The 72,089-nt window shown below is 39.1% G+C and overlaps 1 protein-coding gene and 1 long non-coding RNA gene across 2 annotated transcripts in view; one reads left to right on the top strand and one right to left on the bottom strand.

Annotated features, from left to right (window-relative positions):
• Nucleotides 1-7,293: 7,293 nt before the first annotated feature.
• Nucleotides 7,294-43,037, bottom strand: SINHCAF (SIN3-HDAC complex associated factor). Its single transcript, XM_081310885.1, has 6 exons — nt 42,855-43,037; nt 27,256-27,403; nt 25,556-25,655; nt 23,012-23,138; nt 13,818-13,968; nt 7,294-9,348 (listed from the first exon to the last, which is right to left on the bottom strand). The coding sequence occupies exons 2-6, from the start codon at nt 27,381-27,383 to the stop codon at nt 9,189-9,191; spliced, it is 666 nt and encodes a 221-aa protein (XP_081167011.1). The 5' UTR covers nt 27,384-27,403; nt 42,855-43,037; the 3' UTR covers nt 7,294-9,188.
• A 26,570-nt stretch (nt 43,038-69,607) lies between these two features.
• LOC308658727 overlaps nt 69,608-72,089 on the top strand; it is a 3,776-nt gene continuing 1,294 nt past the window's right edge. The window contains exons 1-2 of the long non-coding RNA XR_014024230.1: nt 69,608-69,712; nt 71,161-71,218. This is a non-coding gene — a long non-coding RNA (uncharacterized lncRNA). The remainder of the gene's footprint in view (nt 69,713-71,160; nt 71,219-72,089) is intronic.

Here is a 72,089-nt window from a genome sequence, read left to right on the forward strand (position 1 = left end):
AAAAAAAAAAAAGCCCTATCATGTAAAAAAAAAAAAATTTTTTTTTTTTTTTTTACCGCCTACACTAGAGAGAGAGAGAAAGAGCCAGCAGGAAATATTCAATGCAAGTGGCCAAGCAGTAGAGGGACCACTCTATTGACATTCTCTAAATTGGTTTCCTCCTTATCAAGAGACACTTCTCCTGGCCTCCGCTTTTGATGTTTTTCTAACAGGAAAACACAGCTTTGGACAAGTCCAAGAGTCCTGGCAACACAGATTTTCAGAATATTTAGACCCTTCAATTAAGCCAATTATTTCACCATTATCTGTTAAGAGAAAGAAGAATGGTGGGGTGGTGGCTAAAAAAGGGAAACTTCAGAGCTAGGGCTGGAATCTTCTGCCTTTCAGTTTTGTTTTTAACACAACTTTAAAAACATACAATATTAGGACTGTAGGTGTAGCTCCATGCTTAGCACACAAGGGCCCCAGGTTCCATCCCCAGCACTGGGGGGAAAAAATGAGCTTATTGAGAAAAATTAGAGAACACCTAGAAGTAAAAAGGAAAACCATCCCCCAGGGCTATCTAACATTAAGCATATGCCCTTCTACTCTCTCTCTCTCTAGTATTCTTTTTTTCCAAAAATTAGTATCATTCCTTAAATATTACTTTGCAAGTCATTTTATATATATATATATATATATATATATATATATATGCACACACAGACATATATAATTTTAAAAAATTTTTTAGTTGTAGATGGACACAATACCTTTATTTCATTTATTTTTATTTGGGGCCAGGGATTGAACCCAGTGCCTCACACATGCTAGGCAAGCACTCAACCATTGAGCCCCAACCCTAGACCCGTTTTTATATTTTAAAGAGAGCAATACAGTGAACGCCCTTGTACCTAAACCAGGTTATTTATACTTGAGATAAAATTTATAGAATATAAAATGTATTATTTTAACTATGTTCAAGTGTAAAATTCAGTTTTTTTCTATTTATTATATTCAATATGATATGCAACTATTGCTATCATCTAATTCCAGAACACTTCCATTACCCCAAAAAAAGAAACCCCGGATCTATTAGCATCACTCCAATTCCTCCCTGCTTTTATCCCCAATCTAGTTTCAGACTCTATATTTGTCTATCCTAAACATTTCATAAAACTGGAATCATACAATATATGACCTTTTGTAGTTGGCTTCTTTCACTCGGCATTATGTTTTCAAGATTTATACATGTAGGTCAGGCATGATGAGACTCTGGAGGCTGAGGTAGGAGGATATTGAGTTCAAAGGCAGCCTCAGTAACTTAGCGAGGCCCTAAGCAACTTAGTAAGACCCTGTCTGTAAATAAAATATAAAAGAGTGCTGGGGATGTGGCTCAGTGATTAAGCACTCCTAGGTTCTAATTTCTCCAAAACCAGGCCAAAGCCTGTTATTTTCCCTTATTATTATTATACTACACTAGTAGGTATGAAACAGTAATCTCATTGGGTTTTTTGTTTGCATTTCCCTAATGACTGATGAAGTTGAACATCTTTTCATGTGCTTACTGGCCAATTACATATCTTCTTTCAGAAAACAGCTATGCATATCCTTTACCCAAATTTTAATTCTCTTAATTGTCTTTTTACTGTTGAGTTATAAAGGTTCTTTATATTCACTCCTGGCACGGTAGCATACGCCTGTGATTCCAGCAATTTGTGAGGCTGAGGCAGGAGGATTACAAGTTTGAGGCCAGCTTGGACAAGTGTGTGTGTGTGTGTGTGTGTGTGTAAATTTTCTTTGTAAGCAAAGGAGTAAAATCAGAAATTAGCTTTTCAGAAGCTACTTTGTGAATCTTCTGTCATTGTGAGGACACATTTTGTACCTTAACTGTCAGATTGTTGTTGTCAAATATTTTTCTAAATACTCCACATGAAGAGATGGCATGCTGCTGGGTATGGTGATGCCACCTATAGCTATGGGGGAGGCTCAGGCAGAAGGACCAATTGAACCCAGGAGTTTGAGAGCAACCTGGGCAACATGGTCAGTCACAGTAGGACATCTCCTAAGGAAAAAGAAAAAAAATGGCATGGAGGTATAAGTGGGTTTTTTTTTTTTTTTTTTTTGGTACCAGGGATTGAACCCAGGAGCACTTAACTACTGAGCCACATCCTCAGCATCTCCCTCTTCCTCCCCCACCCGTGCTGGGGATTGAAACCAGTGCTTTGTGCAAGCAAGGTAAGCATTCTACCAACTGAGCTGATCCCCGGTCCCCCAGCCCTTTTTATTGTGACACAGGGTCTCTCTAAATTGCTCAGCATGGCTTTGACCTTGGAATCCTGCTGCCTCAGCCTCCAGTTACTGGGATTACAGGCATGCCCCAAATGCCCAGATGCATCCATATTTTCAAAAGAAGACATGTACTAGGAATGTTTACTGGAACTACCCAAATGCCTCCAAAAAAATTGTGGTACATTCACATAGTAAAATGCTATAGTGTTAATGGGAATGATCTAAAATTAGAATGATCTAGAAATTAGTACCTGTTACACAATTTCATTTATATGAAATACAACAACCAGACAAAATTAATTTATATTGTTAAATGTTGGGATAGCAGTTACCCTTGAGAAAGGTAGTGACTGAGAACAAATGGGACAGAAGATGGAGGGTCTTCTGGTCACCTTCTGTTTCTTAAACTGGATGCAAGTTACATAGATGTGCCCAGTGGTTAAAATCCCTTAAGCTGTAAGTGTCTCTCCCAATTTGTATTATATTTTGATGATGCTGGGGGTATAGATCAGGGGTAGAGCCTAGCATGTATAAGACCCTGAGTTTGATATCCAGCACTGCAAAGGCAAAAAAAAAAAAAAAAAAAAAACAGAAATACTATACTTCGACGAAACTTTTGAAGATAAGTATACCAAGAAGGCTTAACTTTTAAGTTTAAAAACCTAAAACTTTTTAGTTAAGAAGCTGTTTTTGTCTAAATACATCTCATTGTTTTTCAGTTTCTCAGATTTCTGCTTAATTTACACAATTTTGGGTATCACCATTAATCAGTTTCTTACTAGTTAACCTTTTTCTTTCATTTATTTATTTGTTTGTTTAAATTTAGAGACAGGGTCTCACTGAGATGCTTAGGGCCTCATGAAGTTGCTGAGGCTGGCTTTTAACTTGTAATCCTCGTGCCTCAGTCTCCCATGTGCCAAGACACCTGGCTTGGAATCTTTTCCATGTACTAACAGCACCTTGTACTTATCCTCATCTTAGAATTTGTTATTGTTCTCCAAGAATGTAAGGCACTTGACAACAGGGATACTGTCCATTATAATATTACCAGAGGTTTAGAACTGTGGGCCACAGAATCTGATCAAGAATTACATCCCACAAGGCAGGTGCTTGCCCACAGTGGCACTCATGGAGGACAATGGCACCAGGGATAGGAGTCTGCTTTCTTTCTCCTTTGTGATAACCCAACTGCAGAAAAAGGTAAAGGTTATCCCTTAGTTCTTACTTACGATTAAAACTATCTTGGTTAAACAAAGGGAAATAGGTTCACCAAAGTTTTTTTAAATGTTTCTAAGGCTTATATATGAGCTGAAATAATTTAGCAGACCATAGAAGAAGCAATTAATTATTTCAATTTAGTGCTAAAATGAACTGCTGGGTGACCATTAGGTCAGTTTCTTCATATGTAAAATAGGAGCGCTAAGCTGGATGACCCAAAAACTTCTCAGGATGCCATACTATGTGTGACTGGCTCCACCTCGTGGACATTCAGGTAACATACGCTGAGAAGCCACTGGGTCTGAGTAGAAGAGCAGCTGGTTAAATTGGCACCAGAGAGCTTTTTCTCCTGGCATTTCTCTATGGCAGCTTCTCAATAATTCATACATCACTGGGAATAAATAAAACGGTTTTAGTTCTCAGCAATTCAGAGATTGATAATGCTTTAGAAATAACCCTTAAGATATCAGATCCCTACTTCACCGCCTGTCACTGATTTACTAAGATGTCTCAGAAGCCAGTAGAGCTATAAACACCCTGGATTCATGCCCTTCAGTGGCACTGTCTTTGGTCCTAATGTAACCAGGGGGAAGGGGAGCCATTCTGTAACCTATAATGTGAATGGTGGGTGCTCCCTTGCAGCTGTTTCAGGACTTTCTGCTAGAAAACACTGAGGTTGGAGCTTTAGCCCTTGTTTTATGAATTGGTTCCACTTATTATTATTTTTTAATGTTATAGATGGACAGAATGCCTTTATTTTGTTTATGTGGTACTGAGGATTAAACCCAATGCCTCACACGTTAGGCAAGTGCTCTACCACTGAGCTATGGCCCCAGCCCTATAGGAATCAAATTTTACCCCGGAAAAATCATCCTGAGGGCCTAACATGGTCACTTCTTGTTTTCAGAACTTTTGTGAGATCAAACCTGGCATCACTTATGCTCTCTATACAATTCCCAATTCTGGGATTCATGTGCTTCCCAAGTATAATAATCTTAGGAATATATGTTCCCAAGCCCTGAAACCTAATAAAGCTTTATTACTTGTTTTGTGGTGATGATGGTGGTAGTGGGGATCTTGATGTGAATTTGGGTTCACTATAATCATAAAGAATTTTCATTCCAAGCATATCCAATTAAGACTTCAGTACTAAAGTCTGAACAAACAAATGATGGAACGAACTTACCACTGTGCACCTATTATGTATAGGCTAGGGCCACTAGGATGCATTTTCTTTTGCTCTTAACTACAACTGTTTCAGATTATTTTCTACAGCTTATAGAAGAGGAAATGAACATAGATAAAATTTATCAGAGATCATAGTCAGTTAAGAAGAAAAACCAAGATTTCAATCCAAGTCTTCTGATTCCATCAACTGTTCATGTATGCAGTGGTGATATTAAAAGGAGTTATTGTTTCTAGCCCCATGATTTCTCTAGTGTCAAATGACTGTTTAGAACACTCAGTAGGGTATTGGATATAGGAGCTTAATTAGTACTTGAATAAAAGTCTGTTTTAAAACTGCCACAGTTTTCACTGCAGACTTATTCATTTCCAAAAGGGAAAAACACACGCATAGTGGCATACACTGTAATCCAAGCAATCTAGGAGTCTGAAGCAGGAGGATCACAAGTTGAAGGGCAGGCAAGACCGTGACTCAGCAATTTAAATGAGACCCTGTCTAAAAATTTTAAAAATTAAAAGGGCTAGGGATATAGCTCAGTGATAAAACACTCATGGGTTCAATCCCAGTATTCAATGAATTGATTTTAAAAAAGCTAGGGATATAGCTCAATGGCAGACCAACTGCCTAGCATGCATGAGGCAGGCAGGCCCTGGGTTCAATCCCCACTTTTGAATAAAAATATTTTTTAATTAAATGCATTGATGCTATAATGGTGACAAAACATGGTTCAGGCTTTCATGGAACCCATTTAGCATATAATCCCATGTATGCGTGTTGGAGAGAATGTTTTGTTTTAGAAGGCTTATCTAAGTGGGGCCTGAGTTAAACCTTAAAGACAAGTAGATATTGCTTAGTTATGATGTGGAAATGGGTCAGGGGGAATAATGTATGTGCTTCCATACATTGGAATAATGATGGAGAGTGATAATGTTTATTCCTGCTATTTCTTCCAAACCCTTGCCCTTTTTACATGGTCTGTTTATCTCCTGTTTCCATTGACCACTTCCTCCCTCAACCATTAGACCAGCAGTAGTAGTAACAGCATCCTATCACTAGCACCAAAGTTACTGGTCCTGAGAACTATACTTTCCCTTGAAGTACCTGTAGACCTTGTACACATAAAGTCCCTTTATTAAGCTTTCCTCCAATTATTCAATTTCAATAAGCCATCAACTTCCTGCCAGCAACCTAAGTGATATAAAGCTCTACAGACAGTTTGAGAGATTCCAACATATTTTACATGACATTTAGGACCATGAGAATGCAGATGGTCTGAGAAAGCTGAAGGTAAAGCCTGGACGAACAAGTATCTGAATTAAGAGAGAACCTGGAAGCCAGTGTTATCAGTCAAGAATATCTCAAGAAGGCTGGAGATAAACAAGATGAAAGTCCTGGGTTCAATCACCAGCACTGCAATAATAATAATTATTATTATTATTTCAACAGGGAAATCACTGATCACATCAATTGCTGTGAAAAGCCTGAAAAAATAAGATGAGGGCTTTGGAATTTCCTATGAAGCCACCAGTAAACTTTGAGGTAGCAAGGGCAGTATGAACAGCATGGAATGGTTTAGAAGTAGCTAAAAGTCAAGAATGCACTTGGTACTTATAAAAAAAAGGCACAGCCCTGTGCTCACCTGTAATCCCAACTTCTGGGAAAGCTGATGCAGAAGCTAGAGTGGGCAATTTAGCAAGACCCTGACTCAAAATATAAAAAAAGAACTAGGGTGTCACTTAGCAGTAGAGCATCTGGGTTCAACCCCCAGTATGCGGGGGTAGGGGGTCACCATCAGAGACTGGGAAGGGGTGGGAGGTGTTCAGTTTTAACAATACCAGGGACCTTCTGAGGCTGTCCTTAAACTTACACTCTTCCTGCCTCAACCTCCTGAGTTGATGGAATTACGCGCAGACGTGATGGCGCCTAGCACAAATTTTGCTGTAAGTCGATAAGTTTGTGGTAATTGTTATACAGCAATTGATTATACAGATACTGTCACCTTTCTACTATTTGAAGTTAACTCCATAACTTCAAAGTAACTACAATAGGTGCCAGCAAAACCATCTGAATTATTTCAAAGAAAAATTGAAACTTTTCAATAGGGCTTGGAAGCAGGGGGCTCAGTGGTAGAGTGCTTGTCTAGCATGTATGAGGGAGGCCCTAGATTCAATCCCTACACACATCCACACATTAAACTTCAACAATACTATAAAAAGTTTGGCCTGTAAAATCAATCTTCCCCAGAAAATAAAACAATCTGAGAACTGATGTGGATTATACCTCTTAGGATACTTCATAATTCTGTAAAGAAACTGGGGGGGGCGGTTATTAAGGAAAAAGTATGTTGAAGGTAACGTTGAAGCCAGCCAGAAGCAACTTTGTGTCACCCCGTCTCAAAAAAAAACCCCAAACACACACACACAAACCCCTCTAAACTGTATTGCTCAAATGGGTAATAATAAGAGGTAGGAGTAGAGGTAGGTGGGAATAAAGAAAATTTTCCTGCCTCATGTCTTTGTTACCATACCATAAACTTAAATGGAATACCTGTGAAGAACAAAAACATTATTCTGACCAAAGACCTTGTAACACAAAGCCACAAAACATCTCCTTTTATTTTCTAATAAGACTAAATTTATTCAATAACCTAGTAAAAGTTTTGATTATAAGTATCCAACAGTATAAAAAGTACAAAACAGATCTGTAGATTTCTAATATATTAATACAAAGTGCATGACTACATACAGTACATCCTACAGGCAAAGAAAGGTGGAAGGGGAAAAAGAAGACTGTGGTTGAGGTCTAGTAATAAATAAATAAATACAGAAGTAGAGATGATCCATATTATAGTATATTCTACCACCAATACTGCAGCCAAAATGTACAAAAAAAAAAAAAAACCATTTCAAAATAACTCAGGAGAATGATAATGGCTGGACTCTTGTAATACACCTCAAAGGCTATGGGAGAGCCGACCCAACTCACTGTGTAGTCTGTGCATATGGTGGCTTGTAGCATGTAGGTATTTTCTCAAAAGGAAGAAAAATAAGTTTAGATTAAGAACTATAAAACTATAGGGTACCCATAAAAAGTGGCTCACTCCTTACTGTGATGCTATCCAACTTTTATAATCCAGTTTTAAAAATAAGCACTGAGTCATGTTATTACAAGGCAGGCAAATATTTGCCTCCCTCATGTATGGAAAGTTTGAACTGGTGCTATTTTTCCTGAATTTTTAGAAAAGAAGCAATAAGAATACTTTGGTTTGGGTTCAATAAGAGGCTTTTAATAAGGATTTTAGAATTAAAAGCTCCAGTTTCAGCATTATCTCAATGTTCAGAAAGCCTGACTATAGAAGAAGCCAAACCAACACTAACCCCCTTAGCATGAACCCACCTTTCCCCTTAGTAAATTTTACTTTTAAATAGTGAAAAAAAAAAACCCAAAACCCCAACAGGTTAAAACAAGTCAAACACCTACTCTATGCAGATAGAACCTTCACAAAGGTCAACTGAAGTAATCCAGAGCTAAAACTGAATTGTGAAGATTTCAATGAAGTCACCAGTCATTTAACACAAATAAAGTCAATTATTTACACACTCGGGCAAGCCCGACAAGCAACGTGCCCAAGAAGCATTAACCTTTGCTTTGTGCCATCCTGAAGACTTGCACATAGTTTAACATTTTTAAGAGTGTGTTTTCCACGGTGTGGTAATGCTTTGGTACTATTCATATAAGATCTCATCTATCCTACCTACTCACCTCTTCTCCAAGAGGAGATTTCATTCTGCTTGAAAAGTTTCACATAAATTAAAATCTTTAACAAATATTAATTTGAAGGAAGGTGACACAGGATGCAACACATACAGTCAAGCTTCTCTTTATAATTAGAAATTACTTCCTCCGTCAAGGTATTTGCACCAAAAAGCTCAGTCTGTCCTGCTTAATAAGCATCAGTAGTACAGGTTTGATTCATCAGAAAGTTGGAGAGACTCAATTATATCAAAATTATTAACAACTACCTCTAGGGGCAAGACATGTTATTGAGTTATGACAAATCTACTAACATGAGGGAAAACAAGTGTAGCCAGCCATCTTTAAAAAATGCCCCAACCACTGCTTCTCAATATAGAAAGACTAAAAACTACATATGGTTTATCATACAACAAATCCCATCTGTGTCCCCTGAAATTCCCCTAATTTAATTCATTAGAAGGGGATTATTAAAAAAAAAAAAAAGACTTAAAGAGCACTTTACAGCAGCATTCAGCTTTCCTATGAAATACTCAGCATCTTAAATATTATGTACACTTCTTTTTTCTTTTAGTAAGCTAGACACTGGCTTCAAAGTTTATGGGACTGGAGGAAAAAATAACCCATTCAAAACTATTCTAGAAAATTGTCTTTTGGCAGAATAGCAGGTATCCAAGTTAAAAATAGTAAGGTCAGTTTGTTGCTTTGTGGTCTTTTCAAAATTTAAATCATTTTTGTTCCCCTTCTACATAAACCTCAGTCACCACTCCTGAGTGGAGATGGGCAGAGGTTCGGGCCCCTGCTCCTCTGGCTTCTCTGCAGCTGTCTTCTTATTGCTGCAGCAAGGCTTGAATAGATGTGTGTCAATGAGGACTTCTCCAAAACGGCCTTTATAGATAATCCCACAACAAATTTTCTGTCTGAAAGAAAAAAATGGAGAAATATTAATAAAGCAGAATAGAATACCAAAAGCATACAAAAAACTTTACTCCTCATGTAATAACCAGCCCAACATGACCAAAAGGCTGTACTTTGATAATCTTCTTACATTCCCAATGAAAGGGCTCCTAGAGTTACCCCAATAGCTAAAGAATGGGAATTACTCAAGTCTCTTTAAATTCCACAATGAAAATTTTTCTCAAGGATGGAGGAAGAAGTCATTCTGAAAGATAGCAACTGCTATTAAAGTTGTTAACTGTTTCCTCCAAATATCAACATTTTTGGTGTGGGATGGGGTGGGGTGGGGTGCCAGGAATAGAACACAGGGCTTCTCAGCCACTGAGCCACATCCCCAGTCTTTTTAATATATATTTTTTTGAGACGTGGTCTCACTAAGTTGCTTAGGGTCTCACTAAGTTTCAGCCTCCTGAGTCTCTTGGATTATAGAGACACACTACTGCACCAGATATCACTACTTTCTTTTTTTTTAGAGAGAGAGAATGAATTTTAATATTTATTTTTTTAATTTTTGGCAGACACAACATCTTTATTTGTATGTGGTGTTGAGGATCGAACCCAGGTCGCACGCATGCCAGGCGAGCACACTACCACTTGAGCCACATCCACAGCCAAGTATCACTATTTCTTGAAGAAAACCATCCACCCCAAACAAGCTGATAGAGCTTGTGATTTTATTTCAGTTAAATACTAAAAAACCATATATGCATTATCAAATATACATAAAGGCATCCAAAAAGGACAACTGCAGGGTGTGGTGGTGCGTGCCTGTAATCACAGGTGCTCAGGAGGCTAAGGCAGGAGGATCCCAAGTTCAAGGACAGCCCAGTAATTGAACAAGGTCCTAAGCAACTAAGCAAGACCTTGTCTCAAAATAAAAAATTAAAATGGCTGAATATGTGGCTCAGTTGCTAAATACCACTGGGTTCAATCTCTAATACCAATAATTTTTTTTTAATTTTTAAAGACAACAAAAATCAGTCCATCACATATTACAAGAATGTTACATCAATTCCTATGAATTCACCTGTATGACATTTTCCAGTCATACCTAACTCCCATTTTATTCTCTCCTGCCTTAATTTGTAGTTTATTATTCCGTTTTTTCTTTACACTTCATGGTTTTGCTATCTGTTTGCATCTTTTAACATATTGCTCAACAACTCATCATAAAAACACATGCACATGCCAGGTATAGTGACACATGCCAATAACCTTCAATGACTTGAGAGACTGAAAGAGATGGATAGAAAATTCAGCGTTCACTCAGTAATATAAAATCCCTGGGTTCAATCCCCAGTACCACAAAAACAACCCCCACCCACCCACACAACGTATTCTCCAAGTTTTTGCTCAACATAGAGTAACTGAGATTCACATGTAGTTAGGGGACTTAAAATAATTTAGGTATAATATTCCAACATGTGAATATACAAGTTTTATTTACCACTCTTTGCTATTACAAATACTGCTGTACTTGCCAGGGTATATAAAGTTTTCTAGGTCATGTTGCTAGGATATAGGAATGGGATTATCTTCACGTTTACTCAAAAATGCCAATTTATTAATCAATGTGGTTAGAACTATTTATACCATAACCAACATTTCAATTCTTCAACATTTGACAACAGATTTTATTCTATTTTTAACAATAATGGGTAGAAAATGCAATTTTAATTTATATTTCCTTGATTATCAAATTTTTTAACATGTTTTCATTTAATGAGCTATTTCATTTGTTTAATACCAAGGCCTGTGCCCAGTTTTCTGTTCGTTTGTCTTATACTTCCTTTCACAGGAGTTGTTTATGTATTCAACGAACTAATCCTTTGGCAGATGTATTAGATGTCCTCTTCCTTCCTTCCTTCTACTAGAAATTGAACCCAGGGACTCATGCAGGCTACAAAACCACATCCTCTCAGTTTTACTAAAACCATGAATGTGGTATGCCTCGTTAGTTATTTAAAATGTTATTCAGGGGTTGGGGCTGGAGTTCAGCAATACCACATTTGCCTGGCATGTGTGAGGCAATGGGTTCGATTCTCAGCACCACATATAAATAATACAGATCTATCACCAACTAAAAAAAATTTTTTAAAATAAATAAAATGTTATTCAATAATGTATATGATTTTTAGATATTTTCTACATAAAGGGTTCTAAAACCTAGTGGGAAATATAGAACCCTTTATTTATTTATTTACTACTAGGTTTTAAAAAATATTTTCTAATGATATTCTAACACAAAACTGCCTTGGCTTAAATTCTGTTTGATGTAAGTCAAACACACAGTAATGGGTAACCTTAAATAAATTACTTCCTTTCTACCTGTTTCCATAAAATGCATCCTACAACTGTTTTAAGGATTAAATGATATAATATATGCAAACCACCTATAAAGCACTGTTCCAAGTGTTTACTACTGCTGTCACTACTGTTACTACCACTAACCAACAATCACATCATCCATAGCTACTGAATTTGCTAACCTCCTGTGACAGTAAACATTCCTTGATTTATTCCTAATCTGAAGAGAAAATGCTTTCATTTTATCACAATTAAGTATGATGTTGGCTGTACTTTGTTTAATATACCCATTATCTAGGTAACTGAGTTCTCTTCTATGCCTGTTTTATGCTTTGTTTTAAAATTTAAAGAAATAGGGCTGGGGATGTGGCTCAAGTGGTAGCACGCTCGCCTGGCATGTGTGCGGCCCGGGTTCAATCCTCAGCACCACATACAAAGATGTTGTGTCTGCCGAAAACTAAAAAATAAATAAATATTTTAAAAAATTTTAAAGAAATGTTTGCATTTGTCAAAACCTTCTCTGTGCCACTAAAATGACACCCTCCCTCATTCAGAAACTGTTAATGTAAGTTATATTTGTTGATTTTCTTTTACATCCCCAAAATATATGTAGTCTGGTAATTTATGGTATCAAAGTTATATTGGCTTTATAAAAGTTTGAGGCTTATGCTTTCTTCTACCCATATCCACAGACTGGAAAAGTCAGTACAAGATTACAATCATTTGATTGTTTAGTAGAACTTGCCACTCAGGGCCCAGGATTTCTTTGAGGGAAGTCTCTCCCTCTGTCTTAATTGAACCTAGGAACACTTATTCACTGAGCCAAATCCCAGCAAACCCCCACCTACGGCTTTTTTTTTTTGGTGGGGGATGGCGGGCAGGAGGTGGGGTGGGGGTGGAGGGGGGACAGTATCACAGTAAGTTGCCGAGGCTGATTTGAACTTGTGCTCTTCCTGCCTTGGCCTCCCAAGCCAATGGGATCATAGGCATGTGTCACCGCTATCGGCTTGGGAGGAGACTTGACCACTGAATCAATGTTTATTAAAAGAAAATTCAAGTTTTTCTTGAGACAGACTTGGTTAGATTTTTCTAGTAATGTGTCCACATTACAAAAGTTTGATTTATTGGCAAAGTTGTTCATAATTACTTTTAATCTTTTAAATTTCTACTTCATCTAAGCATCTTTTTTCTTCCCTAAAATTGCTGTGTATGTTCTTTTTCTTGATGCACTTCATCTCCAGTTAATTTTTTTCATAAGAACCTTTTTGAAAACCTACTAATTCTCTCCTCTGTATATCACCTTTCTATCCTATTTATTTCTTGTCTTCCCCCTTCCACCCTCCAATGCTGGGGATCAAATTCATGACTTCACACACTAGGCAAGTGCTGTACCACTGAGCTACATCTCCAATCTTCTACTCTCATCTTTGGGATTCCCGTTTATTATATAGTTGTATTGGCTTTTATGTTAGATACATATCAGGTTCTTCATTTTTAAGTCTTCCTTTTAAAAAAAAATATTTATTTTTAATTATAGTTGGACACAATACTTTTGTTTCATTTATTTTTTTTTTAATGTGGTGCCGAGGATCGAACCCAGAGTCTCTCATGTGCTAAGGGAGCACTCTACAACTGAGCCACAACCCCAGCCCAAGTCTTCCTTTTTTAGCAATCAAAGACAATATGGGGCTGGGGTTGTGGCTCAGCAGTAAAATGCTCGTCTGGCATGTGCGATGTCCTGGGTTGAATCCTCAGCACTACATAAAAATAAATAAATAAAACAAAGGTATTAGGCTGGGGGATGTGGCTCAAGCGGTAGCGTGCTAGCCTGGCATGCGTGCCGCCCAAGTTCGATCCTCAGCACCACATACAAACAAAAGATGTTGTGTCCGCCGATAACTAAAAAATAAATATTAAAAAAAAAATGTTTAAAAAAAAAAGGTATTGGGGCTGGGGATGTGGCTCAAGCGGTAGCGCGCTTGCCTGGCATGCGTGCGGCCCGGGTTCGATCCTCAGCACCACATACAAACAAAGATGTTGTGTCTGCCGAAAACTAAAAATAAATAAATAAATATTAAAAAAAGAAAAGAAAGAAAAAAGAAAAGAGATTTTCTGTTGCATTTACCTTTTCCAGTAAGTAAGATCTAAAAAGGAAAAAACTGGTGTTCTATTAGAGCCAGAAGCCATTTCTGTATCTGAGCCATCATCTGACTGGTTACTATAACAAGGAGATTGAGCTGGGGAGGCACTTGAGGTGGTACTGTGAGCATCAGAATCTGCAATAAAGAGAAAAAACAGTTAATTTCATTACATGTAAATGCAACTAGTGATGCTGTTCAACTTCAAATTGTGTTAGTTACAAACAGGACCACTGTAAGTAATGCTAAATACAAAATGTGATTGGGGTGGGGCTGTAGCTCCAGGGTACAGTGCTTGCCTTGCATATGTGAGGTACTGTGTTTCATCCTCAGCACCACATATAAAGATATTGTGTTCATCTACAACTAAAAAAATATTTTTTTTAAAAAATGTGTTCAAGGGGCTGGGATTGTGGCTCAGTGGTAGAGTGCTTGCCTAGCAGCATGAGACCCTGGGTTCGATTCTCAGCACCACATAAATGTAAAATAAAGATATTGTGTCCACCTAAAACTAAAAAATAAATATTTTTTTAAAAATGTATTCAAGGGCTGGGGATGTGGCTCAAGCGGTAGCACGCTCGCCTGGTATGCGTGCGGCCCGGGTTCGATCCTCAGCACCACAACCAACAAAGATGTTGTGTCCGCTGAGAACTAAAAAATAAATATTAAGAATTCTCTCTCTCTCTCTCCTCTCTCTCACTCTCTCTTTTAAAAAAAAAAATGTATTCAATACACCTTAGCCTACTAAACATAGCTGTTTCCCGCTTGACTGTATAGCTGATTGGAAGCTACTGTTTGCTGTGGCTGCCCAGCATTTTAAGGGAATCATACTATATACATAGCTAGCTTGAGAAAGATTCAAATTCAAAATCTGAAGTAATGCTTTTATTAAATGCATATTGTTTTCACACTATCATACAATCAAGAAATTCTAAATCAGGGACATAACAGAGACTTAAGACTGAATAAATTGGCAAAAGGAAGGTTAAAAAAAAAAGACTTATTTTTTACACTACTGATATTTAAAGATGTTTGCACTGCAATAATTTTTAAGAGAATGTCTGCTTCCAAGAAGATGGAATGCATATATTTTTCTCTGTTCCTCCTGCTTATAGAAGTAAAAACCTGTGCATTACATATAAAACTAACCTAAAACTCTGAAAGGTGATGACCATATATGCAGCTTGGGGCCCAAGGAATGAATGACGCAGTCATGAATTACCTACTTTTACTGGATTTTCTTTTCACCTCAAATTTGGAAGTGAAGCTTCAGCAAACCAAAAACAACAAAGTGCATAGATGACTCCCCGACCGCCCCCCACGCCAAAAAAAAACACAGGGTTCAATAAAAGCCAGCTCTCTCTAGTCAAAGGACCAGAAAAAACGCAATTAAGACAGTTTTCTTTTATTAGACAATAATGATTATCTCCAGCAGCACACTGGTGGCCACTGCCCACCACTCCAAGCAAAGAGTAAGCAGGGAACCTAGATTTCCACCTTCATTAAATTGCTTTGAGGCACCAATATCTCCACCAGGTGCCAGAGGAAGCCCAGTGAAAAGCCAGGACTTTCACTAAGAAAAAAGCTACCTTACCATGTGAAAGTCCTACAAATCCTGCTTCGCTTCCCCACACTAATAACAAGGAATCTTTGCCCTCACCTGTCAATGGTGACTGAGGGATCTGACTTCTAAAAAAAGTAGCAATAACATGGTGATAGCATCCCATCCCCCTTGCCCTGATGCAAGTGTCCAAAAAAGGTAAAATTTAAATAAGATCCAAAGTCTAACAATATAAGCCAAAAATGTCCAAGATTCAACCAAAAATCACATCATACCAAAACCCACAAAGATTCCAACCAAATGAAAAGACACGCCAAAAAGATAGATGTTAGAATTATCTGATGAAGATTCCCACTCCTCTGGGGCGGGGGGAGCAGGGATTGAACTCAGGGTAACTGGAGCCACATCCCCAAACTATTTCATATTTTGAGACAGGATCTCACTGACTTGCTTAGCAGCCTCGATTTTGCTGAGACTGGGTTTGAACTCATGATCCTTCTGCCTCAGCCTCCCCAGCCGCTGGGATTACAGTCATGCACCTCTGCACCTGGCTTCTAATGAAGATTTTAAAGCAACCATAAGAAAAAACACTTCAATAAGCAATCATGAAAATGTTTAAAACAAATGAAAACATAAGCCAGGCCAATGGCACATACCTATAACCCTAGTACTGTGGAGGCTGAGGCAGGAGGAATGTTTGGGGATGTGGCTCACAGACAGAATTCCTCTGGGCTCAATCCCTTGTGCATAGTGGCAAGGGATAGGCTCAGTAAACAGGCTCAACAACAGAGAGAACAAAGAAACCTAAACAGTTAACAGAAGAAATAACAGAAATTACCAAATCTGAACACAGTGAAAACAAATGATGCTCTGAGACTATAACAATAACAACAACAAAAAACAAAAAAAAAAAACCCTACTGTTAAGTCCTGGAAGAATAGGAGAAAGGAAAGGAAAGGAAAGAGGAAAAATAAAGAAGGAAGAAAGAAATCAGCTACAGAAAAACACTTTACCTATTAGGGAAAACCAATAGATCCTGATTTTCTAAGGAATAAAGGCAATTTATTAGATGCAGAACTAAACCTGACCAATATTTTTGCCCTCAAAAGTCGTCACATAAACATGCCAGAAAACAAATCTTTTGTTTGATACTCACTATGACAAAATCTTTTGTTTGATACTCACTATGACAAAAGGTTCTGCTATATCACAGCCAATATCATAATAAAGAGTGGAATTTAACGCAACCTTTAAACTAAAAACTCCCTGCTCCCAGGACAAATGAACAGAATAATTCTATAATTCATAAAACCAATCAAATATTTATTAAGCATTTATTAAGTACAAAACCCTGTTATATGCTACATGAGTGAAAAATAAAGGAGACTAAAGAGCTCACAAGTTTGTATTAATAAGCATTTACATAAAATAGCATAAGATTATGTATCTAAAAAATACCATGAGTGTTTTTAATACATTAATTTATTTCCAGTGTAAATAGCATTCAAGGTCATAAAAAAAAAAAAAAACTAACAAAATCCTTAAAGACAGAAGGCTTCAAAGGAATAAGTACAGGAGAATAAAAACTTTCCAAATATGGGGCTGGGGTTGTGGCTCAGTTCTTGAGCACCAGCCTAGCAAGTCCCTGGGTTTGATCATCAGCACCACATAAAAATAAATAAAAATAAAGGTGGGCTGGGGCTGGGGCTCAGTGGTAGAGTGCCTGCCTTGTAGGTGTGAGGCCCTGGATTCGATCCTCTACACCACATAAAAATAAAGATGTTGTGTAAAATAAAGGTATTGTGTCTAACCACATCTAAAAAAATATTTTTAAAAAACTTTCCACATAATTAACCTTAGTAGTCAGCTCTACACTACTGAGGAAAGCTCACTGTCCTAGGAAGTGCTTAACATCTTCAAAGCATTTGAAAATCCAGTTATTTGCCATTTTTATTTTTTTAAATTTTGAGATAGACCCTAAATTGCTTAGGGCCTCGCTAAACTGCTGAACCTGCAATCCTCCTACCTCCTACCTCTCAACCTCTGAGGCTATCTACATGTATGCACCACGTAGGCCGGATTACCCTGTTTTCTTTAACCTATAGAAACCATGTCTTATGGTTTAATCTCAAACTCTGGGAAGTACATTTGACACAATGAAGAATTCTTCTAGAATGTAAATCTGGAAATTCTTCAAATAACTGCAATCTTAAAAGTCTTTAAAATTAGGTAAGATTTAAAAAGGTACAAAGGAGTGATTAAGGTAACATGAGGTTAGCTGGGAATAGTGGTATACACCTGTATAAACCCAGCTGCTCAGGAGGCTGAGGTTGAAAGATCTGAGCTCAAGGCCAGCCTTAGCAACACACTGAGACCCTGTCTCCAAAAAAAAAAAAAAAAAAAGAAAAAAAAAAGCATAAGATAGGTAAAGGTAATATGGAAAGCCACTATGTGCTACAGAAACTGAGAAACTGATTTAGCTCAAATATGCTTTTACTAAAATAGGACCTCCAAAGACTTTTTAGGGAACATTTATTCTATCACAATCATAAATCAGTGTAGATTTTGAAAACGATGCCATAAAAAGAATAGCGAGCCAGGCATAGTGGTGGCAAGCCTATAATCCCAGTGGCTCAAAGAGGCTGATCGAAGGGATGGGACTGTGGCTCATGGTAGAGCGCTTATCTAGCATGCATTAAGCACTGGGTTCGGATCCCCAGCACCATAAATTATTTATACATACACACACACACACACACACACACACACACACACACACACACACATAAATAGACAGATAAATAAAGGCATTATGTCCATCTACAAGTAAAATTATATATATTTTTTTAAACAAGAGGCTGATGGACAAGGATCACAAAGTTAAAAACCAGAGTCAGGACCACAGAAAGCCCTGACTCAAAATTTAAAAATAAATAAATAAATGAAAAGGGCTGAGGGTACTGGGATTGTGCACAATGGTAGAGTGTGAGGCACTGGGTTCAATGCTCAGCACCACATATAAGTAAATAAAAAAATAAAAGTCCATTGACAACTAAAAAATATTTTTAAAAATTCATTAAAAAAAAAAAAAAAGGTTAGGGATGTGATTCAGTGGTTAAGCGCCTATGAATTCAATCTAGTACCCTACCCTCCCAAAAAATAGCCAAGTCAGGTGTTACTCAGGCATATGCCTGTAAATCCCAACAACACAGGAACAGAGTCAGAAAACTGCAAGTTCTGAGAATTGCAAGTCAGCCTCAGCAAATTAGCAAGACACTGTCCCAAAATAAAAAGTGGGGATGTAGTTTAATGTTAAAGCACCCCCCGGTTCAATCCACCATACCAAAAATAAATAAATAATAAAAGATAGTGAATGGGCTGGAGATATAGCTCAGTTGGTAGAGTGCTTGCCTCATATGCACAAGGCCCTTGGTTCAAATCCCCAGCACCACAAAAGAAGGAAGCTAAGACTGTGTGTCTTACAAAACCCTTTTTTAATGCAATTATCCCCATTTCTCCAATTAGAATATTGTAGATAACTGTTAATTGACTCCAAAGTAAGCCATTGCTTAATGATAAGAACTGTAATTTCTTTTCAGTTGGTACTGCAGATTGAACTCAGGGGTACTTTACCATTGAACCACATCCCCAGACCTTCAAGGATTGAACCCAAGGGCACTCAACCACAGAATCACATCCCTAGCCCTTTTTATATTTTATTTAGAGACAAGGTGTTACTGAGTTTCTTAGGGGCTGACTAAATTGCTGAGGCTGGCTTTCAACTTATGATCCTCCTACCTCAGCCTCTTAAACTGCTCCCAGCCCTTTTTTTTTCTAATTTTATTTTTTATTTTGAGAAAGGGTCTCACTAAATTGCTTTAAATTTAAAGGGTCTCACTAAGTTACTGAGGCTGACCTCAAACTTGCAATCCTCCTACTTCAGCATCCCAAATTATAGGATTACAGATATGGGGCAAAATGCCCAAATCTTTAAGCTCTAGGACCAATGCCTTTCCAGTACACCACATAACAATGTTTTTCTGGGCATGGTGGCACACACCTGTAATCCCGGAGACTCAGGAGGCTGAGGCAGGAGGATTGAAAGTTTGAGGCAGGAGGACTGAAAGTTGTGGGATCCTGTCTTTAAAAAGGGGTAGAGACGTACTCAGTGGAAGTGCCTCTGGGTTCAATCCCCAATACTTTTTTTTTTTTAAAGGGAGTATACAGACCATACACGATGTACTGTCTCCAAACTTGTTATGATGTATACAGGATCTAGTAATTCACAATATACCTAAGAAAAACCTATTTCAGTTTGAGTTGTGAATATTCACACACCTTATTTATCAAAGGGATTTACTTTCAGTTTCCAACTACTACACAGTCCAGTTTTATCTTAAAACTCTTTAAGGTGCAATGGACATATTTCCTTAGGTAAGATCAAAGTAACATTACTTTGTCTATTACTAAAGGAAAAAAGCTAAGAATATACATGTGAATAATCAATTCCTCTGCCTTCAAGTGATAGAATATTACAATTTCCAAAATATTCATTAAAACATCTAGTCAGAATGTAGGGTAACAACATTAAACCTTCTTTTTTTTGGAAGGTAGATGACAATTGGTTTAAAAAAAAAAAAGGAACACACATGGGCTGGGGATGTGGCTCAAGCGGTAGCACGCTCGCTTGGCATGCATGCGACCCGGGTTCGATCCTCAGCACCACATACAAACAAAGATGTTGTGTCAGCTGAAAACTAAAAAATAAATATTAAAGAATTCTCTAAAAAAAAAAAAAAAAAAAAAGAACACACATAATTAAAACACATACACACAGACATACTGTTATGTTTCTTAAATGTTTTACTATTAATATATTAAAATAGCTACCATAAATTAAATATATCATCAGAGTAATTAAAGGAAGACTGTGTATAACACTCTCTACTAAGAATGATCTGGAAAGATCAAGTACTGAAGCACTTGTTATGCTACCAGGGAAAAACAGTTGCCCTTTGGAGCACAGGACTTTGAAGTTAAGACAAACCTGTAAGTCAAACTCACCTCAATCACTTACTAACTGACCTGGATCAAGAAATAGCCTCTCTGTGCTTCCTAACCTAAGTAATAAAATGGAAATAATAGAGATATAAAGTGTAACAAAAGTGGTCAAAAATTAGTTCTCCCTCACTCCCTACTTTTCCTAGTTTAAACTTAACTGTCTTTCAGTTATGCCACCATAATACCATCCCTCAGACGTGATACTCATAGTAATCTCACACACAACACAGATGACTTTCTTTTTTTTTAATATTTATTTTTTAGGTGTAGATGGACACAACACAATGCTTTATTTTTATGTGGTGCTGAGGATCGAACCCAGGTCCCGCGCGTGCTAGGCGAGTGCTCTGCCGCTGAGCCACAATCCCAGCCCCAACACAGATGACTTTCAACCTAAGAGTCTGGAGACAGGCATTACTCAATTTGTGGGTTATAATTTCTAAAATTACTTTCTAGGAATCCAGGCTTTGCTCTCAGATTGTCCACTAATTATTTACATACCTTTTTAGGCAGTACTGGGGATTGAACCCAGGGACCCACTATCACTGATCCACACCCCCAATCCTTTTAATTTTGAGACAGCATCTCACTAAATTGCCCAGGCTGGCCTTGAACTTGTGATCTTTTTGCCTCAATATCCCCAAATAGCAGTTATTTTGTGAGTAACAGATATTTTCCAGGGGGGAACAAGGCTTGTGTACCTTGCCTGGCTTACTATATTTTACTGCATAATTGTTGCACTCTGATTTTTCAGTCAAAAAATTGGTTTATAACCTTTTGTTGCATAATCATCACATGGTATAATTAATCCTGTTTTTCATGCCACTTAAAAGATTAAACAGAGCAGCAAAGTATTCACCAGTGGCATATGGATGCACATTTGTCTTTGTGGACACTGCAAGCCAAGCCTAGAATTGTCTGTACAAGCTCATAAGTGCTGCAGTACTAAACAAGTGTCACTGAGGACAGCACCATCAAATAACAAACCCAATAATACAGTGGCAGAATCTTTGGACACAGATTTTTTAAGTCCATATTTTGCAAATTTTGTAAAATTTTCTCAAGTGTAATATTTCAACTATAATGCACAAATCCTGAAGAACTAATGTTTTTAGTTTTTTCAGACTAGAAAAATGTTCAATAAACTGTCAAAGAAATGATCTTTGTTGATTTGGACTACTCAGTTTTAATGTATATTCACAAGCATTCCAAGCATCCTTCTCTTGCACTAAAGAAGTTCAATAATAAATGATATTTGAGTAATAACAGAATTTTTTTTTTAAAAAAAGAGCTGCACAGGGCTGGGGATGTGGCTCAAGCGGTAGCGCGCTCGCCTGGCATGCGTGCGGCTCAGGTTCGATCCTCAGCACCACATACAGACAAAGATGTTGTGTCCACCAAATACTAAAAAATAAATATTAAAATTCTCCCTCTCGGGCTGGGGATGTGGCTCAAGCGGTAGCGCGCTCGCCTGGCATGTGTGCAGCCCGGGTTCAATCCTCAGCACCACATACCAACAAAGATGTTGTGTCTGCCGAGAACTAAAAAATGAATATTAAAAATTCTCTCTCTCTCTCTCTCTCTCTCTCTCCCCCACTCTTTCTTTAAAAAAAAAAAATAATAATAATTTGCTGATGTGATGCTAGGGATCAAACCCAGTGCCTCACACATGCTAGGCAAGCACTGTACCATTCAGCCACAATCCCAGCCCGTACTTATTTTTTTATGTGGTGCTGAGGATCTAACCCAGGACCTCACACGTGCTAGGTAAGCACTCTATACCACTGAGCTACAAATAAAAGCCCCCCACACTCTACTGTTCTAAAAAAAAAATTGGCATAAAATCTGCAACAAGACAGGCCAGTGGCACACACCTATAATCCCAGTGGCTTGGGCTGGGGATGTGGCTCAAGCGGTAGCACGCTCGCCTGGCATGCGTGCAGCCCGGGTTTGATCCTCAGCACCACATACAAAGATGTTGTGTCCGCCAAAAACTAAAAAATAAATATTAAAAAATTCTCTCTCTCTCTTTTAAAAAAAAAAAAAATCCCAGTGGCTTAGGAGGCTGAGGCAGGATGATTATGAGTTCAAAGCCAGCCTCAGCAAAAGCGAGGCACTAAACAACTCAGTGAGACACTGTCTCTAAATAAAATACAAAACGGGGCTGGGGATGTGGCTCAGTGGTTTTGAGTGACCCTGAGTTCAATCCCTGGTACCACCAGGAAACCTACAACAATTATACAGTAAAATATGGTAAATATTTTTTGCATACCTCCTAAATTCAATTTCCTTTTGCATAAAAATCAAATACATAAAATAGAAATGCACCTTCTAGAAAACTAAGATATTTATAAAGAGACATCAAAGCAGTACAATCTGAAGTGGCTTAGTAAAGTATTTTTAAGATCAAAATCTAAAATTTCATAAAAATAAAGATCTCTACCAAGTCAGTTAAGAAATATGGGGAAAAATTGTCCACACATACGATATACCACCCCCAACAAAAAAATAAAAACTGAAAAATTACTCTCAGTACCAATGTTCAAGTATCAAACTTACTGTGACGTTTAAATTCCTTCTGCAGTTTACTGATCTGGTTGCTTTTTATCCTGTTTCCAGATAGAGTTTTTACTTTCTTTGGTTTCAAAGTAGTCTTTAGACTAGGTCCTGCCCTTGCGTCTACCACCTGGAAGAAAACACTGAATATTTAATACCATTGAAGAGTTATATGTTCCCTTTGGTTCAGACCCATGCCTATTTGAGAACCAGAGTTTTACAAAATGTTTCTGAGGATTCATGAGAATCTTTAATCATCACACAATATAAAGAATACTATTTATGTATTGAGTGTTTGTTTTTAAATTCTTTTTTTTTTAAATAATCACAGGGTCTATGGGAAAAAAAGATTTAATAGATTTATGTTATGGGTTAATCATTACTAGATGACCCAACTAGGTGAAGAAGAATCAAGAATCAATTCTACAGGATGATGTATAACAATGTAAACAGCTTTCATTTATTTCTAATTCTACCACAAAGCAGTAAGGGGGCTCTTTTTGTTACTCTAATTTTAGTCTGAAGAAAATCAAGGTAATAAGAAAATTATGTATATTGCCTTTTTACATTAAGCTAATGAATAAATAATCAAGGTGATTAGAGAGGAGACAAGACTGAAATCAAGGTCTTCAAATCTGTTCTTCATGTTCTTTTCACTATATAGTTGAATTCCTGAGGTCAGTTATGCAAAGGCAATACATGCTCCCGTATGTAGCCTGGCCATTGATCTATCCACGATGGTTCTACTATGGTCCTATTTCTTGTGTGTTCATTCACATTTACTACTTGCAGATATGTATGTAAAAAGGAAGGTTGTCAGGCTGCGGTTGTGGCTCAGTGGTAGACCACTTGTGTAACAAACATAAGGCACTGGATTCGATCCCCAGCATCACTTAAAAAATACTAAATAAAGATTTATGTCCATCTACAACTTAAAAAGTTCAAAGTTTTAAAGAAAAAAAAAAGAGTGGTGCGCAGTGGCACACACCTATAATCCCAGCGGCTCGGGAGGTGGAGGCAGGAGGATCAAGAGTTCAAAGCCAGCCTCAGCAATTTATCGAGGCGCTAAGCAGCTCAGTGAGACCCTATCTCTAAATAAAATAAAAAAGGGGCTGGGGATGTGGCTCAAGCGGTAGCGCGCTCGCCTGGCATGCGTGCTGCCCGGGTTCGATCCTCAGCACCACATACCAACAAAGATGTTGTGTCCGCCGAGAACTAAAAAATAAATATTAAAAATTCTCTCTCTCTCTTAAAAAAAAAATAATAATAATAAAATAAATAAATAAAATAAAAAATAGCGCTGGGGACTCAATGGTCAAGTCCCCCTGAGTTCAATTCCTAGTAACCTCCCACACACAAAAAAGGTTGCCATCTTCAAAATCAGAATTTTAATCTTCTCCAGATGAACTATTTAAGAAAAGGTTAACAGATCCAAAAAAAATCTATCACAATAATCTAACATTGTCATCAAAAGACAGACTAAGGATAATAGAGGAAAAGATAAAGAAAAAATGGTTGTCTACTTAAAAACAATACTTTGTGGAAATTTCATGGAACTGAAAAGAGATCATATTAAGTAAGACTTGGGGCTGAGGGGGAGCTCAACAGTAAAAAGCACTTGCCTGGGGTATGCCAGACCCTGCGACTCCAAACAAATTTAACTGTGTTGTTCTAATTTATCAAAAACTAAAAAAACTGGGTTGGGGATATAGCTCAGTTGGTAGATATTTGAGTAATAGCATGTGCCTCGCATGCACAAGGCCCTGGGTTCAATCCCCAGCACCACACTCACAAAAAAAAAAGTTCTAGTGACATGGGAAAATAAAAGGGCTAAAATTTCCAGTTTGAACAACTAGATTTAAATAGATTAATAACAACTTCAATCTAACTGATTATTATATGCTTCACTTTATATACCATCTCATTGTTCTCACATTAGCTATGTGTGATAACTATTATGTTTTGCCCTTTGTAAATAAATATAACCTGCCTAAAGTCCACAACTACTGTAAGTGGTAAAAGATCCAAACCCCAGGTTTTATTCTAAAACCTATATGCTCATTAGTACCAACCTGAATTCAAATAAACATGTTATTCTAAGAGTTAAAAGAAAAAATCCATGTCTAACTCTGGGTACTGGGTTAAGCCTTAAGATATGTGAATATGGGGGCTGGGGATGTGGCTCAAGTGGTAGTGCATTCACCTAGCATGCATGAGGTACTGGGTTCGATTCAACACCACATAAAAATAAAATAAAGATATTGTATTCACCTAAAACTAAAAAATATATATAAAAAAATAAAAATAAAGCTTTAAAAAAAAAGATATGTGAATATGCACTGTGAATTGGATACTGCCTTATGAAATGCCACACCTGGCTATTCTGTTCCAAACATATCAACATGGTAAATGATTATATATCTGATCAGCAAGTAGTATTATTTTTTATTCTTCAAACTTTGCCATCCTAGGCATATTACTTCCTAAATTAGAAAGAAATGTTACTTTAAATTATGAGATATAACTGATAAAAACAGATGAACTAACATGATTCCAGTTTTTTTTTGAACCTGCTGGTAACTTCTTCCATCTTTTCACAAGCAGAACACAGGCATTACAGATGTCTCCTGAACGAGTCTCATGCAATCTGAAGATAAACAATAAAACCTGTATTAGTCTCTTTAGTTTAAAGGATACACACAAATACATTTCTCCTGGAAAAAAAAATTCATTTATGAATTATAGATGCAATTTCTAATCATTGTAGATTGCCTAGTCCCTTTGTTTCAGAGACATATTTCAGAAATATAATTAACTTCTTTAGAGGCAATGAATCGAGTCTACATACTCCAATTTGGTAATTTAAAAATAAGAAAAAATCAGTAACAATTTTAAATATTTTTAAAATGAAATAGTAAGATTTACGATCTAGAAGAGAGCCTGATCACCATGGTTTTAAGCAATGCTGTCATTCTTGAAATATGTAGATATTGCATTAAGCAATAAAATGCCACATTTTAAGTAAAACAATGTATCATGACGTTCCAATTTCACAAGAAAAAAAAGATGTATTGTACTTTTTAAAGTGATTTTTTAATCTGTATAGGGAGAAAAATCTATGACTAGTTGTCAAATATTTTTAAGCTGTATCTCTAAGGAACTTTTCATTTATTGTATTCTTCCTGCATGGTAAACACAAAAACAAATTAATTTTGAATATGGGAAATGGTTCAACATTAAACATTTTAAGCCAGGTACAGTGGCACACACCTGTAACCCCAGCAACTCGGAGATGAGAGAATCACGAATTCAAGGTCAGCCTCAGCAACTTGTAGAGACCATGTCTCAAAAATTGAAATAAAAGGAGCTGGGGTTGTAGCTCAATGGTATAGAGCATGTGCCTTCCATGTGTGAGATGCTGGGTTCAATCCTCAGCACCACATAAAAATAAATGTCTTGTGTCCATCTACAGCTAAAAAAATATTTCTTAAAAAAAATTGAAATATAACAAACACTTTTATCCAGTGTTTGTTGGAGAGTAAGTTTCATCTTATTGGGGCCAGGGTTGTGGCTCAGTGGTAGAGCACTTGCCTAACGTGTGGGGCACTGGGTTCCATCCCCGGCACCACATAAAAATAGAAACAAATAAATAAAGGTACTGTGTCCATCTAGAACTAAAAAAAAATATTTTTTAAAAAAATAGTTTCATCTTATTAAGCAAAGGTTTATTGCCATAAATGAAGAATATAATTATGAAACAAAACCATACATACCCTGAGCAGGTTTCAGGGCATAAAATTTTTTTCATCATCTTCCTCTGTTAAGTTAGATTACAGTATGAAATACTAAGAACCACTATTAATAAGAGAATAAAGATAATCTTTAAAAATCTCTTTATATCATGAAGATAACAAAAGGGTTTGTCTAATTAGAACTATAAGGGGCTCACAATTTGGTTGTTAGCTCCTAGTAATATGAAAAAAAAAATTAGGGGCTGGGGATGTGGCTTAAGCTGTAGCGCGCTCGCCTGGCATGCATGTGGCCCGGGTTCGATCCTCAGCACCACATACAAACAAAGATGTTGTGTCCGCAGAGAACTAAAAATTAAATATTAAAAATATTCAAGAAAAAAAATTAGACTGTCAGTATTGTTTCATTTATTTTAAGAAGAGGAACCTTAAATAGCCTAGATTAGAATATAAATGATCTGAATTATTTAAAATGGTACAAACATCAACTGATCTTACCCAAAACAGCTCTGGAAGTCCTTTTCATAACGTTTACTATCAGTGAATCGAGAACTGGAGGACTTAGCTCTGCAAATACAGCAACCTTCTATACTTCGGTACATCTTTGGCTTGTGAAAACCAAACATCTTTTCTTCTGGGCAAAAGCCTGTAAAGTCAAGGGAATTGACACAGCTTTGTTGAGGGATATAAGAAGAAAACGTTAAGACAGACATGGTGGTGCAAACCTATAATCCCACTGATTTGGGAGGCTGAGGCAGAAGGATCCTAAGTTCAAAGCTACCTTCAACAATTTAGCAAGGAGGGCTGGGATGGTGGCTCAGTGGTAGAGCGCTTGCCTAGTATGTGTGAGGCACTGGGTTCAATTCTCAGCACCGCATATAAATGAATTAAAATAAAGGTAACTAAAAAATATTTTTAAAAAAATTTAGCAAGGAGACCCTTAGCAACTTAGAGAGACCCTATTTCAAAAAAAAAAGAAGTGGGGGACCTGGGGATATGGCTCTGTGGTCAAACTCCCTGAGTTCAATCCCTAGTACCAAAAAAGGAAAAAGAAAACATTAAGATTTTTTTCTGTTCCATCCCACCCCCAAGCAACTTGGGTGTTTCATGACCAAGATGAAGAGGCCTGCTCTGGGAAAACACTTCTGCATCTATCACCATTTTTGGCAGTACCATGGCAAGTGTATAAAACCACAAAATAGTCCATTTGGGAGGCTTCTACCTCCTAGCCTAGCCAATACTCATTCCAAAAATGGAAAAGGAGAGCTTTTTTTTCTTAAATCAAGTTTTTAAGCAAAAAAAAAAAAAAAGCCACCACAAATCCTACAAAATGACAAAAATCACAATCAAGGATGCATCCTAAAATTTAAGATTCACCTTAGTATTCTGCACCTTTGTAATTAATGGGATTTCCCTCTGGGGAAATTTTGTGCATTTACCATGACCACTACTTCAAACTAAAGTAGCACACTATGCATCAACCCACATCACTTTGCTCTATGGGAAATTAGGGGGGATTTCTTCTATAATAAATAGGAAGTTCTAAGCAGTCAATGTTGGCCCTGAATTATAACTGCTGAAAGGAAAATGAAAGCTTCACAGAAATCTAAGCTTAGAATTTATAAATAATTAAAAAAACCAATGTTGGGGGTGCAGTTCAGAGGTAGAGCACTTGTCTAGCATGTGCAAGGCCTTGGGTACAATCACCAGTACTGAAAAAAATAATAATTCTATTAATCATTAATTCAAATTAACAATGAGCTCATATTGCCTGACCATTGCTCTGCTCCTCATAAAGTTTTTGGAAGTATTCTATGAGGCTTTGTGCTAGAGCAGTGAATAGTGAGAAGCAAATGTTCAAGAAATACAGAATGAAATAAAATATAATTCTCCTGGTCAAAATAATCTCAATATCAAGGAAGGGTGAAAACATCTCTAGGCCTGGATACAAAAATGTATATCTTAGAATTTGGAATATCCAAACCAAACCAGCACACCTAGACTAAGAAAAGTGATGAAAAGGTAATGAATATAGAAACTAAACCCCAATGGACAAGTGCAGGGGTTATGTTAGTGTATGTGCAAGTGTCCAACTGATGATCACAAAAGCTTCATATAAAGCATGAACAGATAATTATCATAGTTCTAGGAGGTATAACGACAGAATATTCTTTCTGTTTTGTTTTGGTGGGGAGGGATGGTTTACCACTGAGCTAGGTACCCGTTCTTTTCTTTTTTTATTTTAAGATAGCATCCAAGATGCCCAGGCTGACTTCCAATTTGTGATCCTCCTGCCTCAGCTTCCTGAGCTGCTGGGATTACAGGTGTGAGCCACCATGGTCAGCTGGTTTTACAATGTTTTTAAAAATAGCTTAAAAGACTTTTATTAGAAAATAATTAACTAAAAGCTGAAACTTCCCTTTTAAACAGATTTATTGTTAACCACATGTTCCTTTTTGATGTTTTATTGGTGAAGATGCAGCCAAAAGTGGGATGAGGCAAAACAGAAGACCATTTATGCATTTCAATGATTAAGCCTAAACTAAGTTACCTATAAGAATTGTTAAAAGGGCTGGGGATGTGGCTCAAGGATAACACGCTCACCTGGCATGCGTGTGGCCTGGATTCGATACTCAGCACCACATACAAACAAAGATGTTGTGTCCGCCAAAAAAACTAAAAAATAAATATTAAAAAATTCTCTTTCTCTCTCTCTCTCTTAAAAAAAGAAGAATTGTTAAAACAAGATAGCATAATATTCTTATCATAATCATTTTAGTTCAATGCTTGAGGATTTTTTCTTTTAATGAAAAAGAAAGTACCCTCTACATAATAAGAGAAAGTTTGGGGCATATATCTTTTTCAATCTAACAAAGCAACCTACATGAGAACTGAAAAAGAAAAGGTCCTCCCCCCAAAATGGTCATGTGTTGCTTTGGAAAAAGTAATATTAAAAAAAGAAAAGAAAAAGCAATATCAAATGACAGGACTATAGAACAGGAAAGTAGAAGTTAATGTTTCAATTTGTATATTCCTATTTTAAAGTAAACTGTAATACAGATTCTGTCCTAGAAACATCCTGTGATCTCCAAACTCCCCTAACACCCTGCCTCTGAGGTCAAAAGTCCACAGTTCCTCTTACAATCATCAATAGCTCTAGGAAACTTCAGCCTCTCTCCTTAGCAAGGACAAAGGAAGTGCATACAGCAAAAAATGAGCAGTTCATTCCATTAATACACAAATCCTATTATAACAGATAGATTCCCCAATCAGATTCCCCAATCCCCACCCTCACAATCTCTTTCTTTACCTCCCAAATAAACATGAGAGCAAAACTATGCAGCACTCAAATCATCTCTAAGTTTTAACTGCCTTCATTAAAGCTGGATTTGGCCAAGAAGCCAGAGTTTGTCCCAGTTATCACACTGGAAAGCTAACAGAATGTTAGCTTTCTTTTTAACCAACAGCTAATGTGAATCAAGTGTTCATCTTAAGTGATTTTTTGTTGGTGGGGACCAAACTTAGTCACTAATGGCAAGACATTTCATTCTTCATTTGAGGAATATTCTTCCTAAACATCAGGAAACAGCTTGATACCTTAGGATTCATAATTCCTCTTTACATAGCTCTATGACCTTACTTTTGTCCTAATGAAACTTTTCTGACAGAATCCCTAAACAACTTAGCAAGACCCTGTCAAAATTAAAAATAAAAAGAGCTGAGGGGGGGGGGGTGAGGTTGTGGCTTAGCAGTAGAGCACTCGCCTAGTAAGTTTGAGGTCCTGGGTTCAATCCTCAGCACCACATTAAAATAAATAAAGATATTGTGTCCAACTACAACTAAAAAATAGATAGATAGATAGATAGATAGATAGACAGACAGACAAATGCAAGCACTGGGGAATGTGGATCAGTGGTTAAGGGCTCCTGGGTTCAATCCTAGGTACCCCCAACTGCCAAAAAAAAAATATTCTGCCTGAACATGAGGGGAATCTAAACCCTAGGCTTCACCATTTTCCAGTCAGTGTTCAGTGAGAAATGGAGTGGGATGGCAGACACTTGCTCTGATACAACATCCAAGTTGCACATAAACTTTTTTTTTAACTTTTTTAAAATATATTTTTTAATTGTAGATGAACATAATACCTTTATTTTTTAATGTGGTGTTGAAGATGGAACCCAATGCCTCACATGTGAGAGGCAGGTACTTATCACGGAGGCAGGCACTCTACCACTGAGCACATGAACCTTTTAAAGGATGACTACTTAATAAAGCTATTAAGGTTTTTTCTGAGCTTATTTCTGCACTTTAGAGGTACCTGGGAATCTGCAGCAAATACACAGGGGTTTCATTCTGGGCTTTGTTTACAGCAACCCAGGTAAGCAGTAGTTGGTGTTTAACCATTCTTCAGGTTTGGGGAGCCCTAATGTTAACTGGAAAAAAAAATTTAAGTCAATGCTCACTCATGTTTTAAAACAAACTGGGCATGGTAAGACATATCTATCTGTAATCCCAGAGACTCCGGAAGGGTGAGAAAGGAGGATTGCAAGTTCAAGGCTATGTAACAGCAAAGCCCTGTCTCAAAATAAAAAATAAAAAGGGCTAGAGGCTGGAGATAAAGCTTAGTTGGTAGAGTGTTTGCTTAACATGCAGCTCAGTGTAAAAGCCTTGAGTTAAATCCCCAAACACCCCTACCAAAAACACCCTTACCAAATTTCTGGAGTAAAAGTAAGGACATAAAATGGCTTCTGAAACCAAGTTTCTGAATATTTTTGAGAAAGTAGAGAGCTGGTGTAGCATAATTTGATTTTAAATGTCATTTGTTATTTGAAATGGTATGATAGTTCTCTCGAACTCTTTCCTAGTCCTACACTTGTGAAATATTAAATAATTCCTCCACAACAATCTATCTTATTTGTTCAAATAACAAGTTAGCTATTAAATATTTTGCACCTTTTAAATCTATTCTGGGTTAAAAGCATCACACCTTTCAGCACTGTTTTAATAGATGGAGGCAAATACCATCCACTTCCTAACTGATGAACAATTACAGTGAAAGGCAGACTCTACACAATCTTACCTTTAAGGGTGCACTTAGGGAGAACAGAAGAAAATTAAGCTTTGTGATAAACCCAAAAATAAGGGAGGACTTAAAATATTATAAAAATTTGTTGGGGCTGGGTATGTGGCTCAAGCAGTAGCGCGCTCGCCTGGCATGCGTGCGGTTCGGGTTCGATCCTCAGCACCACATACAAACAAAGATGTTGTGTCCACCGAAAACTAAAAAATAAATATTTAAATATTTAAAAAATAATAAAAATAAAAATTTAAAAAAAATTATAAAAATTTGTCTTCCAAAGTTAAATAGCAATGATGACTGCAGAACTTGGTCAATATACTAAAGGCCACCAAATTGTATACATTACGAGATGAAGTTTATGGCATGTGAATTTATTATAAGCCTCTTTCTTAAAGATACACTTAAATGAGTTGGGAATTCTCCTGTCTTTATCATCTTCATTACCTCAGCATCTATGATAGCACTAGTATCAGAGAATACTCAATAAATGTGGCTTTTTTAAGAATTTTAACCAGGGATTGAACCCAGGGGTGCTCAATTATAAAGCCACATCTGTAGTCCTTTTCATTTTTTGAGACAGGGTCTTGCTAAGTTGCTTAGGGCCTCATAACTAAACTTTTCTTAATATGCTGTCATTTGCCAAATGCAATGGCACAAATGCATAATTTCCAGCTACCTGTGAGGATCACAGGTTCAAGAACTGCCTGAGACCTTTAATGAGACCCTGCCTCAAAAATAAAGAGACTGGGGACTGTCGTTCAGTGGTAAAGCACTCCTCGGTTCAGTCCCCAGCACCACAAATATAAATTATTTTAAAAGCTGTCATTTGTATAACACTTTACCTTTGATAAATATTTGACAAAGTACATTCATTGACATATTTCCTTAGCTACTACTGACTAAACACTCAAATTTTTAGAATTACTGTAACAGTTAAAAACAAATCAGCTATCCTAAAATTTTAGTTCTGTCAATTTAAGTGAACCTCCCAAATTTCAGCTAAATCAGCAAAAGTGGTAAGAAATAAGTAACTATACAAACAAAATATCAAAGTGACATTTCAAAATACAAAAATGAATTCTAAACATGTGTTGGGGATTTTTCTACCTACTGTTGAGTTTCATATAAATCTAATGATCATCTCAATGAAAACATGGGGAATGTAATGCTGGTGTTGATGAGTCAAGAAAAGGATAAGAGGGGCTGGGATTGTGCCTCAGTGGTAGAGCGGGACCAGGGTTCAATCCTCTGCATCACATAAAAATAAAGGCATTGTGTTGTGTCCATCTACACCTAAAAAATTAATATTAAAAAGAAAAAGAAAAAAAAAGAATAAGAGCACCATATATATATATATATATATATATATATATATATATATATATATCTTTTATATATATATATATAAAAGATGTAAAGGGTCAATTTGAATGAGACTGTGAAGCCAAAGATGATGAGATGATGTCTAATATTTTACCTAATTTAACACACTTAAGTTCACTGTGTATAACATAAATAGTATGGAAAAAGAACCTCTACTGTAAGTCAGTATTGTAGGAAGACCATTTAAGTTTTCTGATAATGTTGAAGATGACCTTTTAAAAATATTAATACCAAATACTAATACTGAAATGCAAATTTCAGTTTTAATATCCTTTTTAGCATGGAATTGGGTGAAAAGTTGAAGAAATTACTTCTGTCCAGTATTTTTTATCTCTTTTTAATCTTACAAGCTTGTTAATTTAATACTTAGGTAAATGGAGAGGGTTCTTATTATAAATGTAACATTTGTTAGACTCACCTTAATTGATTGTTTTTGGCTTTAAAGGATACCAATAGTTTCTTCAATACAGTAACTTCCCAATTCCACTTTCTAGAGTTGTACTTCTGACTGTTTTACATTCAAACATACCTTTCAAAACTCAAAAATTCCCCTGGATGGACTATATGGAAGAAAACTAAGAAGTAGCCAAAGGTGGTAAATCAACAGTTAATTTCACAACTTGTCCATGCCATCTTGGGAACTGAAATTCTGATAGGCACAAATTAGGAAAGCAACCAACCTCCCAAGTGAAAATATTCTTAGATTACAATAAACTAAAACCTTATGGCTTCTAGTCATGTTTTCTTTCTAAAAATCAACAACCTAGACCTAAACAAACACACAAACATTTGAAATGACCTAATGTCCACAGATTATCAGACTAATACTATAAAAAACTGTTTCATTCCTTATGTCCAAAATATCTTGTTCTATATAACGAGCACAGAATGTTTTAAAAGTGAGAACTTAATAGTAAACAGTAGTTGCCTCTGAAAAGTGCAAGCATGAATGAAGGCAGCTTACTTTCACTTTGCTCCCTTCTACACAGCTATCTTTTTTAAATCAAGAGCATCACTCCCCCATAACTCTGGTTATCATCACACACCTTCATTTAACTAAAAGAGGAAACTGAAAGAAGCCCAGAGGGCTTAAATAAACTTCCTCAAAGATCTACAGATGGAGAGATACATGTTAGAAAACACATTACACAGGACAGATTATAGAATGGACTAGTGAAATCAGAATAGACAACAGCAGAATGGGAAGGAAACTGCCCAGAGGAGACAAGCAAAAGATTTGTAAAATGGGAAGGAAGCAGCGATGAACAAAGACAAAAGGAACCAAGCAACCAAAGACAACTTTGAAGTGAAAGAGATGCATTTCTTTTAGAGCCAAGCTTTAAATGACAGGATGATGGGAAAGGAAGAAAAATAAGCATTAAAAAAAAAAAAAAAAAAAAACCCTGTTGATCAATGCTGTGGGATACTAGAGTTGCTGTAATGGGTAATGCCACCATTTTAGTCAGTCGTATACTATCTTTAATCATCTGTAAATACAGGATCCAGTAAACACTAACAGTGTAACTAGAGCAACACTCTTTGTGAAAAGGGTCAACAGGACTAAGCGCTTTGTATTCTCCCGCTGCTAGGCCACTTGGTTGTAGTATTCACCAACAATGAAACATATTTCATCAGCGCTTAAGGAAGCCATGGAATAATAAAACATTATTATTTCCTCTTACCTACTTCCAGATACCAGCGTTATGTCCCAGCTTTAAAGGTTCTGAATTTAATCACTTAAGAGATAAAATTTAAATCTGCCTGGAAGAAATGAAAAAGGGGTGTTGGACCCCCACTTGCTTGCCAACAGCTTTTACACACACACATACCCTGTCTCTTATAAAATATGGAAAAACATTTATAACTGTGGCTGTCTACAGGATCCATAATTGGCTGAGGAGCCTAAAACTTATCCTACAGGAAAGGGGTCCAAACTAAAAACAAGCCTTCAGCTAAAGCAGCACAGATTGAAAATAAAAATCACAAATCCAGACTTTAGATAGTATAAAAAAATACTAGTTATCCCAATTCTACATTAAGAGTAATTCCAGAGGATAAGGAAGTTGAAGGGGTTGGAGAGTCTTTATTTACTTTTAAGGGATGATTCTCAGTTACAAAATGTTAACTATAGTGAGCAATGAAAAAAGTACTATGAGTCAACTTGATGTCTATTTGGGTTCTGTCTTTACAACTTAATAGGAAGTAACTTTTACTTTTATTTGCCTCTTTGTATATTAGGATAAAAAAAATCTCACTTATACTTTCCAAGGATGCTGCTGTGAAACAAGTATAAGAAAATACAAGTGCTTGTGCTCACGTTTTTTTCCCTTGAATTTAAGACTTGCACATTACAGAAATGTAAATTCTGTCTTTACCAGGATATAGCCAACAAATTAAATGAAAATTTTCCCTATTTTAAGGTTTTAAGTCTAGGCCTGCAGGAAAAGAGGAACTTGATCTTTTTAAGGAGACTTTACAGTCATTATAATAGGCCCATAGTCCTTTCTTATGAAGATGTTTTTCATTTTCAGGCTTGATAAAAATGTTAAGAAAAGGGATGTGGGCCATCCATGGTGGTATGTACCTGTAATCCCAGCTACTCAATAGCCTGAGGCAGAAGAATCTCAAATTTGAGGCCAGCCTGAGTAACACAGAAAGACCCCACCTCAAAATAAAAAAAGTGAAGGGCCAGGGGTTAGCTCAGTAGGCCCTGGGTTCAATCCCCAGGACTAGAAAAAAGAAAAAAGAAAAGGGGTTATGGTAAACACAGACCTGATCTAACCCAAACCTCAGTAAATTTCCCTAACCTTTCTGATCCTTCTGTTTCCTCACCTATAAAATAGTGAATAGAATTTAACTCTTGAATATCTTTAAAGTAACAACAAGAAGTGGTACTTTACACTCAGATCTGACAGTTCTTTTGATATATGGATCTTCCCCCTTTTCTGTCCTCTAACATTTCAGATATCATTTTGCTTTCTGTTTGGGGCGTCCACTCTCTGGAAGTTACCAACACCCTTAATGGTAATTTCCCAATATTCATGTCCTGCTCCAACCTCTTATTTTTGCTGTAGCTCAATAGAGCCAATTGGTCAATTTTAATCCTTATATGCCCTTTTAAATTGGTTACATAACTTACCCTTCTAAATCTTTTCTTCCTGTGTTTACCTGTCTTGGTTATTACCCACAGTTACATATACAAATCTTAAGTCAACCAGTCTCTTCCTTCTCATTCTCTCCAGAATCACAAATCTGAAGTCAACCAGTCTCTTCCTTATTCTCTCCAGAATCCCCCCATCAAGAGACCTATGAGATCCTTTAGAGATCTGCTTCTTCCCTTCTCATATCCTCCTCTCCATCCCTACTGCCTGTTTGTCCTTCATCTTGGTGCTTGGTCTCCTGTTAGGACCTCATAACTGAATTGTCTACATCCTTCAAACAGGTACTATCTTCCTAAAACTCAAATTTAAATCAACCCTGCCTTTAGGATAATATCTAATCTCCTTGGCAAAGATTTCAAAGCTCTTCAGGATCTAGTCCTGCTTACTAGCTGCTCCCAGGTTGGAACTCTTATATTCTGTGAGTATCAGACCAATTTTAATAACTAGCCATTCTGTTACTCAGTATGAGATGGTATCCTTCCCATTCCCTAAACCTGGGAAATTATTTTAAGAATTCTACCCGGGTGTATGCCTGTAATCACAGCAGCTCCGGAGGCTGAGACAGGAGGATTGCCAGCTTCAAGCAATGGTGAGACCCAGTCTCTAAATAAAATACAATAGGGCTGGGGATGTGGCTCAGTGGTCAAGTGCCCCTGAGTTCAATCCCTGGTACCAAATTTAAAAAATAAAGAATTCTTTAATAATTTTTACAAAACTATTCCATACCCACTTTAGAACACCTGCCAAACAATATATCACTTACTTGTTTATTTGTATTACCTACTCTGCTCAATAGTAAACTGTTGCAGGGCACAAAGTCTTAACATTACAACCAGGTGCTAACTGTACACAGTACACAAGGAATTTGCTAATTACCCAAAGAGAGGATAGCCAAAATGAATCTGAAGGATACAGATTAAGAAATGGTGATCACAATAAATATAGGAAGAAGAACTTTTAAAAAACTAATGTTTTAAAATGAGTTCCTTTTCTTTAACCTTTGGTCTATAAATTGTGAGGTTTAAAGATTTCCAGGAGAGGCTGGGGATGTGGCTCAAGTGGTAGCGCGCTCCCCTGGCATGTGTGCCACCAGGGTTCAATCCTCAGCACCACATGCAAACAAAAGATGTGTCTGCCGAAAACTAAAAAATAAAAAAATAAAAAGAAAAAGATTTCCAGGAAATGTAAATTGAACGAATTACTGAAAAGAATGAATGGTAAACAATTTTCAAAACTGGTAGGAAAAAGATTTTATGCTTATTTCTAAAGGGAGTGTGGGGAGATTAGCAGACTAATGTGGGGGAAAATGAGAACTACTGCAATTCAGCATAGACTAACATTAACCAAATTACAATAACCAATAGGTGGAAACAACTAAATACAACATTAGAAGTGAATTAATTTAGCCTAGTTGCAACTTTCATACTTGAATATATAATAGCAAATATACCTACAACTTTAATATCACTGGTGCAAGAAGAAAACCTCCTTACACTGAAAACAAGAACCTGTCTTTTGGACTAGATTTCCAGATTATTTACATAGTACAAAAAATTTTAGTTACATATACAATTAAAAGAAACACTGGAGAACCAAGACAATAAAAATCCCCACAGAATCAAAGCTAAATGTCAAAAATACAGGACATTCCTGTAGACAAGGGAAATCAGCAAGAAAGAAAAGTGGCCTTTTCTAGGTCTAGAGAGGGCTTTCTGATATAAAATGGTTGAATCAGAATTGGAAAGGCAACCAGGAGTTGAAGGCAGTGTCTTCCCAGAACCGGTTTCTGAATGTGGGGGAAGGGGCCAAACATTCACTCTTTCCATTCAACATTTACTGAATGTTTCTCTGGGCAAGGTAATTGACAAAGGTCTCAGTTTTATCTTATGTAAAATGTCTGCTTACCAATGTTGTGAGGATAAGAGCAGCCAGTATTTATTAACCATATCACTTGCTTAATAATTTACAACTCCATGAGATAGGTTCGACTGCCATTTCACAGATGAGAAAACTGGACCACAAAGTAACTCTTGAGATGGATGATCACAGCTTTGGAAACAAGGCTGTGCGATCTCAGATCCTGAAACTTCTGAACCACTAACCCAAGTGTGCTGTAAAAAACATGTTCCCTTTCTTCAATTATATTCCTACCATCTCTGAAGTTAATAGAAAATGACATATCTCTAAAGCAACCTATGTGCCTGCAATGGTAAAGTAATTAACTGTCCTCATAACAGCCTTATAAAGTTGGTTTGGGTTTCAAATAAGCTTCAGTTTATTTTACAAGGAAAAAATCACACTCAAATTATGTTGCTGACAGAAATGTTCCTGAGTCTGAGCTCAGGGTCAAATATTTTCCCAAGACCTAATTAATACAGTGGGGCACAGGGAGTGGAGGGAACAAAAGAACTTGACCATACAGATTTCAGATACATAGAAATAAAAAAGAATACTGTGAAACAGCAGCCTTAGAGCCTGTTGTCCATCAAGACTCTAGAATATTCTACCCATTGACTTTTCATCTCCAATCTCCCACAAAATACCAACAGAAGGTAGTGGAGTCCCTGTCTGTCTTTCCCACCCTAATTCCCCTTGATAAACCAAATCTTTTATTATATACCCCATCTGATTATTAGAATGAAAGCATTAAGTTCTATGGTATTTAAAAATTTCCCAGGATACGGAAATTCTACCAGTAACTGAGATATGAAGAACTAAGAAAAACAATCTCAGTCTATGTGCAAAACACCTCACAGGCATTTTAAATACATGAAAAATAATAGCCTGAAGGAAAACCAAAATTTACTATGTTCAAGGTTTTTCATTTTCATGACCTGGCTCTTTCTTTTTTTTTTTTTTTTTTAAAGAGAGAGTGAGAGAGTAGAGAGAGAGAGAGAATTTTTAATATTTATTTTTTAGTTCTCGGCAGACACATCATCTTTGTTGGTATGTGGTGCTGAGAATCGAACCCAGACCGCACGCATGCCAGGCGAGCGTGCTACCGCTTGAGCCACATCCCCAGCCCCATGACCTGGCTCTTTCTATTCACTTTAGAAATGTACTGATACTGGTTGCCTTTCAGTATTTGTAATTTGGTCATCCAAAACTTAGGAGGAATGTGTTCATTAAACAATGAAAAGAAAAACTGGTTTTCAATTTTTATGGAATTTTTGGTGTGTATGTGCAAAACATTTAAGAACATTATTTTCCAGTCATAACCATTTCTAAACTAACCCTTAAACGGATTAGAACAGTAGAAATCACGAAAGAAGCAAAGAAGCAACAGATATGGTGCTGCTTATCGAATGTCTAGACTGCAGGCAAACCCCAAATACCAAAGAAGCATCCATGTGTCAAACCAGTATAATTTTTTGAGCTATGCCTGGGGCCACATACTCAAAAAAAAAAAAAAAAAAAAAACACCAAAGAGGGGTTTTAACCAGAAGGTCAACCCCAGTTCACAGGAACTAGGGAGAAACTAGAAGGGTCAAGCTAGCTAGCCATTACCAGTGTCATCTTCCGGAGCAGCTTCCTCACCAGCCCCTTATAATACCTCTGAAAGGCCCAACCCCCTTAACGTTTGCTACCTCAAGGGCATGCTAAGATATGCATTTGAATACTTGAGTCGCACACACCTAGGCCAAAAAAGATTCCGTCTCCCAAAATCATCGCATAAAATGCCATTAGCCTTTGCTCAGGAACTTCATCAGAAACTCCCAGACTTAAGGCTGGGCAACTAAATGTGTTCAGTTCTGCAACATCAATTATTAAAGGGCTTTTCAAGTCTGGCAAACTAGCAATTCCAAAGCAGGTGCTTTCAGTGTACTTTTAATGATAAGGTCAAATTCATTTTAATTATTAAAAGAAAAAGAAAAAAGTTGTCTTTAAACTTCCTTGGGACAACGTCAACAAGGGAAAACCAATGCTGGGATAAAACTAACAGGGTCCCTGTTTGGCTAAACAGTAATTCCTCCTCTTCTGAGTGCCTGCAGTAATGGAAGGTTAGAAGGAGAAAATAAAAACAAAGAAACTGACTGGGGTCAGTTACCAGCACAAACTCCGCACCACCTTCCCACCCCAAGAAACCCACCCCAACCAAAACAAACCTGCCCTTCCCGGTTTCCCCCTCCCACACCAAAGCACACAAAGCCTGCTAGCACGCACGATTCGCCCACAGACCTGGCTTCCCTCAGCATCAGCAGGGCAACCAGGAGCCCCGAAACTTCCCCACGGGGCTTTTCGGGTGTCGTCCGGGTTGGGCCCCCTGGACGTGCGAGGACGCTCGCGTGGAGGAGGGGCTAGCGGCACTCGCCCGTTTCCCCGAAAGCTGCAAAATGCCTCCCGCGTGCTCTCCCGGGGTCTCGCCCCCCCCTCCCAAACTGCGCGTCCCCTCGGCACGCGGCGACCGAGGAGAGAGACACCAGGCGGCAAATAGAAATGCTCCCTGGTGGATTTGTTGGTAAATAAGACATCACGGGTCGGGAAGAAAGAAAGTTCCTGTGAAGGGCGGCTCGCCAGGGCAAGGGCAGCGGGAGGTGAACCGCATCCCCCGCAGACGCCTCCCTCACCTGAGTGGGAACAACGGGCCCCCGCGCCCGCCCGGCCCGCCCGGCGCCTCCCGCAGGCCGCGCCTCCCGCACGCAGCGCTGCCGGGGCTTGTTCCTCCTCATGGCTTTGCCCTGACGTAATTCAAACATGGCAACAGTTCGACTTCAAAGGCGAATCCACAGACCTCCCAGACGCAGACTCCCGGGCCACCAGTAACGGCCCGAGAAGTCTGAGTCTAGCTCTCCCCGACCCTCGCCGGCCGCGGCCCCCGGAGCCTGGGCTGAAGCGCTGGGGGCCCGACTCGGTCGCCTCACCCGCGCGCCCGGAGCAGGGAAGCACGCCGCCTCCCTGCGCACCAGCATGGCACCTAGCACAAGTCGCGCCGCCAAAGTTTCCCCACGAGGGCCTGAGGGACAAAAGCCCCTCCCGACACTCGCCCAAACTTCGGGGCCCCTGGCCCGCATGGCCCTCCGCTCGGCCGTCGCCCCGAGCGCAGCGGGGCCCGCACGGGCACATGCAGCTCTTTGTTTTCTGTCCAGCCCGGCGCTGCCTACGTGCAGCACCAAGGATGTCGGAGTGTTTCTCAGGGGCGAGACACTTGACGAGCACCTCCGGGAAGGGTCCCGACCCGCGTCCTGAGGGTCCGGAGCCCCATCCTCCCGTCCTCCCCTCGGCAACGAGGCCATTTAATCAAAGTTTTGCAGTGTCCTTGACGAGAAACGCCCGGATTGCCCGCCCCGCACAGGCTGAGAGTTGGCGACTTTCACTCTGCTTTTTAAACTGGCAGGACGCCATCATCAGCGAATCACATTGTCCTGCCGGCAGGACCTGCCCGACAGCGACCGCATCCCACAGCTCACAAGGAGCTGGACATTCATTCCCAGAGCAGGATTGCTGCCCGAAGCACGTGGTCTGTCATGTTGAGCACAAAAAGCGGTGCCCTCCCGAGTTCGCTCGCTCCCGCAGCGCAGACAACGCCACTGCCTCCATCCCCCGGGAACTTAGCTTAACTGGCCATCTTAAACCTCTGGCGGTCACCCTCCGAATGGGAAGCCCTCGCGTAGCAACCACACCCACGCTACAGGTGAATAAATGGGGAGCAAAACTTCGGGCTGCAAAGACACCTCGGCCACCAGCGGCTGTTGGGCGCGGTCCGCGGACAGCAGGCGTGTGGAAGCCAGGCTGTTTTTAAGCGACCGCGTGTTGCTCTCATTGTCGCATCCGCATCCCCCCGGAGTTTGGCAAACAACGCCACGCCGCGTGCGCTCCCGAGAAACCCGGCGCTGACCACCGAAGGCCGATTTAAACCCCCTAGCGCCGCCAGCTCGGAAAGGAGATGGCAACTTAGTTTTCGAGCGATGGCGTTTATTGTCCACCCTATCAAAACACGCGCAGGGGGCTGCGATCAAACTACAGAGCGAGGTTTCACAACGGCGCCCGACCCTCCTCGGGCTCGCGCCCACGCGGACGCACGACCTCGGGCCGCCCCGCGACTGCCAGCAAGTCATTTTCCTCCCGGGCCTTCCAGCCACCGGGTTCTCTTTCGCTACACTGCGGCTGCGAAAAGTCATTGTCACCTTCAACGTGGATCCCTCAACTCCGCGACTCCTCAGTCATTTCCAGGATCCACTCACTTCCCCCGGCCCCCGACTTTCGGTTTACCTCAAATACCCTCCCCAATTATTAAGTACACGCTAAACATGTACACACAAAAGACCCCGGGGTCTGAAAATCACAAAAACAGCGCTCCCAGCAATGCCATCTCCAAGACAAAACTTCCTGTGTTTGTGTGTGCGTGTGTGTGTGTGTGTGTGTGTGTAAGGGCTGGGGGGAGGTGGGTGAGGTGAAAGAGGAAAAAAAAACCACTCTGAAATCAAAGCCTTGTGAGACAGTTTTGCACCAGAGTAATGATCAGAGTCACTCACCTTCCCAAAACTGCCGATCCACGCGCAATAGCGTCCCCGAGGTGCGGAGTGCACACCAGGCCAACCCCCTCCAAGCGCTCCCTCCTCAACTGCCTTGTCTAGAAAGATTGTCTCCTGCAGTTCTGCAGTTGCTACCGCCGGACGGGAAGGTGTAGATTCCTCTTTCCCTCTGCGCACGCGCGGCTCCCGGTACAAAATTCTCTTGAATCGAACTTATTTGCATACGGGCGCGCGCGCGTCGCGGACTGGGAGGGGAGAAGGCCGGGCGGCCGCGCGCGCTCCCGGGGCCTCTATTGTCCTTTTAAGGGGAGAAGTACCGCGGCGCGGGAAACGCGGCGGCCTGAGGGAAACGAGGGCGGAGACGGCTTACTACGGCGGACGTCACATAAACAAACGCCTCCTGGCTGGAGGCGACTGCGAAGGGGGAGTGGCAGGATGGGAAAGGCGGAAAGGTTAGCAACAGGGGGAGAAAACTAGGCTGCGTGACGTGCTTTGCACTCCCAAAGTTCTTAGGGATCACGACTTGGCGTTGAAAAATAGTTTTAAAACTGCTTTGCAAAATCCTCACACCTGTGCCCAGGCTCTGGCGTGAGGTGACCGAGAAGGTGGTCTTGTAAGCACCAGACTGAAGTTATACTAACCCCATGTTTGCCGAATTTTGTTTTAAATTGAGTTTTTAATCTTTTAATCCTCCTCTACGTCAGCAAAGATTTAGTTTTCGTAGTTTTAATGAGTCGTTTAATGAAGTCCAATTTTGACATCCTGTCTATCCACCAACTCCCGCTTGCCCTTCTCACACGGTAACCCAACCCATAACAATCCAGGTTTTTTTGTTTTGTTTTGTTTTCCGCTTTAGCAGTGAGATTTCAGGCCTCTCAGAATTGAATGGTTGTTAATTTCCGTGGGAACAGTGCCGCTTTCTTAAAAGACTAGTCGGTGGAAAGCCAGTAATCTAGGGACACTACCTCCTCCACCTGCTTGTAAAAGGTGTTCCAGTCACCCAGAAATAATACCACTAACTGGTGGTCTTGGGAATTGAAAAAATAGTGAAATGCAGGCTTTTCCCTGTGGAACGTATAATAATCTAACAACCTGAACTATTTTAGACACGGGAATGGTGGGTGGGGGGAATGTTGGGGGGAGGGAGGCTGAAGTAACTTCTCAGATGGAAAAATGGAAAATGAAAAAAGTAAAAGATTGTGATACCTCTTTATTCCAAGGACACATGTAGCTCCAAAGACAGACAGTCTGGTTTATTGGTAATGGGAGGGTGGGGAAAGAGGATGTTTTTTCCAGAAACTTGATATTGGTCCCAAGCTACCAAAGTGTGAAAATCAACCATAAAACTTTATCATCTGCTGACAAGTTTCACTGCTTTCACTGTAGTGTCAACAATAAGAATTTAAATAGATACTTCTGAAACGCTAATTTAACTCAACAGCCAGTTCACTGAACATACATTACAAACCCACTTCTGAAGTCCTCAACTAAGGTTTTTGTTTGTTTATTTGTCTGTTTTTGTTTTCTTTCTTGTGGTACTGAGGATTTAACCCAAGACACTCTATGGCTGAACCATATCTGGAATTTTCAATCCTTCTGCCTTAGCCTCCAGGCTTGCACCACCAAGCCTGGGTAAATATATTACCAGTATTTTGAGTGTGTGTTTGTTGTTGTTGTTGTTGTTGTTGTTTGTGTGTGTGTGTGTGTGTGTGTGCCTGTGATGGGGATGGAACCCAGGGTCCTACATAAGTTAGGAAAGTGCTCTTCCATTGAGTTATATCCCCAGCCCAAGGATAGGATTTTATCTTACCCATTTTTGTATCCCAGTGTCTAAGACAGAGCACAGAAGATTCTGAATACTGGATAATGGCTTGTGAAACAATAAATTAATGTACATTTTTTTTTAAAGAGAGAGTGAGAGAGGAGAGAGAGAGAGAGAGAGAATTTTTAATATTTATTTTTTAGTTCTCGGCGGACACAACATCTTTGTTTGTATGTGGTGCTGAGGATCGAACCCAGGCCGCACGCATGCCAGGCGAGCGCGCTACCGCTTGAGCCACATCCCCAGCCCTTAATGTACATTTTTAAATTTATAAAGGTTGGGCGGGGTATATAGCTCAGTATACAGCACCTGCCTAGCATGTGCCAGACCTTGGGTTCCATCCCCAGCACTGGAAAAGTAAACTTTTATTACAGATTTATCTCAAGTTAAAACATCTTTACTATTGTGTTTGACCTAAAATGAGTTCACTGTGGCGCTCCAGTGAGGCAATCCGTTAGCTTGTATTATTTATGTGACCTAAAATGAGTTTGGAGGTTATAGTGACCAACTTTAATTGATATGATGCTGACACTGGAGTTTTTAAGATGAGACTAGATTCTTTGCTTCACTAATTTCCTCTGGGTTCTTTTCTCACAAACTTTGAAGAATAAAACCTATGGTCTATCACAGAAGAGTAAACAGAGCAGGATTTATTGAAGCAAAGATAGAAATCCTGCCATGCAGAAGGAGGCCTGATAGCAGAAAAACCATTTTGATATGCCATTTTAGGAGTTTATGTATGGTTCTGGGTAGAGCACGAGCAAAATGTATGTTAAACAGCCATTGAAAAAGTATGAAGCCTATTGACTTCCTATAACTTCCATCTGGTTCACACCCACCTTCCATTTTCCACCTTGGGGACAAAGGAGCTGGCTGCTGGGTGTCCTTACTGGTAAGCCCCAAGGTCTTTTACATTTGAAATAGGCCCTGATGGTGCTCATTCATATGTCTACTAGTTGCCTCCAGGTGTGGTTCCTGTGTTTGAATAAGACTGACCATTGACATTTTTATTCAGTGCCATTTCAGTTCTTGTGGTAATAAAAATTTTAAATAGGTTTTAAAACTGTAAACATTTTTTAACTGTGCAGTGGCACACACCTGTAAGCCCTTGGCTCTGGAGGCTGAGGCAGAAGGATCAGGAGTTCAAAGCCAGACTCAGCAACTTGGCAAGATCCTGTCTCTAAATAAAATATAAAAATGTCTGGGGTGTTGGGTGTTACTCAGTGGTTAAGCACCCCTGGGTCCAATCCCTGGTACCAAAAAATTAAAATAAAAAAAATAAATTAAAACTTTCTGGTCGGTCATGGTGGTGCATGCCTCAGCAAGGCTGAGGCAGGAGAATCACAAGTTCAAGGCCAACCTCAGCAATTTAGAGAGGCCCTAAGCAACTTAGTGAGACCCGGTCTAAATTTTAAAAATAAAAAGGGCTGAGCCACAGTGGTAAAAGCCTTCTGGGTTCAATCCCAAGTACTCACACCCCCGCAAAACAACAACAACAAAAAAAAAAAAAAAAAAAAAAAACCTGTTTCTGCACTTTTCATTCATGGCTCTAAGCATAAATTTTTACTACTTTTCTTTTCCTTTTTTTTTTTTTCCAGGCACTGGGATGGACCCCAAGGCTCGAACATGATATGCTAGGCAAGTACTCTATCATTGAGGTACACCCTAGCCCATTACCCTCTAATTTTTTAAAAGGATTTTAAATGCTGTTCTCAGTTGTCTCCAATACTTATTTGGTTAGTGACAGATCCTCCAAAAATAATTTTAATTAACTGCCTCTTAAAGTAGGAAAATTGAAAGTATCATAATATTTTTTAAACTTCAATTATTGCTAAACAGAGAAACATCTATACTATATATAAAATAGAAAAATGTTCCCTAAGCCAGATATGGTGGCTCAGGCCTGTAATTTGGGAGGCTGAGGCAGGAGGATGCCAGGTTCAAGCAATTTAGAGAGGCCCTAACAAACTTAGCAAGATCCTGTCTTAAAATAAAAAGTAAAAAGAGGATGTGGTGCATCAGTTAAATGCTCCTGAGTTCAATCTCTAGTACTCTCCCCCCCCAAAAAAAGTACCTTAAATGCCCTTTCTCTTGAAAATTATGTAATGCATTTACGTGTGTATCTGTATGTGTGTGTGTATGTGTATTTGTAGAACTAGAGTTGTGGTTCTGTGGTAGAACATTTACTTAGCATGCACAGGCCCCTGAATTTGATTCCCAGCACCACAAAAAAGGAAAAAAAAATATAAATATATATGTGTGTATGTTTGTAGTAATACAGGGATGGAATGAGCTTGAGTGTGCTTTGAGTGTGCAAGCAATGCAGGAATCACCATATTTAGAATATACCCTTTAAGAAAACCTAGAGGAAGCTGGGGATATAGCTCAATTGGTAGAGTGTTGCCTCACATGCACAAAGCCCTGGGTTCAATCCCTAGCACCATCAAAAAAAAAAAAAAAAAGGAAAAGAAAGAAAACATAGAGGGCTGGGGTTGTGGCTCAGTGGTAGAGTGCTCCCCTTTTATGTTGGAGGCACTGCGTTTGATCCTCAGCACCACATAAAAATAAAATAAAGATGTTGTGTCCATCTAAAACTAAAAATATATATTTAAAAAAGAAAAAAAAAAAAAAGAAAGAAAACCTAGAAGTTCCAAAGCTATGGAATTAATATCAAATGGCAAGACTTCCTCTGATTTCAAAGTAGAGGTCAAGAAGTAATCAGGGTAATTTTTATAGGAAGAGTAGCAACAAAAATCCTTGAGACAATTTTGAATTCCTCAGAGTCTTTTTTTAAAAAAAAAAACAAAATAAAAAACAATCACCTGCTATTTTTGAACAAGCAACCAGGTGCACTCCAAAGTTTCTTTTGTTCATTTTGTTGCTGGAACATGTTGTTATTGCTGGCCCTATCCAGGGCCAATAGCTCACTTATGGACTACTTTCAGATACTAATACGTAAACAGTCCAAGTGAATAGAAAAAAAAGAAAATAAGTAATTTATACTATATATATTTAGATTATAGGATATTGAATTAAAACATGCTAGGAAAATGTCTGAGTCTTTTTAATGACTGTAGTGCTATGTTGAATTCATATAAGTTCTCAAAATTTTTGAAATCGAAAATAGCTAATTATGGGCTGGGGATGTGGCTCAAGCGGTAGCGCGCTCGCCTGGCATGCGTGCGGCCCGGGTTCGATCCTCAGCACCACATACCAACAAAGATGTTGTGTCCGCCGAGAATTAAGAAAAAATAAATAAATATTAAAATTCTCTCTCTCTCTCTCTGTCCCCCCCTCTCTCACTCTCTCTTTAAAAAAAAAAAAGAAAAAGAAAATAGCTAATTAACTGGATTCTGGTTAAGCCAAGCATTTTTATTATAATGTATTATCTTGCATAGAATATCCTTAGTGCTTGAACATTTGCATTCATTTAGCAAATATTTAATTATCATAGCTATGTGCCAGATAGTATAACCATCTCATAATTGGGGCTCAGGCTCCCTCAACTCTTCTAATTTGTTTCTCTATAATTCCATTTTATTTGCTACCTTTTCTTCTCTAGAATGTATTGCCTTGTTTTGACATTAAATTCTTTTTTTTAACCTTTATTTTATTTGTTTATTTTTATGTAGTGCTAAGGATTGAACCTAGCGCCTTGCACATGCTAGGGGAGCGCTGTACCGCTGAGCCCTGACATTTAATTCTTTTCAGCAACTTTAGAATTTCTGATAATATTCTTGGATTGAAAGATAAATCATACACAAAAGATTGAAAAAGACAATTTTTGCTTGGTAATTAAGGATATTATCAGCAATTTATTAATATATTTTTTAAAATATTTATTTATTTTGGTTTTTGGCGGACACAACATCTTTTTTGGTATGTGGTGCTGAGGATCGAACCCGGGCCGCACGCATGCCAGGCGAGCGAGGTACCGCTTGAGCCACATCCCCAGCCCTATTAATATTTTTTAATGACAACAATAATAATAATCTTTATAATGACAATTCAAACTATGTATTGTTTTTAAAGAAGGCTAAAGCTGGGCATGGTGGCACATATATGTAATCCCAGCAACTCAAAGCTGGGGCAGGAGGATCACAAGTTCAAGACCAGCCTCACAACTTAGTGAGATCCTGACTTAAAATAAAAATAAAAATAAAAATAAAAAGAACTATGGATGTAGCTCAGTGGTAGAGCACCCTTGGGTTCAATCCCTAGTATTGCCTAAATAAATAAAAAAAATAATAATAAGTAAATAAACAAACAAATAGAAGGCCTATGGTGTTCTCATCAGAAGTATCACTGGGTAAGCCCAGTAGCACATACCTGTGATTCTAGCTCCTTGGGAGTCTGAGGTAAAAGGATCCTAAGTTCAAGGCCAGCCTGGGCAACTCAGCAAGATCCCATCTCAAAATAAAAATAAGAAGAGTGGAAGTGTAGATTTTTGGGTTTTTTTGTTTGGTTGTTTTTTTTTTGTATGTGTGTGTGTGTGTGTGTGTGTGTGTGTGGTGCTAGGGATTGAACCAGGGCTTTGTGCATGTGAAGCAAGCACTCTATACTGAGCTATATGCCCAGCCCCTGGAGTGTGGCTTGATGATACAGCAACTGTGGATTCAATTCCCATTATGGAAAAAAAAAAAAGTATCACTAGTGAAGGTCTGAGGAGGTCCTAAATGAGGGGGACATCAATTTGGAAACTTAGTCATGGATAGAATCGCAGAATGCATCAATAAGCAAGGCACAGGTAAACATTTATTTTTGGATAGCCAAGAAATTCACATTCAAGAGGAAATGTGGGGCTGAGGTTATGGCTTAGTAGCAGCACACTTGCCTTGCATATGGAAACACTGGGTTCGATCCTTGGCACCACATAAGATTAAATAAACAAAATAAAGATATTGAGTCCATCTATAATCAAAAAAATTTTTAAAAAAAGAGGAAATGTGGGTGACACTCTCCTCTCAGAGATGAGTGACATGCCCAGGTTTGAACTCTGATTATATATATGATTTTACCTAAGCCCTTGTTACATTTTGCTGATTTAGAAAAATGTTTACAGGCTGGGGATGTGGCTCAAGCCGTAGCGTGCTTGCCTGGCATGCGTGCGGCCCGGGTTCGATCCTCAACACCACATACAAACAAAGATGTTGTGTCTGCCGATAACTAAAAAATAAATATTAAAATATTCTCTCTCTCTCTCTCTCTCTCTGTCTCTCTCTCTTTAAAAAAAAAAAAAGAAAGAAAGAAAGAAAAATGTTTACAAACCTTCCTGGAAAGAATGAGTTTGCTTTATATATACTAACATAGAAAGATATTAACAATACATTAAATGTATAAAAATTGATTATATAAATTGGGCGAGGTGGTGTACATGCCTATAATCCCAGCAACTCAGGAGGCTAAAACAGAAGGATTGGAAGTTTGAGGCAAGCCTCAGCAACTTGTAGAGGCCCAAAGAAATTTAGTGAGACCTGTCTCAAAATAAAAAATAAGGTGCTGGGGATATAGCTCAGTTGATAGAGTGCTTGCCTCACATGCACAAGGCCCTGAGTTCTAATACCCAGCAGCAAAAAAATAAATAAATAATAAAAAATAAAAAGGTACTTAAAAACCTTAACACCAGTGGCTTGAGATGTAGCTCAGTTGGTGGAGTGTTTACCTTGCATGGGCAAGGTCCTGGGTTTGATCACCAGCACCACAAAAACAAACAAACAAACAAAAACCTTAACACACACACACACACACAAAATGAACCAAGGAAATGAATAGATACTTTTCAGAAGAGAATATACACTCAATCAACAAACATATGAAAAAATGTTCAACATCTCTAGAAATTAGAGAAATACAAATCAAAACTACTCTAAGATTTCATCTAACTCCAGTCAGAATGGTACCTATCAAGAATACAAACAACAACAAGTGTTGGTGAGGATGTGGGGGAAAAGGCACACTGGATACATTTCTTGTGGGACTGCAAATTGGTGCAGCCAATCTGGAAAGCAGTATGGAGGGAGATTCCTTGGAAAACTTGAAATGGAACCACTATTTGACCCAGTTATCCCTCTCCTTGGTTTATAGCCCAAGGACTTAAAAACAGCATACTATAGGGCCACAGCCACATCAATGTTTATAGCAGAACAATAAATTGTGGAACCAACCTAGATACCCTTCAGTAGATAAATGGATAGGGAAACTTTGGTATATATACACAATGGAACATTACTCAGCATTAGAAGAGAATAAAATCATGGCACTTGCAGGTAAATGAATGGAGTTGGAGAATATAATGCTAAGTGAAGTAAGCCAATCCCCAAAAAACAAATGCAAAATGTTTTCTTTGATATGAGGATGCTGACTCATAATGGCGATGGAGGGAGCATGGAAGGAATGGAGGAACTTTAAATAGGGCAAAGGGAATGGATGAGGGAAAGGGCTATGAATGATAGTGAATTGAGTTAGACATCATTACCCTAAGTACATGTATGAAGACACAAATGGTGTGAAAACACTTTATGTGCAACCAGTGACTTGAAAGATTGTGCTCTAAATGTGTAATATGAAATGAACTGCATTTTGCTATCATGTATAACAAATTAGAATAAATAAATAATTTAATCAAGAAAAAAATAAAAATAAAAAGAGCTGGGGAAGTGGCTAGTGGTAAAGTCCCTCTGGGTTCTTTAGCAAAAAGAAAGATAGAAAGGAAGGGAAGTAGGGAGGGAGGAAGAAAAAAAAAAGAAATTAAACAGACTAGGGCATAACTCAGCAGTAAAGCATTCCTGAGTTCAATTCCCAGTTTTAAAAAAAAGAAAAAAAAAAAGACTAAACCAAGAACTTTATTCCTCACATCATAACAAGTGTTTTGTTACTTATTTATTTAAATCTCTTTTTTTAAAGATATTTATTTTTTAGTTGTAGTTGGATACAATATCATTAATTAATTAATTTTTTTTAATGTGGTGCTGAGAATCAAACCCAGGGCCTCTCCTGGGTGCTAGGTGAGCACTCTACCGCTGAGCCACAACCCCAGCCCCTAAATCTCTTTTTTTTTTTTTTTTAATTTAAATCTCTTTGACCTTCAAATAGTGAGTAGTAAGAGAAAGTCAGTAAATTTTACATTGCAAATTACAGAATTGGTTATTCCATCAAAGTTACCCCAATCCTCCAACAACTGCTGCCAGTTAAAGGTATCAATTTCTCCGTGAGGGCTGGGGATGTGGCTCAAGCGGTAGCATGCGTGCGGCCTGGCATGCCTGCGGCCTGGCATGCCTGCGGCCTGGCATGCCTGCGGCCTGGCATGCCTGCGGCCCAGGTTCGATCCTCAGCACCACATACAAAAAAACAAAGATGTTGTGTCCGCCGAAAACTAAATAAATTAATTAATTAATAAATAATAATAAAAAAAAAATTTCTCCGTGAGCCTGGTGTGGTGGTGCACACCTATAATCCCAGCCTGAGATAGGAGGATCTCAAGTTCAAAGTCAGCCTCAGCAATGGCAAGGTGCTAAGCAACTCAGGGAGACACTGTCTCTAAATAAAATACAAAATAGGGCTGGAACTATGGCTCAGGGATCCAGAGCTCCTGAGTTCAATCCCCAGTACAAAAAAAAAAAAACAAGTATCTATTTCTCAGTAGAAATTAACTTTTCAAATTTCTGAATTTAAAGGACGCTACCGCTTGAGCCACACCTCCAGCCCGCAAATGGACTCTTTATTTCTTCTTGTTTTATACTTTGGAACAAATTGGTCTTGAAAATCATAAGAGCCATGTGTCCCACACCTGTAATTCCAATAACTCAAGAGGCTGAGGCAGGAGTATCCCAAGTACAAGGCCAGTCTCAGCATTTAGTGAGATCCTGTCTCAGAAGAAAAAGAAAAAGGGTTAGGGATTTTCCTCAGTGGTAAAGCACAAGTCTTGGGTTCAATCCTTAAAGAAGAAAGGAAAAGGGGCTGGGGATGTGGCTCAAGCAGTAGCACGCTCGCCTGGGATGCGTGCGGCCCGGGTTCGATCCTCAGCACCACATACCAGCAAAGATGTTGTGTCTGCCGAGAACTAAAAAATAAATATTAAAAGATTCTCTCTCTCTCCTCTCACTCTTTCTTTAAAAAAAAGGGAGGGAGGAAGAGAGGGAGGGAGAGTAGGTAGATAAATTTAGGAGAAATTTTTCTAAATATACAAAAGTTCCAAGAATGGTTCAAGATATACTCAGAAGACAACTTCCCATCACTAATGATATTCACTACACAAAACCAAGATCAACATCCTTCAAGAATTCCATTTGAGAGTGGGGGTTGTGGCTCAGTGGTAGAGCACTTGCCTAGCATGTGTGAGGCACTGGGTTTGATTCTTAGCACCACATTAAAGCATTAACAATTAAAGCAAAAACAAATAAAATAAAAGTATTGTATCCATAAAAGAAAGAGAGAAAGAGAGGAAGGAAGGAAGGAAGGAAGGAAGGAAGGAAGGAAGGAAGGAAGGAAGGAAGGAAGGAAGGAAGGAAAAAAAACATTCAAGCCAGGCATGGTGGTGCAATCCCATAATCCCAGAGATTTGTGAGGCTGAGACAGGAGGATCACAAGTTTAAGGGAAGCCTCAGCAATTTAGTGAGGCCCTAGGTAACTTAGCAGGATCCTGTCCCAAAAGAAAAAATGAAAAAGGCTAGGGATGTGGCTCCTGGTTAAGTACCACCCCTAAGTTCAATTCCTGGTATTTCCACCCCCACCTCCCCACCCCACCGCCCCCCACCCCACAAAAAGAAAGAATTCCATTGGATTAATTGCATTATTTACAATACAAAGGTAGGGCTGGGGATGTGATCAGTGGTAGAGCTTTTGCCTAGCAGGTATGAGGTCCGAAGATTTGATCCCCAACCCTTGCAAAAAAAATGAAATAAGGCGGGGCACAGTTGCTCACACCTGCAATTCCAGCAGCTCTGGAGCTGAGACAGGAGGATAGGGAGTTCAAAACCAGCCTCAGCAATAGCAAGGTGCTATGCAACTCAGTGAGACCCAGTCTCTAAATAAAATACAAAATAGGGCTGGGGATGTGGCTCAGTGTTCGAGTGCCCCTGAGTTCAATCCCCAGTACAAAAAAAAAAAAAAAAAAAAAAAAGAAGGAGAAAGTTAACTAGTTAACTAGCCTTTAAACTCTTGTCAAATCCTATGAATCTGTAATTGCATGGTGAAAGGAAAGCGAGGAACCAGGAGACAGGCGAGCAAGAAATTAAAAAATGGAGACCAGGCAGAGATACACACAAGAGTTTATTTTCAGAGCTGACAAATAAGGCCATCTCTCTATAGGAGAAAGTCAACACAGGCTTGAGGTTTGAGACTTTTATGAGGGAGGCTCAGGGATTAGAGCCAGGTGGGTCCTAAAGTGGGCAGCTAAGGGTGGGGTTGGTATTAGGAAGCGGGAAGCCTTTCTCAGAAAGGCCCTTAGGCGCCAAAGCAAAATTTTTTCTTAAGACTGCGGCTGTCACTTAAGATGGCTGTTCAGATGCTAAGAAAGGATCTTACACATGGGATAAGTGAGTGGTACAAACAATAAGTGCCTTAAGCTCAGGACAGTGATTTATCATTGTAGCATGAGAGGTTATAAATATCTTTTTGAAGAGGATGGGATTTGAACATGGAATTCCTTCATTTATCCATTCAACAGATACTGAATATAAACTATGTTCCAGGCTCCCACAATAAAATGAGAGCAATATAAGAATAATATGGAATGCGAAAGGCAGGTAGTCCAAATATAATTATATAAACAGTGAAAAATTAAAAAGTACCAGGAGGCTGGGCGTGGTGATGCACACCTGTAACCCTGGGGGGCTCAGGAGGCTGAGGCAGGAGGATCTCAAGTTCAAAGCCAGTCTCAGTAACAGTGAGATGCTAAGCAACTCAGTGAGACCCTGTCTCTAAATAAAATATTAAATGGGGCTGGGGTTGTGGTTCAGTGGTCAAGTTTCCCTGAGTTCAATCCCAGGTACAGGGACGGGTTGGGGGGTTGGGGGGTTGGGGCTGGGGGTATTGTTCCTCCAGTCCTATAATGCTTACTTCCTGGAATAACCCCTGTTCTATCTCAGGTTGTTACTGAAGGCAAGCATGTTATATCATCAACAGATGAACAAGTGTGCAAGCAGACACACAGAGAGAAAGTCAAAGAAACAAGCTGCATTGTCATTTCTAAGAGCTTTGGGAATAAAATATCTAGGACTATAGAATAACTTAATATTTTGTTGGCATTTAATTAAAAAAATAAAGAATTTGAATTAGGGCTGGATTATAGCTCAGTGGTAGAGTGCTTGCCTACCATGAATGAGGTACTGGGTTTGATCCTCAGCACCATATAAAAATAAAATAAAGATATTGTGTCCATGGGACTAGGGCTGTGGCTCAGCAGTAGCTCACTTGCCTGGCATGTGTGAGGCACTGGGTTCGATTCTCATTACAGACTATAAATAAATAAAATAAAGATCTATCAACAACTAAAAGAATGTTTAAAAAAAAAAAGATATTGTGTGCACCAAAAACTAAAAAATATTTTAAAGAATTTGAGTAAGGGCCTGGAGTTGTATGTAGCTCAGCGGTAGAGTGCTTGCCTCATACGTGTGAGGCACTGGGTTTGATTCCTAGCACCATATAAATAAGCAAATAAAATAAAGATACATCAACAACTAAAAAATATTAAAAAGAAGAATTTGAAATAAAGTACATTAATTTTTTTTAAAAGAGAGAGTGAGAGAGGGGAGAGAGAGAGAGAATTTTTAATATTTATTTCTTAGTTCTCGGCAGACACAACATCTTTGTTGGTATGTGGTGCTGAGGATCGAACCCGGGCCGCACGCATGCCAGGCGAACGCACTACGCTTGAGCCACATCCCCAGCCCCCGTAATGTACATTAATTTTTAAAAATAGAATGCAGTCACTGAATACAGTGCTGCGTACCTATAATGCCAGCAATCTGGGAGATTAAAGCAAAAGGATTGCAAGTTTGAGCCCAACCTGGGAAATTTAGTAAGACACTGTCTCAAAATAAGAAATAAAAAGAGCTGAGCGGTAGAGCTACCTCTGTAGCTCTGTAATAGGTCCTTGGGTTCAATCCCCAGTACCATACCAAAAACAAATAAATAAATGAAAGCAATTTTAGAGCTTGGATCAGCAAATAAAAGTTGTTCATTTCAAGGTTTCTGATTATACAGTTAATTATGTAGTATATCTAGACATACTGGTATACCAATTAGTATTGTCAATTTAGTGGTGCATTGATGTTGCAAAGATGGGAATACAAATTAAAGCAGATGAAACAGTCAGTGAGTGAACATATTGCGTTCCTGGCAATGGCTGGAAAAGATGGTATCTTTAGAGAGAAGCATATTGCATACTGTCTTCCTAGCAGGCAAGGTTTAGTATTTGAACATATCTTAAGTTTTTCTTACAGGAATAGGGCTAGGAAACATATTTTAGGTTGTGCTGAAAATAGGGAAGCTTGTTAATACTCAAAACAATTTGGTGAGAACCAAAACTCTACTGAACTACAATAATAAAATCTATAATCCATACTTACATTAATAATATACAATATAAGGGCTGGGGATATAGCTCAGTTGGTAAAGTGCTTGCCTTGCATGTACTCTACCCTGGGTTCAATCCCCAGTACCACACCACAAATAATAATAATAGTAATATACAATATAGTAATAGTAATAATAATAATATACAACATAAGATTTTGTGGAAGATAATCAGGTAGTCTAAGGTCTTTAAAACTGTATCTGGAAAGAAGAAAGAAAGAAAAAAGAAACCTTTTAAAATATTACATTCCTGCCAGACTTGGTGGCATAAGCCTGTAATCCCAGCTATTCAGGAGGATAAAGCAGAAGGATCAAAAGTTCAAGGTCCACCTGGGCAATTTATCCAGACCCTGTCTCAAAAAAAAAAAAAAAAAAAAAAAACCTGGAGTTGTGGTAGAGCACTTGCCTGGCAGGTGTGAGGCCCTGGATTTGATTCTCAGCACCATATATAAATAAAATGAAAGATTCATTTGCAACTAAAAAAACTTAAAAAATATATTAATTACATTCCACAATGTCTTCAAATCTAGAACTGTTGCTAGTCCTACTAGAATAAATTTTGCATGTTAAATAATTATTTTGGGGGCTGGGGATGTGGCTCAAGTAGTAGTGCGCTCGCCTGGCATGCGTGCGGCCCGGGTTCGATCCTCAGCACCACATACAAACAAAGATGTAGTGTCCGCCGAGGACTAAAAAATAAATATTAAAAAAAATAATAATTATTATTATTATTTTTGTCCAAATTCCTGATGTAGAAAACTAAATAAACACAAAATATATTTCTGTTAATCTGTTATCTTTTATTATAATTGATGTAAAAAAGAAAATTTATAAACTTTTCCCTATTTTTTGTGAATCATAAATATTATTTTAAAAGAATGCTGTACCCTCTAATACAAATTTTTTTGAGGAAGGATTATATGGGGTGGTGGAGGTGGGAGGGTCTCCCTCTGTTACCCAGGCTATGTTTTGGCACCAGGGGACAGCACCCAGGGGTTATTAACCACTAAGTAGGTACTTAAACACTGAGCCAGATGCTCAGGCCCTTTTATTTTAATTTTGGGACAGGGACTCCCTAAATTGCTTAGGGCCTTGCTAAATTGCTGAGGCTGGTTTGAACTTGTGATCCTCTTTTTTTTTTTTTTAATTTTAATATTTACTTATTTTTTTTTTTATTCTCGGCGGACACAACATCTTTGTATGTGGTGCTGAGGATCGAACCCGGGCCGCTCGCATGCCAGAGGAGCGTGCTACCACTTGAGCCACATCCCCAGCCCACTTGTGATCCTCTTGCCTCAGCCTCCTGAGCCAAGTGGCTGGGATTACAGGCTGGGATTACAAGATTAGCGGCCAGGCTAATCTTGAACTCCTGGACTCAAGTGGTCTTCCCAATTCAAGCTCTCTAGAAGGAGAATCTACAGGCGTGCAGCCACCTTGCCCTGGCAGGAATACTGCAATTAAAAGATGAAATATTCGGTAGTACACCACTTGCCTAACTTGCATGAGGTCCTATGTTGGAACCCCACCTTGGCATTAAAAAGAAAAGAAAAGAATAAAATTTAAAATTCAGCTAGGCACAGTGGCTCATGCCTATATAGACCCAGAGCTTGGGAAGTAAGGCAGGGTGATCGATCACTTGAATCCAGGAGTTTGAAACCTGCCTGAGAAACATAGTAAGACAGCATCTCTAACCCATCTCAAAAAGAAAAAAAAAAAGACAGAAAGAAAGAAAAGAAAAAAGAACTGGCTATGCTGGCACCAGTCTATAATCCTAGCTATGCATGAGGTTGAGACAGGAAGATCTCAAGTTCAAGGCCACCTCAGCAATTTAGCAAGGCCCTAAGCCAACTCTGTGAGACTCTGTCTTTATTTATTTATTTTTTAATTTATTTTTTTAAAAAATAATTATTTATTTATTTAGTTTTTCTTCGGCAGACACAACATCTTTATTTGTATGTGGTGCTGAGGATTGAACCCAGGCCACACGCATGCCAGGCGAGCGTGCTACCGCTTGAGCCACATTCCCACCCCAGAGACTCTGTCTTTAAATATAAAATAAAAAAGGCTATGGAAGTGGTTCAGTGCTTAAGTTCCTCTGGGATCAATCCCCAATAATAACACAATAAAACACACACACACACACACACACACACAAATAACAACATAAAAATTATTTTTTTCAATTTTAAACATTTACTTTTTTTTTAAGAGAGAGTGAGAGAGGAGAGAGAGAGAGAGAGAGAGAGAGAGAGAGAGAATTTTTAATATTTATTTTTTAGTTCTCATCGGACACAACATCTTTGTTGGTATGTGGTGCTGAGGATCGAACCCGGGCCGCACACATGCCAGGCGAGCGCGCTACCGCTTGAGCCACATCCCCAGCCCCAACATTTACTTTTTAGTTGCAGTTGGACACAATACCTTTATTTTATTTATTTATTTTTATGTGGTGCTGAGGATTGAACCCAGGGCTTCTCATGTGCTAGGCGAGCCCGCTACTACTGAGCCACAACCCCAGTCCCATAAAAATTAATTTTAAAAAGGCTGGGGATATACTCCAGTGGTAAAGTTCCCTGGGTTCAATTCCCACTACCAAAAATTAATTAATTAATTAGAAATTAAATTTATATTAAAGAAATGGGTTCAAGCCACAGTACCACACAACAACAACAACAAACAATTAAATTAAACTGGGCATGATGGAGCATGCCTATAATCCTAGCAACTCAGGAGCCTGAGGCAGGAGGATCACAAGTTACAATTTAGGGAGATCCTGTCTCTAAATAAAAAATAAAAAAGGGCTAGGGATACAGCTCAGTCTCAAATGAGAAAAAACATAGAACCTTTGACCTTCTGAGTTTGGTTTATTTCACTTAACATAGTGCTCTCAAATTCTATCCATTTTCCTGCAAATGACATAATTTCATTTTTCTTTTTTTTTTTTAAGAGAGTGAGAAAGGAGAGAGAGTGAGAGAGAGAATTTTTTTTTTTTTTTTAAAGAGAAAGTGAGAGAGGAGAGAGAGAGAATTTTCCAACATTTATTTTCTAGTTCTCGGCGGACACAACATCTTTGTTGGTATGTGGTGCTGAGGATCGAACCCGGGCCGCACGCATGCCAGGTGAGCGCGCTACCGCTTGAGCCACATCCCCAGCCCCTGGATTAATTCTTAACATCAGTAAAGTATAAAAAAAAGTTAGTTTGAGCTGGAGGTATACACAGCTTGTGGTACAGCACTTGCCTCGCATGTGTGTGAGGCACTGAGTTTGATCTCCAGTACAAAGAAAGAAAAGTTAATTCACCCCAAAGAGTGTAAATAGAAATAAACATATAAATATTCTGAATTTTATAAGATTATTTGTTTATAAACTTTGTAATAACTTTACTCATATGGTTAAATGTAAATTGAATTAAGAACTTTTTCTGTTTTCAGTACTAGGGATTGAACCTAGGGCCTACTGAGTTACACCCCAGCCCTTTTATTTTTTTGAGACAGGGTCTCCCTACATTGCCCAGACTGCTTTGACATTGGAATCTCCCTGCCTCCCAAGTACTTGTAATTACAGGCCTATGCCACTGCACCCAGTTTAGATTTGGTCATTTATAAATGTGTTACATAATATTTCTGGTTGGTTACCATTTAGAAAAAGAGAAACTCATATTTTATTATTGGGAGTATAAATTATTTGTTCCTTTAAGACAGTAATTTAACATTATCAAAATTTAAAACTGTTTCTTTTCTGAGAATTCCCCTTAAGATATACATCCACAAGGAGAAAGAGGTACATGTATATCATTGTAGCATAAGTTGTAATAGAAGTTAAAAATAGAAACAACTTAAATGTCCATAAATATGGAACCGGTTAAATAAATAATGGTTTATCCACAAAATAGATTTCAGTGCTATTGTTACAAAGAATGAGTTTGCTTTATATATACTAACAGAGAAAGATATTAACAATACATTAGGTCCATAAAAATTGATTACATAAACTGGGCATGGTTTATAGGTGCATGCCTATAATTCCAATGACTTGGGAGACTAAGGCAGGAGGAGTACAAGTTTGAGGCCACCCTCAGCAATTTAGCAAGCCCCTAAGCAGCAATTTAGTGAGATCCTGTCTCAAAATAAAATAAAATATAAAAAAGGGTTGGGGATGTGGCTCAGTGGTTAAGCACCCCAAGGTTCAATCTCCAGTACAAACATACATACATATATATATATATATATATATATATATATATATATATATATATATATCATCTGTTGGTGTTGGGTAAACATATAACGGCAGCAGCAGCCCAGAGAAAAACCCCAGCATAGCATCTAACGACCCTCTTTCTCCTCTTTGTTTCTTTCACTGGTGGGAAACGTTCCTGCCGGCACCAATGTTCAAACCCTGCTGGTGGGAAGCCTTAGTCCCAATTAGAATTAACTTCTTGGGCTCCGGAACTGACATATGGAAGAGCTTGCCAATAAACGGGTGACCTGTTATCTACCTCAGCCCTGCGACCTCTCCTGAGACCTATATAAACACACAGCCTTTTGTAATAAAGTGGAAACCTCTTTGGTGATCTGTGTCCTGTGGTGCGGCGTCTTCCAGTCTTACAGTTGGCACATAAGTAAAAAGTGATTACAAAAAGAAGACATACCACAGTGGTAATCAGTTACTTCTGAGGATAGCAATGAGAAATAAAGTAGGAGTAGTGGCATTTATTTTATAATTTGCTGTTGGGGACTGCAAATCAAGTCAAGATGGCGCCTGACAGTTTGCTAGGAGGAGTGATTTGTGTGGCAACACCACCAAGCCATTAAGATGGTGGGGATTCCTTATTGGCTGACTGCTGTATCTAGATGATGCTAACTGAGTAATCAGTTAGGTATATATACCTCTGCTCTTCCGCAGTAAAGCGGTTCCTGCTACCTTGGGTTCCTGCTCAGTTCCTGCTGAGTTCCCCTGCAATACAGCAGTTCCTGCTTCAACCTTCAAATTGCTTGTCACCTCCCGGTTATTTTGCCCAGCCGGACTACGGCAATTTGCCTTCTTTGAACTTTCATGAGCATCAATTATATTTATAATACTATGTATATTTACATATATATGTATATGTGTGTGTATATGTTTATATATACATATATAATCTCTGGTACCAAAAAAGAAAAAACAAATATATATATATATATATGTTTTTTCTTTTTTGGTACCAGAGATTGAACTCAGGGGGCACTCAAGCCCTGAGCCACATCCCCAGCCCTATTTTGTATTTTATTTAGAGACAGGGTCTCACTGAGTTGCTTAGCGCCTCACCATTGCTGAGGCTAGCTTGGAAATCCTCCTGTCTCAGTCTCCTGAGCTGCTGGGATTACAGATGTGAGCCACTGTACCCATCTTAATATAAAGGATTTTAAAGTAGAAAAACAGCTATTGAGATACATGTATGCTGGGGATGCAGTTCAATGGTAGAACACTTGCATAGAATTATAGCATGTGTGAGGCCCTGAGTTCAATCCTCAGTATCGGGGTTGGGTGAACCCACATGTAGCATATTAGAAATATAAGCAACACTACTTTTTAAAAAGTGTTCAGTTGGAGCCGGTTTTGCATGCCTGTAATCCCAGTGGCTGGGGAAACTGAGACAGGAGGATCACGAGTTCAAAGCCAGCCTCAGCAATGACAAGGCATTAAGCAACTCAGTGAGACTCTGTCTCTAAATAAAATACAAAATAGGGATGTGGTGCATGGCGCTGAGTTCAATCCACAGTACCACCCCCCCCCCCAAAAAAAAAAGTGTCCAATAGGTGACCGCCAGTAATCCCTTTGGCTCAGGAGGCAGAGACAGGAGAATTGCAGTTTTGAGGCCGGCCTGGGAAATTCAAACAACTGGGATATAGCTCAGTTGTGGAGTACTCCTGTATTTAAGAAGAAAAAAAAATTGTCCTTATTAGTTTAGCAAAGGAAGTACTGAGGTAACTGTTAGTTTCTTGAATCCAAGATCCTCATCTCATTTAACTTTAAAGCTTCCAAATTACCTTGTAAATACCTACTCATGTGCATAGTACCTGCTTATAAAAATGGATATAAAATCAAGGAGCACATAAAAGCTCTTCTTTCTTCCCTCTATCCAGAATTCCTTTCCTTCTCTTCTCTGAATGCTTAAATCCTCCCTATCATTCAAAGCCTGACTCAAATGCCAGCTCAAGTTCAGATGAAATTATAGTTTATTGATTGTTAACTCTGCAACCAGCATTATTCTATATGTTTCCACATGCTCTATCTCACTTTGTTGTTTAAAATCTTCACAGTAATCCTTTGATGGCTAGGCTTTGTTATTTACATATGAAAAAATGTGCCTTTGCAGTTGTGAAGCCTATTCAGGGTCTCCTGTGTCATTGTTTAGTGGAGGAGGTGAGATAAGAAACTACTTTTGACCTGGTTCATTCAGAATTCATTCCACTTCACTCCATGGACTTTGGCCCTAATCTCTTAAACAGTCTTATTTTCCTCCCCTCAACTCTTTTTTTTTTTGTTTGTTTCAGGACTGGGGATTGAACCCAGGACCTCGCACATGCCAGCCAAGTACTCTAACCAAGTACTCTAACACTGAACTAAATCCTCAGACCTTTTTCTTTTTCTATTTATTTAGGCAGACATAATATCATTATTTTATTCTTATATGGTGCTGAGGATCGAACCCAGTGCCTTGCGCATGCCAGGCAAGCGCGCTACCACTTGAGCCACAAGATAGCTTTCTTTCTTTTTTTTTTTTTTAGAGAGAGAGAGAATTATATATATATATATATATATATATATATATATATATATATATATATATATATTTTAGTTTTTCGGTGGACACAACATCATTATTTTATTTTTTTATGTGATGCTGAGGATCAAACCCAGCGCCCCGAGCATGCCAGGCGAGCGCGTTACCGCTTGAGCCACATCCCCATCCCCAAAGGTACATATTATTTTCTACTTTATATTTCCGTTATTTGTGTATAGCCTAGTGTTTCTCTATGAGAGTAAGAGTTGTCTGGAATAGTTTTGATCTTTGGAGGGCACAAAAAATCACTTGTGAACTTTTAAAAACCCTTTCATGTCACAGACCAAAGGAATCAGAAATTCTCCAATTGGTGCCCAGGTATCTGCATATTTTAAACCTGCATAGTCAATTCTGATGCACACAAAGAGTGAAGAACTGCCTGTTTCATCCACGGATTTCTATATTGCTTTGCAAAAAGCAGATGCCTAACACCTATTGTTAAATGACATATTCATTAATGATTTCTGTAAATCCAAATGTGGAATCAGAACTGTCTTTCCTTGAAGAAAAGTCCAAGTGTTTGGGTGAGAGAGACCCTATGATGATGAGGTGGCTTAAGCTTAGGGAACTAACAGTGGGGTGGACTAAAAGGGTAAAAGGTGACACAAATAGGGAATGAGATTGATTAAAGTATATTATATGCAGATACAATTATGATGAATTCCACTATTGTGTATAATGATAATGCACCATTTAAAAATAAGTACATCAAAATTATAGAATTTTATTTTTTTTAAAAAAAGGGGTGATATGGGGGCTGGGGATGTGGCTCAAGCGGTAGCGCGCTCGCCTGGCATGTGTGCGGCCTGGGTTCGATCCTCAGCACCACATACAAACAAAGATGTTGTGTCTGCCATAACTAAAAAATAAATATTAAAAAAAATTCTCTCTCTCCCTCTATCACTCTCTCTTTAAAAAAAAAAAGGGGGGTGATATGAAGGTATATGCAGACACACCTGAGATGTTAACATAGAAGCACCAGGAATAAGAACAGGTTTATCAGGTCATTTTGTTAGTCTGGAAGCTTCCCTTTAGCATGGCTCTTCTCTTTCTTTTCTTTTGAAGGACTCCCTGATTTTATCTAGATCACAACAGCTTGAAAATGTTAATGATACACAGAAGAATAAATAACTTGCCTTGGTTCCCCCAGACTTCTCCAAACTTGTAAGATAGCCAGAGAGTACTAAGATCATGCGGTGGCTTTGAAAAAGAATGAATTGATCTAGGATAGGGAAGGGGGGCTTAAGGGACCATGGAAGGAATGTGGTTGAACTGGACTGACCACATATACACCATAAAGTATGATGTTTCTTCCTGAGGTATTGTCTATCCAGGGAACCATTTTTTTGTGAGAACTCTGGCTCTTAGCCAAATACTTTTACAATAACAACAAAAATCTGTGTGTGTGCATGTGCATAAGATTAGCTGATGCTTTACTTTTCTCATCTTTTTTTTTATATGTTTTTTTCTTTTTTTTTTAATATTTATTTTTTAGTTCTCGGCGGATACAACATCTTTTGTTGGTATGTGGTGCTGAGGATCGAACCCGGGCCGTACGCATGCCAGGCGAGCGCGCTACCGCTTGAGCCACATCCCCAGCCCTCTCATCTTTTATATTAAACATCAGTATAAGAAATCTCAAAGATCCTACTCCACCCCCATACTACGCTTCCCTCTCTGTCCTGAGACCCTGAGAAGAGCTGTGCATACAGCTTGCTTACTACCAGTAGTTCTCTTGGACTTTGAGCCCAGACTCTCAAAGGCTATCCTCAAACCTCTCCTTCTTCATCTCTTAGGTTTGCTTATTTTTTAATTTGGGAATGATCTGCCCACTAGATCACTCTGCTTTTCCCTGTCACGTGGGGGTAAATTGCCAGGTACTTTTGCACATGGAGTAGCAGTATCAGAGAATTCCTCCTGTCTGTGGAGGTATTATTAGGATGGGGAGAAATACTGATATTTATTTTAAACATCAGTGAACCGGGCTATTGTCCTTAGTCCTGCTAAAGACCTAATCTTATAATCAGATCCCACCCCTTCCTCAGAAAGGTGGAAAAATCTCAGGTTGTTTTTCTCTCATTCACCTTTCTCCACAGAGTCCTTTTGAGATAGGAATTTGGGAATGTACGGAGAGATGCTGAATCTCAAAGGAAGAGCCCATGACCATTGAAATGTAGAAAACAAGCCGGGCAGTGGTGGCACATGCCTGTAATCCCAGCAGCTCAGGAGGCTGAGACAGGAGGATCACAGTTCAGCTTCAGCAAAAGCGAGGCGCTAAGCAACTCAGTGACATCCTGTCTCTAAATAAAATACAAAATCGGGCTGGGGATGTGGCTCAGTGGTCAAGAGCCCCTGAATTCAATCCCCAGTACCAAAAAAAAAAGAAAGAAAGAAAGAAAAAGAAATGCAGAAAAGACCCAGGAAAGGTGGCAACGCAGGAGCCACCCAGCCTTCACTCTTGGCAGGTACCTCTAGTCCTCCTAGCAACTGCCCTCACACCAACAGTTTGCTGTGCCTCTCTCTGAAGATAGCCCAGGTTTTCCCTGAACACATTTTCCTTGCTTTCTTCCCCACAACTCACTTGAAGGTGCCCCCATTTTCCCTTGAATATGTATCTACTTTCTTAAATAAACCCCTGTCTATGCATCTGAGTAGCACATGCTGAAATTCTTTTCCATCACGTATTCCAAGAGCCCCACTGGTCCTGAGTTGGGTTCCCTCTTCTCTCAGGGAACTCCTTGGAGGCTTCTTTGGAGACATCTCCTCTCCCATGACACTTTCACTCCAGCAGCCCCTGGACAATATGAGCTATTGGCCCATATGACCACACCGGGCAGCACATTCTAAGTAGATCAGACTGTCTAGAATATTCTGGCCTTCAAGTACCACTTGATGAGATGAATGAGAGAGTAGTTGGTTTGGGAAGGGACAAAGAGCACCTGTCTCCCAGCACATCACCCCAGGCCAGCTGAGCCAACCCTGGGAAGAGGGGAGGGGAAAATCTCAGCCCCAGGCAGCCCAGACATTCCAGGCAATAGGTGTGTTGACTCACAATGGGAGTCTCTGAGATGAGGAACAATTTCTGTTCCTGTTCCTCCTGGATATGAAGAGTTGTTCCAGTCACAGTACTTTGTTCTTGAAAGAGAATAAACAGCAGTTCAGGAATTCAACCCAATCCCTGGACCCCTGCATTTCCCAGCCAGATCCTGCCAAGATTATTTGTTGAAGTTCTCCTCAGGAGCTCCACCTGAGTTGGTGCAGCTGGTGAATGAGAAAGCTAGTCAAACCCTGCCTTTCCACTTGACACATTTGGCCTAGATGATCCTTTGAACATTGTTGCTTTGGGAACACCCCATTGGGAAAGGCCTGGGTGACAATTTGAAGACACATTTAACACTTGAGAAAATGCACTCTTGTGAAGATTAGCAGCAAATATTCAATGATAAGAAACCTTATAATCAATTAAAAGTTTTTATTGAGCTTCCTGGGGAGGATCTCATTGGAAATTTCCTTAAAGATAGTTACATAGATTTGACTTGAAATGAACTGTTCTGATTATGTTGCGGGAATCAGACTGGTCAAGAAAGGGAAATGGCACTTCAGCGGGAGAACTCAAACTTTTGTCTTTACATTGGAGGACCCGGAGGAGATCAAATTCTGAGCCCTATCTCCAGTTTCTCACAACATTTATAGGCTACCTGATGCATAAAATTTCTGGTCTACATGATAGAAGGTTGTGCATTGGGGTTTCTACAGAAGCTTGAGTACAGAAGCAGAGTGTTGTAAGGGGGAAAACTGGCTCTTCTCACAGGCCTTAAATTCCAAGCCTCAAAGGGGTGTTTACACTTCAAAGCGGAGTAGTTAGATTCCTAGAGGTAGTTATTTACAATCCAAAAGGTAGGGGCCCGTGGTTAACAAGGTTCCTGAAGAAGGGCTGACAAGAAGGGGAAGGGAACTAACCACCAGTTTTTCAGGATAGTTCTTATAATTTCATTTTACCACCAGACCTGGTTCTGCCATCCATCACAATTACAAAAAGTTGATACGATTGACTCACAAGTGGTAGAGTATATGCTTGAGTTCTTTCTCATAATGTTCACAATAATGATAACTAATTATATTTTTGTGCATACCCTCTGCTATTTGATAAAGATGCACATTATTAGCTTCCAGTCATGAGGGAGACTTAACAGTTATACAAAAAGTAAATAGTAAAATACCTTGAATAATACAAGCTCTGTATCACATGAAGTATACTCACTTTTATATCGATATGAGCTCAGTGGGTCTGTGCCCTAAGGAGCCTGTAGAGAATCCAGGCAAGTGAACAGATGATTGATTGCAGGGTTGTGGGTATGCTCAGTAGCCAAGCACTTGCTTAACACATGTGAGGCTCTGGGTTTAATCCCCAAACTGCCAAAAAACTGCCAAAAATTCCAAAACAATTATTTCAGCATAACACGATAAAGTATGTACAAGGTACTAAGGGAGCAGAGGGAACATAGAGTCTACACATTCACACCAGTCTGGAATTCCGAGGTTTGGAGAAAGTGGTGCAAGAGTGCATCTGGAAGGATGATAAAAATGATGTTGTCAGGGGAACAAACATGGGCAGGATTTTTCAGACTGTAAGAACAGCATAAGCAAAAGCCCACAAGTGGTTGGGCACAGTGGCACATGCTATAATCCTAGCTAGAGGATCACAAATCAGAGGCTAGCCTGAGCAATTTAGGGAGACCCTGCCTCAAAAAATAAAAAGGAATGGGGATATAGCTCAGTTGTAGAGTACCTCTGGGTTCATCCTGAATACGGGGGTGGAGGAGCCCATAAATTGAAAAAAATATATATACCTTGTTCAAGGAACATGTAGAATTATTACAGTGTTAAATGTATGATTGGATTTCTGTTAATGAAGAACTGGAACTTTAGCTATGGTCAGCAGGTGTCATTCAAAGCATTGAAGTAGGGGAGTGATATGAAGAGATTCATATTTTAAAGTAATTCTAGGTACTCTATTGGCGATGAATTAAAAGGAAATTAAAATAAATAAATAAATAGAAACAAAAATATTGGAACACACATACAAAGTAATAATAATAAAATAAAGGAAATAAGACTGGGCTAGGAGCCAGGTATGATGGTGCATGCCTATAATCCCAGCAACTCAGGAAGCAGAGGAAGGAGAATCTCAAGTTTGAGGCCAGCCTTAGCAATTTAGGGAGGCCCTAAGCAAATTAGCCAGACTCTGTCTCAAAACAAAAAACAGAAAGGGCTGGAGATGTGACTCAGTCATTAAGTGCCCCTGGGTTCAGTCTCAGTACCAAACAGAGAGAGAGAGAGAGAGAAAACAAAGAAAAAAGACTGAGGCTCAGTGGAAAAGCATGCACAAAGCCCTGGGATGTATCCCCAGCAAGGGGTTGGAGATGTGGGTAGAAGGAAAGGTATCTAAGACTAGACACAAACAGATCACTTTAATTATGTTTCTATAGACAAAATATTCTTAAGGGCTATAACGAGATATAAGGATAAAGAGAGCAAAATTGAGATTCTTTTTCTTTTCTTTTGTTTTTTTTTTGTTGCTGGGAATTGAATCCAGGGACACTTAACCACTGAGCTACAACACAAATCCTCCCCCTTTTTAAAATAGTTTTTTTAGTTGTAGATGGACACAATACCTTCATTTTATTTGTTTATTTTTTTTTATGTGGTGCCGGGGATTGAACCCAGTGCCTCAGGCATGGTAGGCAAGCGCTCTATCACTGAGCCACATCCCCGGCATCCCCAAGCCCTTTTTTATATTTTATTTTGAGACAGGGTGAAGTTGCTCAGGGCTTGGCCAAGTTGCTGAGGCTTTGACCTGCAATCCTCCTGCCTCAGCCTCCCAAGCTGCTGGAATTAGAGGTGTGTGCCACTATGCCCAATGAGAAAAATTTAAAGAACAGAACAAGGATTCTAATTTTTTTTTTTAGTTGTAGATGAATACAATACCTTTATTTTATTTGTTTTATTTTTATGTGGTGCCAGGGATTGAACCACTGCCTCATGTATGCTAGGCAAGCATTCTACCACTGAGCCACAACCCTGGCCCAAGGATTCTATTATTGAGTAAATGAAGGAGAACAAGAGGTCTAGAATATGTCCATGCATGCTGGATATAGTATCACATGCTTTTAATCCCAGTGACACAGGAGACTAAGGCAGGATTATAATTTGAAAGCCAGTCTCAGAAACTCAGTGAGACCCTGAATGCCCCTGGGTTCAATCCTTAAGAAAAAAAAAAAAAATTCTGTGTTTCTAAATTGAATCATGGTCACATGAACTGAGATTGAGAAAACTAGGAAATGAATAGGTTTAGGGAAGAAAGTGATAAGATCTGATTTGGAGAAGGAAGTAAGAGAAAATAGACCTATTTTCTAGGGATGAAAGGTCAAGGGAAGTTTTGTTTGTTAGGTTTTAGTGTGTTCATGACTTGAGCATGTTCATAGGCTTGGACACAGGGTTGCATTTTATGCTGCATGGTAAGCACTCCTATAAATCTGTTTTTTTTAAAATATTTATTTTTTAGTTTTTCAGCAGACACAATATCTTTCTTTGTATGTGGTGCTGAGGATCGAACCCGGGCCGCATGCATGCCAGGTGAGCGCGCTACCGCTTGAGCCACATCCCCAGCCCCCCTATAAATCTGTTGAAAGAAAAGAGTCAGGTAAAAGGAAGAAATTAGAGACAAAGAGTATGACTGATAAAGCAGGTTCTCAGAGAAAACCATGTACACGGTGTCTTAGTCTGTTGTGCTGCTTTAACAAAATACCATAAAATATGGAGTGATTTATAAACAGAACTGCTCACAGAGTAGTTCTGGAGGCTGGTAAATCCAAGATCAGTGTGTTAGTCAGCTTGTTGTCACTGTCACCAAAACACCTGAAAAAACAACTTAAAGGAGGAAAGACTTATTTTGGCACACAATTTCAGAAGTTTCAGACATCATCCACTGGTTCCATTGCTTTGGGACTGAGGCAAGGCAGAACATCATGGCAGAAGGACCTGTCAGAGGCTGCTCAATTCATGTAGCCAGAAAGCAGAGACAGAAAGGATCAGATTAGTAATCTATCAATGGATTAATCCACTGAGGGAATTTATACCTCATGGCATTACTGGTGATATACTCGAGTTCGAGACCCCCAAAAGACCACCAGAGACCAAGATCCATGTAGGCAGCAAAGAGGCATTTATTGCGAGCTAGCTCAGTCCTCTGCGCACACAGCAACTGGTGACACTGAGAGACCCCAAGCCCAGAGTTTGCAGCAGTTTTATACACTCTTTGGGGAAGGCAGGGACTTCACATACATCATAGCATCTCTTAGCAAATCATCACATACCGCGGGAAAATCATAAAACAACTCTAAAACATGATTAGCGTATCAAGTGGCGGGAGAGAATCTGGAAAGGATTATTTGTTAGTTCAAGGGGTTGACGCACTTAAAAATGATTGGTTAGTACAAGAGGGGGATTCGTTAGAACTGATTGGTTTAAGCCACGAGGGGAGTACGTGCTGAACTACATGGTTTCCCAACATGTTATCAACCACCATAAACTACTGGGGGGTCATCTGGCATCCCAGGTATTTTCCCGTTCTCATGCTGATTGGAGGGTGCTGGGGTTGCTATGGGTCCTCACTTAGCCTGACTGAGTCAGGGACACCTGGCGCTGCAGATCTCTCCTGTTATTTACAGACAAACAACTCAGCAGGGTGGCTATCTGCCTAGAAGTGCTCTGTGGATTTTTCCAAGGACAAGGGTCACCCCCGCTTCCTTGGACAGGCTTTGCTCTGAGGTAGAGGCTGGTTTCTCAAAAATGGAGTCACATCAGTTTCTCACGGGAGTTGGTGAGAACTGTAGGAGGTAGGGCCTGGAGGAGGAAGTAGGTTACTGAGCATGTGCTCTGGAAGGCTGTACCTCCTCTCTGGACCCCTTCTAACTGTGCTTGTGCATGCTCTCTCTGTGACACTCTCTTCCCTTTCTGCTGCCATAAGCTGAGCAACTTTCCTTTGCCTTAACCTTCTGCCATGATGTTCTGTCGCACCTCAGGACCAAAGCAATGGAGCCAACTGACCATAGACTGGAACTTCTAAAACTGTGAGCTAAAGTAAGTCTTTCCCACCTTTAAAATCATCTGTATCAGGTTGTCCTTGAAACATAAAGCTGAATAAGACAATCAGAGTGCACCAAGGCTGGGTTTTGGGTCAGGGTCCTCTTCTAGAGTGTAGACTGCAGACTTCTCATTGTGCCCTCACATGTTAGCTCTCCTGGATTTTTTTTCCCTCTCTGGTACTAGGGATTGAAACCAGGGGTGCTTTACCATTGAGCTATATCCCCAGGCCTTTTTTTTTTTTTTTTTTTTTAAGACAGGTTCTTTCAAAGTTGTCTGGGCCTTGTTAAGTTGCTTAGGCTGGCCTGGAATTTGTGATCCTTCTGCCTCACAGATTTTTTTTTTTTTTCTTTTTTCTTTTTTTTGCCTCACAGATTCCGCCCCCCTCCCCAGGGCACTAACCTCCTTCATAGGGTTCTTCCTTAGTGAACTCACCTCCCCAAAGGAAGTGATTGTCTGACTCAGCCTTATGTTGGTTGTTTGTTTTGTTTTTTGGTACTAGGGATCAAACCCAGGGCCTTGTTCATGTGAGGCAAGCACTCTACCAACTGAACTATGTCCCCAGCCCCCCTGCCTCAGCCTCCTGAGTCCCTTGGATTATAGGCTTTTGCCACCATGCCTGGCAAGAGCCCATTTCTTTTCTTTTTTGACCTAGGGGTGCCTTTTTTTTTTTTTTTTTTTTTTTTTGAGACAGGGTCTCACTAAATTGCTGAGGCTAGCCTTGAACTTGCAATCCTCCTGCTTCAGGCTTTCCATTAGCTGGGATTACAGGTATTTGCCATCATGACTGGCCCTACTTCTTTAATGTCATCATCTTGGGGGTCAAGATTTCAATAAATGGCTAGGCGTGATGGCATACATCTGAAAT

The sequence above is a fragment of the Spermophilus citellus genome (genome assembly GCF_964194105.1).
Source record: "Spermophilus citellus genome assembly, chromosome: 10".
Taxonomy (NCBI): domain Eukaryota; kingdom Metazoa; phylum Chordata; class Mammalia; order Rodentia; family Sciuridae; genus Spermophilus; species Spermophilus citellus.

What these genes read in the sequence shown, in the direction of transcription:
- SINHCAF (XM_081310885.1), bottom strand. Translation starts at nt 27,383, where the DNA reads ATGTTTGGTTTTCACAAGCCAAAGATGTACCGAAGTATAGAAGGTTGC. An exon ending in CAAAAAAAAACTGGAATCAT is followed by an intron (nt 23,139 to 25,555) that starts GTTAGTTCATCT and finishes GTTTTCTTCCAG; the next exon opens with GTGGTAGACGCAAGGGCAGG. An exon ending in GATCTTACTTACTGGAAAAG is followed by an intron (nt 9,349 to 13,817) that starts GTAAATGCAACA and finishes TTTTTCTTTCAG; the next exon opens with ACAGAAAATTTGTTGTGGGA.